General features: G+C 44.3%; 3 protein-coding genes across 3 annotated transcripts; 1 reads left to right on the top strand and 2 right to left on the bottom strand.

The window, feature by feature from the left end:
- The first annotated feature begins 9,538 nt into the window (after positions 1-9,538).
- egr1 (early growth response 1) lies at positions 9,539-13,582 on the top strand. Its single transcript, XM_037460971.2, has 2 exons — positions 9,539-10,253; positions 11,074-13,582. The coding sequence occupies exons 1-2, from the start codon at positions 10,043-10,045 to the stop codon at positions 12,384-12,386; spliced, it is 1,524 nt and encodes a 507-aa protein (XP_037316868.1). The 5' UTR covers positions 9,539-10,042; the 3' UTR covers positions 12,387-13,582.
- Positions 13,583-35,935: 22,353 nt separating this feature from the next.
- Positions 35,936-40,414, bottom strand: LOC119211386 (cell adhesion molecule DSCAM-like). Its single transcript, XM_037462251.2, has 14 exons — positions 40,231-40,414; positions 39,825-40,163; positions 39,445-39,573; positions 39,073-39,240; positions 38,901-38,971; positions 38,498-38,744; positions 38,313-38,396; positions 38,113-38,202; positions 37,811-37,939; positions 37,526-37,690; positions 37,230-37,282; positions 36,704-36,806; positions 36,586-36,616; positions 35,936-36,479 (listed from the first exon to the last, which is right to left on the bottom strand). The coding sequence occupies exons 1-14, from the start codon at positions 40,286-40,288 to the stop codon at positions 36,422-36,424; spliced, it is 1,725 nt and encodes a 574-aa protein (XP_037318148.2). The 5' UTR covers positions 40,289-40,414; the 3' UTR covers positions 35,936-36,421.
- Positions 40,415-42,031: 1,617 nt separating this feature from the next.
- Positions 42,032-44,971, bottom strand: LOC119211483 (hepatitis A virus cellular receptor 1 homolog). The gene is made up of 5 exons (XM_037462432.2): positions 44,472-44,971; positions 44,009-44,347; positions 43,748-43,818; positions 43,056-43,149; positions 42,032-42,924 (listed from the first exon to the last, which is right to left on the bottom strand). Exons 1-5 carry the CDS (start codon positions 44,512-44,514, stop codon positions 42,848-42,850), a joined length of 624 nt encoding a protein of 207 aa, XP_037318329.2. The 5' UTR covers positions 44,515-44,971; the 3' UTR covers positions 42,032-42,847.
- Between the last annotated feature and the right edge of the window lie 26,875 nt (positions 44,972-71,846).

Raw genomic sequence — 71,846 nt, 5'->3', positions numbered from 1 at the left:
TCTATAGGTAGGCCGATGTAAGGTAGGAGTGGTGAGGGTTTGGGCAAAGCAGATTAGCTCTTTTTGTTACTAGTAGAAAATGAGCCAGAGGGCCTGCTAAAAATAGGCAGATTGAGTCCACCCCACTACTCAGAGCTCGGCAGGAGATCAGGCTCGAGAGTGCAACTTCTAAGGCCAGGGTCAGTGTGTTACTATGGCGACAAAGCCACGGCAGTGTGTGTGTCAGGGGGTGAGTGTGTGTGTGTGTGTGTGTGTATTTGCACCACCCGCCCCCTTTTATCCGGGTCTCTCCAGCAGCAGCAGTTAGTCTCCCAGCCCCTGTTGAGAGAGAGAGAGCATGTTGGGAAACGGCAGTCTGGAGTTCCCCTGGCCTCGCTCCAGACCTCCTCTGCCTCCTCGTCTCCCCCCACCCGCTTCCCCTATCCCCCTGCTGGCTTTTTCAATGAGGAGAGATATGGGTTCATACATGTGTGTGTGTGTGGCTGTTCACAACAGTCCATAGAGAAACAGTCCTGTTCACAGCTGGTCGTCTCCAGGGTTTGAATACAGAACTTCCTCCAAACTGAAGGTTCAAACGGATCTAGAGTCAGTGTAAGCTTCCCTACATGCATCTGCTTTGACTCATTTTCTCCAGTTACCCATTCTGAAAAGGAGAAATGAGGCGTTTTCAAAACAATTTGCGCCTATTTATGGCTCTGACTAAACCCAGAACGCCATCATCAACACAATTGTCATCATCGTAGCCACAAATGTTGGGTTTACAATAAATAACAATTCAGGTACTGTGAAAGCTGTAACAGCTTTGAACCTGAATCTAGAGTTCAACATACACATTCGTGGTCTGACTTGATTGTCTTTTCACTCTAGAAGCGCCGGAGTTTGAATCCTCTGAGCGCCAGATCCCAAAACATTGGAAAGTCAGAGATGTCATGATGTCACACATTGATAAGAAGTGGGCGTACGGGCGTGAGAGATGTCAACGAGGCAGCACAATTACCTGAGAGCAACCTGTTGAAGCATGTTTACCTGCACCCACTGCATTGGCTGCTGTAGCCTCTGAGCCAGAGGAACAAGCTGCTGCACGTCAGCTTCTGCCACAAAAGCACTGAATAGTGACTCCCCCCCCGCCTTTCACCAAGCGCTGACAAAGCACAGCGTCACAGTTTCCGAAACCTTTCCCTCCACTTTTGCATCACCTTGCATGCAAGTAAACAGAAATGATGGTGTGCTGGTGTGAACCGGATGTGTGACAGAACGTCAAGTTGTATGGTACAGTAAGTACATTAAAGGACAAACACACATAGTCTCTCTATTTACCGTTTTGCTCATTGCAGTTGTTGAAACACAACGGAATGATGTGGAGGTTAAGGAGAAGTAGAGAGAAACAAGAGGCAGATTTGGGTTAAAGCCGAGGAAATATCCAGGAAGTGCTGATGTCAGCAGAGTTCAGCCCAAAAAAAAATGGATGAATAAAAAGTTGCCAAAAAAAGAAATCTGAGGGTAAAGCTTGAAAACAGTGGGTTTGATAAAGTGACTTAAATTGAAACCGTCTTTTTTTTGTCTGGCTGGCCTTAAACGAGACCACAGGGTCTGGGACGCCGGAGCCACAGCCGCTGCATGAGAACGAAACACAGGCAGCTTCCTCTTTCCACTCATCAGCTGCTCTGCTGCGCTTCTCTCCGTCTCTCTTCTTCCTTTTCGATCGTTCTCTCCGACCGAGCCCTGTGATATCACGGAGCGACGGATGTGAAGTCATTTCCTGTTTGGTTTTTTCGCGCTGCCAGCAACTACAGAAGAAGCAGCCCGCTGACAGCTGTGAGTGGAGCTCGAAACATGCAAATAAATGGGGTCAAAGGTTAGTTTGTTGATTGCAAGTGTTTTGAAGACCCAGCAGCTGCTTTCCACACCAAAATTAGAGCCTCTGAAAGTGTTTTATTTGTTTTTTGGTCTGTGGCTAACCCGTATGCTGGTTTTGAGAGTGCAAAGCTCTCATACAGGGGTCACGCCAACAACTTCTCTAACAATGCAGGTGCACTAACACACTGAAGGGGTACTTTTGGCAAGCAGGGCCACATCTGGAGGACAATACTCGAATTTGATGTGCATCTCTTGTATTATCTATTCTGCCCAACAGCAGTGAAGAACGGTAACTACTTTCCACATCATCTGTTGCTAGTTGAGAGTCTCCTGGTGACAGACAGGCTGTGACACCCAGCCCTGGTAATAGAAGGCAATTATAAGCCCTGGCGAGAGCTGTGGCAATGGGGAAAACTTTTATACAGCCCCCCTCCTGGGGCGCTGACATGCAGACACACGGAAATTAATTGCTACAAAACATCAGGCGAGCTTGACGCACACATGCGCACAGTCAAACTCCTGGAAAGGAGAAGAATTAAACAATGCACATCATGCAATGTTGCATTGATGCTCATGAGGAGGAAGAAGAAGAAGAAAGAAAAGGCAGCAAGTAGCTCTCTTCCAACAAATCATGTTTTCATCTAAATAAAGAAGCCTAAGACAATAGACTCGGGTACCTTGGAGACCAGGAGGACTATTTCTCCATGGCAACCAGTTTGGTGTGTGACAATGCCGCAGTGCGAGGGTTTGAACTGCTAAAGCTGTCTGGGATTGCATTGATAGATGGGGAGAGAGAAAGGCTCAGAGAGTGAGACCCGTGGAGGGTTGTCTGTGTGCTGGTAATGAGAACACACACTGTCACAAACCCCACTGCGAGAAAAATGGAAGTTCACCACTTTCCAACTCACCCTATATTCTTTATTTGACTCCCTAAGTCAACACAGAGTGAAATCCTGTTCTCAACTAAATTGTGACACTAAGCATGTTTATGTTTCCAACCGTGCATATCCAAATATTCTCACACGTAAACATTTCTCTAGCGTTGCTATGGAGTTGTTTGGCAGCACCATGTGGCCTTCGTAGGAGATTTATTTTAATTGTGTGGTGTATTGCGGCCAGGAGAATGTCAGGCTATATGCTGGGTGTGTTCTGTCAGCACACTTGTGGATACATGTAATTGTGTCGGCCCTCAGACATTATCGCGTGTGTGTGTGTGTGTGTGTGTGGGTGTTTGTGTTCAATACGCCATGTGTAGGCTGTGTTTGGATAGCAGGACAAACACAAATAACAGGACGCTTTGGTTTGTGTCTTTGTTGCAACATGTGTGTGTGTGTGTGTGTGTGTGTGGGCAATGAAGACAATTTGAAAGGTGGTCACTTCCTGTTTGATGACGCCTCCACACACATGCATCACAATCCTGGGATTTAATCGAGAATATTGTTCCATATTGTTGATTTGGGCTCTTTTTTTTCACTCAAGGTGGGCCGAAGCTCGTGGAAGTCTTTAACAAACTGCACACTTCTGCAAGTCTCAACGCCGTCCTCAACCATTTCTCCTTGTCAGCATCACCCCGCAACTATCATCATGCAATCTCCTTTGTGTGTCTTTATTTTTATTTGCAGTGCGCTTTATAGAAATTCATTACACTGTCTGCCGCCAGCGTAGGCAGAAAAATATTCCCTGAGCGCGTCTGAACTCTCACCCCGCTTTAATGTAAACACTGCTCCTCAGTCACGTTTCTCCCATTAAAGTAAACTCCTGCATTATGTATGAATCCAGTCTCCTTAATCCAGTTGCACCACTAACCCGCACACCCAGGTGTTCCTAAGTCCTCACGTGAAGAGAGAGAGAGAGACAGCTCTGACCCCGGTAAAGGACTAAATGAGATTACCTGTAATTACTTATCACTTGGGACGCTTCAGTGTCTGGCTGCTGCAGCGTTTGGGTTTAGACATTTTTCTGTTAAATCTTCAGTCAAACTGCCCCAAAGTGACGTTTGGCCCCACAAGCCTCAACTCTTTAAAAAACGATTGTCCCGTAAGCCCGATGCTTCTCACAGTAATTCCTATTTTCATACCCCTTTCCTTCCATTCCCTTCCATTCTTAGCCCCCCCCCCCCCCCTTTTCCTTGGAAGCATTTAAAAGCTGCTGTTGTTTGTCAGTCTGCTTCGTCAGCCATCATCTCTGTTGACGTGTGGCACTCGGAGTTAAATGATTATCGTAGGATTGTAAGAGGGTTGCGAGGCTTTCTGACGCAGACCTGTCTCCTCAGCCCTGTAGGCTATCCCATGTCTGCAGTCTCCAGCTGGGGTAGAGTGGAAAGGTGGGGGGAGAGGAGGTGGAGGTGAAGGATGGGTAGGAGGGAGAGGGGCTTCACCTGAATCAGCCTGTCGTACCTGCCCCGAGGCCCACCTGTCAGCATCCCAGCGACAGTCACTTTCTCTTTCACTCTCTGTCACTTTCTGGCTCTGTCTTTCCATCACGTCCTCTGCCTGTGTGTCTCTCCTCAGCCATTTATCTCTCTGCCTCTCACTTTACACTACAAAACAAATAACTCTCAGCTGAGCGGAGGTGCCTCTCGATGCCAGTCATTTTCACTTCACAGCAAGTTATTGGGAAAAGCTCTGGCCATCGGACCCGAGGAGACTATTTGTCTTGGCCGGTTCTGATCTGACTCAAAACTCAAATAAACTCTGGAGAACCACTTGAAGGCTTATGTGTGAACGTGTACGTGCGCACGCCTTGCCTGTTTCTGAAACTCCAGGTGGAGACAGGTCGTCCTTTGAGAGGCGGGGTGATTTCAGGGTAGGTTTACCCAATTTTCAGCAGCTCGGGCTTTGTGTTCATAGCGGCAAAGATGAAAAACAAACCATTTGCCCTTTCTTGCCGTTCTCTGAAAGCATGTCAAGGGCCAAGGAACGAGCAAGGGTGATAGCGTTAGCGTCTGATGCAAAACCCGCGATGCACGAGGCCCGTCTTCCAACTAAACACATGTGGACTGGCAAAGAGCCGCGTGACTGTGGACTGGAGCTAAATTAGACTCCTGGACACAAATGTGAGGACCGATAGAATAAAAACAAGTCTGTGAATTTGGGTGTTTTCTGTCTGCTCCCAGTTTGCATGCACATGACTCACACCCAAACGAGTCGGCTAAAGACAACAAACCAGTTGCTGCTCGGTCTGGACGCTGAGGCCACATCTTTCTGCCTCCCCGTCTCTTCCCGTCTCTTCCTGTCCGACTCTGTCCACATGAAGACGTCAGCAGTGTGGAGAACAGTTGGTTTTAGTCATCTCAGTCAAGGAGGAGCTTTGTCACAGTGCGATAATGTGTCAAATCCAAGCATCTATGTAATGTGGTCCGGTCCAGGCTCGCACGGTACTTTTCAATCAACTAAGTCATGTGGATCTGCCCCCTGAGCCAAAGTACCAAAAGATAGAATGTAAAAGTACAACATTAAAAATCTTACAATGTATTAAAGCTTTAATAAATACTAGTTCTCTAGAAAAGTTGCCTCAGATATTATAAAATATACAACCTATTATTTATTGATTCATGAATAGTTTATAGTTTTAGAGGCAGGACAAAAAAAGAAAGAAAAATGTTCTCTCACAAAAATCATGATATCATCATAGCAAGTCTTCCTCTAAAATGTAAGGAATAGCTATGAGAAACATTTAGTGATATTAAAAGCAATAAAGGTGTGAAAAACGAAGTATAAAATGGCAGAAAATGGAAATATCTCATACGTGTCCTTAAGTACAGTCAATGAGGCAAATCTCTCACAATCAATAACAACGCAAGTGACTTTAGGCTCCTTATCTCGGTGGGTAAAATTCAATAGCAGTTTTATATAAAGTATTTAGTATTGAGCAAAGGCTTCAATAGTCATGAGTCATGAGTAATGAGCCAGGATTTGCTTCCCAAACCACATGTTAAAATGGAGAGTTATGCTGTAAGTACATTGATCACTTCTATTCACATGCGCTGGTCTTATGGCTCGGACAAACACAGAGAAGTGTGACAACCTCTACACGTTACGCCTCGTCTTTCAGAGCACTACCACTGACTCATCAGGAACTAAAAGGTCAGAGGTCAGATCTTTTGTCACTTGAATCAACCAACAAGAGCCTGGTGAGTCACCCATCCTTGGGGGGTGGGCTTTGGGTCGTGTTGGCTAAATTGTCTTCAGGAAGCAACGAGTGGCTCCTCGATGCCGGGCCTCCTTTCCTGTGTGATACGCTAACACCTACCCTGCTCCACAGCCTCGAGAGTAATACGACAAGGGGGGGACACCTACAGTCTCTGTGAAATATGAGCTGGGCCTCAGGCTTCAGTGGGTCCGATTCCACAGTAAAATAACCGGTGATCCTACCCACATAATCATGGGGCCAGCATTCCACGGCAGCATTCCTGAGCTCCTCTGAGTAGAAAAGTGTCAGCAACAGGTGGTGAGCTGCAATCGCCTACAACGCATTGTAATGTGCGGTCTTGGATTCCAATAGGTGAGCCAAAGTTTACAACGGGCGCCGAGTCGACGTGTCACAACAGCGACTGTAACAGACGTCTTTATCGACGGTGGATTCCGTAACCCCCCTCAGATCCATTTGGCTTTTCATGCATGTCAATTAGTCCAGATTTTCACCGACACTTTTATACTGTGTTCACACCGCCGACGGAATTGTTTTATCCCTCGAACGCCGCTTTGTCTTTTCCCTGGCGCATCGCAGTCTGATTGTAAAAGGTCAGGCCGCATATTCCCACTGAAATAAATTACATTTATCAAATAGCATCCTATTTGTTTTCTGCTCCCTCGCTTTAACTCTAAGGGAGAATCTTCAGCATTTCACTCTGACCAGGACTATCGGGCCTTCGCTCTTCTCCCACATAATTAATCAACTCTCCCTTTATGTTCTAGGCCCCAACATTTCATTTTTCATCATTTCAGAAGCCACCACTCTCTCCCCATCCCGCTCCATAAAATATAACTATCATTGCGCCAAAATAGCCAGGCCCTCTCTCCTCCTCTTCATGTGTCATCACATTATCCCCTCCTCCCCATCCTCTCTGGCCAGATTATGTAACATGCAGGCTTTGCTAACTGTCATCGTCCACTCTCTAATCTTGGCCCGGCCCTCTCGGGAGCACACGTGGCTGAACGCGCCTGTATGCTAATGCGTAGGGATTGCACCGCCGCTCGCTGTGGGTGGTGGAGGAGAGGAGTTTCCGTCTGTCCGTCCAGCCTCGCTGACTGACAGCCTGAAATGCCAGCACAAAGCCTGGTATCTGCTCCCACGTACACTATGTAGGTGTGAGGATCCACTCTCGGCCGCTCTATTTTCTATTTCTCCATCGTCCTCAGCCTTCCTTCCCACATTGTCCATCTCTTTTACTTAACGCGCCTCCGAATTCTCCAGATGTATACATCAAAATGTTTACGCGCTCTTTCTGGTCCAGAGATGTTTCAACTCCTCTCTTTTTTTGCCTTCCCTATCCCTATCATGTGTGTGTGTGTGTGTGTGTGTGTGTGTGGCTGTGTTTGTGTGGCCAGCGATGGGGAACACACTGAGGAGACTCACACACACACACACACACACACACACACACACTAATTCCCCTGCCCTTACAGAATCTGGCTTCCACCCCCTCTATATGCATCAGTGTGAAGGGAGGCCCAAACAGCCACTGTGAACTGTTTATCATCTTTATTACTTTATTACTTTTCCGACAGTTTTCCCTAACCTGATTTTATCGCATTGTCATCAGATGATGAGTTTCTCATCTGCTCCCTCTACACTTTTCCCTAGTGAATCGACGTAGGTATAACTGATCCATGAAATCAGCGGCCGATGTAGACAGGAGTTCACATTCGGTGTCACGCAGTTACAGACTCCCCATCACTGGGTCCGGAGCTCCTGGTCTTCATTTCACTCTCGGCTGAAAAATGCCACATTATCTCAAGTTTTTTGGAGGGAGTGCATGGGAGGCATCGGTTTCCTTCCAAAACAGGGATTTGCACCGCCACATTCCTTTAAAAGTGCATTTATGTGTAACTCACTGCATGAATAAACAACATTACACATTCTCCAGCTGCGACTTCAGGCTTATTTGGATTTTGTGAAGGAACCTCTGCTCAACATCATGCATAATATATGACAGAATTTTGCTATCAGTCTAATGGGGGGGTAAACAGAAGGATTTCTGGAATGGGAAACGCATTCGAGAGAATGCAATCCAGGAAAGACCAGAAACCTTTAGAGGTGTGAATCCCCTCTCGTTTCCACATCCATCCAGTGCAGCGGAGTGTTATTCAGTCCAGGGTGAGCCGGACTGTGACCCCCGTACATGAAGGGCAGTTGAACGCTTTAAGGGTAAGCAATAAAATAAAATGATTCCAAATATTCTAAAATAAAATATATATGCAGAACAGAGGGTCTCACCTGCACTGCTCTCTCTAGCGCATCATTGGCATCTCTCTCTCTCTCTCTCTCTCTCTCTCTCTCTCTCTCTCTTCACACCCATAGTGTCCTGCCCGCGATGTTTCCCAATGAGGTTGCTCGCATATAGATCCAGTCAGCAGCAAGGGAAACACATTGATTTCCCGTCAGCCTCCACCGAGGAGTGCTGGCGAGCCAGCCGAAGCGGGCGCAGCCGATGGGGGGGGGGGGGGGGGGACATCGGCATCCCGCAGGCGTCCTGGCAGCTGTGCGCAGCGTTGTTAATTTCGGCCCATTAGGCCGCTGAGTGGCAGAGAGATTCCCCAAATATTGAGCTGGGGACACCCCTCAATTAGACGGATCGCTCCGCACCTCGTCAGCACCCGCGGCTCTCTGTAGCCATTAATCAATGACACGGCCCGGAGAGATGGAAAGTTCATTTAGAAGGAGGTCTGCAAGAGTTTGCACCCTCTTGTATTTTTGAGCTCATATTGCTTGTCTCTTATTTATAATGGTATAATCGTTCAATAAAATGTTCCAGGCTAAAAAAAGAAACGAGAAAGTCACGTTCTTCCTAATTGACTTGTTATTTTCGTGTCATTACAGAATTGTTTAACGTTTGTGGTTGAACAGGTTTCGTTTGTATGAAGCGCGAAAGGCGCTGCGCCTTCAACTTTTACAACAGCAGCCGATTAAATGAGGTCCAGCAGTTATTTCACACAAAGCCAAAGCCTTAAAACAGCCGAGCTGGATTCCGCCGCCGACATTAGTTATTATGAGCGCTGGACATGATTTGCACTCCAGCCTCTCATTCACTGCCAAGCAGCGATCAAGCGCTGCCTCAGGAAGTCCCAAATAAGGACAAGGAAATGGAAACCCACCGGAATAGGTCCTTATGTAGTCACGACCTTATAAGGCACGGCGCAGCCGGGCTTTCCGGCAGCAGCGCAGCCTGCTGCACAGATGGGAAATCCGAATCAAATCTATCGGACAACAGGCAAAGAGCAGGGATTCTGGTACCGTCCCGCGGAGCTGCTCAGCTATGAAGAGACATCGATTCAGGACAGAGGAAGAGCGCCGTTGTCTTCGCAATTTACTGCTAGAGCTTAATATAAAGTCTCTGCTCTCCGCTCTCCCCCAGGCCGGCGTCATGTGTCCTCCGCTGCAGTGCCTAAATATGGGCTTCCTCCTCTCCATATATGGACATCTACGTCACGGCAAGAGGGTTTATATAGAGCGGGGAAACCTCTCAGCTCAGACAGAGCGCCGAGAGCCCACGCGAGCCACTGTTAGAGCAGAGGTAGATAGGCAAACACATAGAACTCCCGTTCTGCAAAACAATAAAAGTACAAAGTCAATTCAAAACAACATCCATCCAAGAGGGTCAGAACCTGACTGGATGAGTCACTTATTAATTAGATCAAAAAAAATCAACATTGATCTGTTGAATCATTTCAATGGATGTTAGGGAATCAGTATTAAGGACACTTTTGATTTTTTCTGAAAAGACAAGTGGATCTTAACTCATCTCTGAGAGAACAAGGACGACAACGGGACAACTGGAGAGCAAGAGTCACAGAGCAAGACGGCAAACGAAAGCTTCCTCCACATCGGCAGAAGTGTGCAGCGCTCCCTGAGCAGGGCAAAGTGATTACTTCCACCTGCGAGGCATCGCTCAGCCAGTGTGCGACCAGCCTCCCTCCCGGCGTTCATCACCAGCCCCCCAGCGCAGCTCCAGCACCAGCAGAGGATGGCTGCAGCCAAGACCGAGATGATCCTCCCAACCCTGCAGATCTCAGAGTCTCTGAGCTTCCCTCACTCCCCCATGGATAACTATCCCAAGCTGGAGGAGGTGATGATGCTCAGCTCTGCAGGCACCCCCTTCCTTACTGCCTCCGCACCCGAAGGTGCAGGCTTTGGCTCCGGGGAGCCAGGAGAACAGTACGACCACCTTGCCGGAGGTAAGATTTCCCCTTTTTTTTGCCTCTGGTGCTCTGTGCTGCATGTGAAACTGGATTGATGATTACAGCACATCTGCTGAAATGCACTAAAATCAAAAAAGGAGCAAAGTTAACAAACAGCCGTGTTATTTTAATTGTTATTTATGTTGTCTGCATATTACCAATTTGCATGATTCAATGATCATATATTTTCTTCCAAGTCTTTATGTATTTGTTTCACCATGACTTGTGAAGAAAAATGTTTTACATTTGAATATAAGGTAACCAAACAATGCATAAAGACAATAAAAATTCACAAATAGATAGCGACAGGGAAATAAAAAATGAATCTCACTTGTGTCGATAGTTCTAGATCCACGTAGTCACTCGTCAGTCACTGCGTGCCTCTAAACGCTTCAACAGCTCAATTCAAATTGCATTCCTAAAACCAGCTGAACTGCAGTTTAGGTAATCAATTGCCCGAGGCTCTGTGATGGGCTTCAAGAATGTGTGTGTGTGTGTGTGTGTTGCGTGTGTGTCTGTGTGAAGGCAGGAAGACAGAAAAGACTCAAAGAAAGATCGAGAGAGCGAGCAGAGGGAAATAATGCGAGCATAGAAAGCTTGCACAGCAGCTCTTGTTGAGGTTAGGAGAGGCAGTTCTACAGTTTAGGGGGGAAAGAGTCTAGTTGTGGGGGGGATTCTGTGTATGGGCATCGGACTGATGTGTTCCAGAGGAGAGGGGTCCCGCTGTCCACGGGAATGATTCCCCCTCTCCCTCCCTCCTGGGTATTTATCGACAGTTTGATTAATGTCTCTTCTTCTTTCTCTGTGCTCCCTGCAGATACGTTACCTGATATCCCCTTTAACTGCGAGAAGTCATTGGGAGATCAGACCTACCCCACCCAGAGGCTGCCCCCCATCTCTTACACGGGCCGCTTCACCCTGGAGCCCGCCACCGCCTGCAGCAACAGCCTCTGGGCGGAGCCCATCCTGGGCCTGTTCACTGGTCTGATGGGCAATATTGCCCCCAGCTCTTCCTCCGCTGCCTCGCAGACCACCTCGTCCTCCTCGGCATCGATCCCGTCCTCCACTTCTTCCTCTTCTACCTCCTCCTCTCAGAGCCTCAGTTCCTCCATTCACCACAATGAGCCCAACCCCATCTACTCCGCCGCCCCAACCTATTCCAGCCCCAACTCTGACATCTTCCCGGACCAAGGCCAGGCTTTCCCCAGCTCGGCCGGTGGTGTGCAGTACCCTCCTCCTGCCTATCCCAATGGCAAGACCTGCAACACCAGCTTCCCTGTGCCCATGATTCCCGACTACCTCTTTCCTCAGCAGCAGGGAGAGATCAGCCTGGTGCCCCCTGATCAAAAGCCCTTCCAGAGTCAGTCCAACCAGCCGTCCCTCACCCCTCTGTCCACCATCAAGGCCTTCGCCACCCAGACCGGCTCCCAGGATTTAAAGAGCGTCTACCAGTCCCAGCTGATTAAGCCCAGCCGCATGCGCAAGTACCCCACCCGGCCGAGCAAGACGCCACCTCACGAGAGGCCCTACGCCTGCCCCGTGGAGACGTGCGATCGCCGCTTCTCCCGCTCCGATGAGCTGACTCGCCACATCCGTATCCACACTGGCCAGAAGCCCTTCCAGTGCCGCATCTGCATGCGCAACTTCAGCCGCAGCGACCACCTGACGACACACATCCGCACCCACACGGGTGAGAAGCCCTTTGCCTGCGAGATCTGCGGACGCAAGTTCGCCCGCAGCGACGAGAGGAAGAGGCACACAAAGATCCACCTGCGGCAGAAGGACAAGAAAGCGGAAAAGACGGGAGCGGTGGTGGTGAGTGCAGCGGCGGCAACATCTGCCTCCTCACCTGCCTCCAGCTACCCTTCGCCCATCACCTCCTACCCCTCTCCAGTGTCCTCCTATCCCTCTCCAGTCACCTCCTGCTACTCCTCTCCAGTCCACACGTCCTATCCGTCTCCTTCCATCGCCACCACCTACCCATCAGTGTCCATGTCCAGCACCTTTCAGTCCCAGATTGCCTCTTCCTTCTCCTCCTCAGTCGCCTCTCACATCTACAGCTCCCCCATCCCCACCCCGCTATCAGACATGCAGACCACTCTCTCCCCAAGGACAATCGAGATCTGCTAAAAAAAACTTTCTACAGTCTCTCTGCACCTCTCCTTCCTTAAGGTTCTTTGAGGAGAAAGAAATCAGCATCAAAAGACTTTGTTTTCTCCTCCAAAAAGCACTTTGTTTGTCTGCTGATTTAAAAGCCACACGTCAAGGACTGGGCAACGACAGCAAAAGATGAGAAGGGATTTCTTCCTGTCCCTGTAAAACAAATGCAGCTCTTCAAATGTTTAAGGGACTCAGCAGATAAGGGTGCGGGAGCTGACGGGTCTCTTCTAATAGATACACAGAAACCAAGAGACTGACTGAGAGGCACCTTGAAGGCACTCCCTACAGTAGGCTACAAAAGACTTTGAATGATATACATAAGCTACCATATATGTATATTGTACATGTGCCATGTTTCGTTTTTATCATTCTTTGGTACCATTGATGTGAAACATGATTTGCATATTTGCATTGTATTATTTGAAGTGAGCAGGGCCATATTTTCTACATACTTTCTCTATTATGTAGTGATGATGCTGTGATACGTTTTGACATTGTTTGAAAAAAAAAAGCACTTAAGTATTCAAGCATGAGTTAGAGTGATGTTAATTTCTGTTTGTAAATATCATCCAGTGGTACTATCTCTTTCTCTCTTTCTCACATGTGACATATCGCTCGGTTATATGGAAAAATAGAGAAAAGAAAAAATACATTTAAAAGGAAAAAAAAAACAACTAAACAAGAAAAACGCTCCCGTTATTTGGTGCCTTTTTGTGAAGCCGTGCTGAAGTTCTGACTCGGCTGTGAGCGAGAGGATGCACTGCATCTCGCCTTAAGGGTTGAGGGAATATTTTTGTTACAGAATGTAAGTCATAATCAGAGCGAGGAAAAAGGGACGAGCTACGAGGGCACCGCTTCATTTCATTAGAATGTAAGCAAAAAAACTATAAAGTATATTTTTGTAAAAGTGTAAATATCCACATCTTCAAGAGCTGGAATGTTGAAGTTACCTACTGAGTAGGCATGGGATTCTTTTGTATGTTATAAACATGCAGTTCATTATTTTGTGGTTATCTTAATTTTGTATTTGTGTTTGTTAAAACAAGTGACTGTTTCTGGCTTCTAAACACATTGAATGCGCTTAACTGCCAACAGGATATTTGGTGTACAAGATATCCTCCCAGAAATGAAATCTAAATAAAATTATGAATATATATATATATGTATATTTGCTCTCCCACTTTATTGTCCGACTTTCTACCTTTCAAATATTTCCATTAATGCATCAAATCACTTCATAGAGGGACTGCATTACATCCCACTCTTAATTGCATCATGTACATCCTCATATGTTAACATCACACATTCCATCATCTTATATTTTAATTGCATACAGATTATAAGTGTAGATTAATACCACAACGTTCCATCGCAACAAGACACTGTGTCCTTTTAATGAAATCTGCACAGCAGGATCTCATGGAAACTCTGTTTCAATCACTTTTCTCCAATTGAACCCTATATTAATGATAACACTAATGCATGACTCCCATGCCTATAACCACTGGAGATGAGGAATTCTTATCTACATCCAACGTACTCTTGAAGATATTAAGCGTATCAAAAATCACATTTTATTTTAGATTTCATGATACACACTAGCCCGTACGGTTGCAGCAATCTGATCTAAAGGCAAAATAATAATTATTATTCTTTTCCGTATGCTGTTGGAGAAAAACTATCATTGTACCAGGGATATTTTAATCCGCCTGTGCTTAGACATGCACTGGGGTATTTTTACGGATTGCAGGTGAAATCCATCACATGATAATTTCCTTCTTTGCTACAGATGCTCGAGGCGAGAGGCTGTCACTGAGTAGCAAATGAGCTGCAGCACACAATTGGGTAATATCTGCGTAGATTTAGGCCAAACTGTTGCACGGGAGCAGCAGAACAGGCTGGCCCTGAAGGTCTAACCGCTGTTTCTTTTGGTTTTTCAAGTAGACTATAATAACAGCCTATTTACACCGTCATTATTCATCTGCCACTGTTGCGTAGGCAAGAGGTTCTTGCTACATGTTTGGTTACGAAAATAAAACAGCTTGTTTTAGCCTATGTAGTTAGACAAGAAGCCTAAGTGCTTCTACCGGGGATTTGGAGTCATTTTGTGTTGTGAAATGCACGGACCAAAATACTCACAAATGCAAACACAGCTAAAATAGAAGGAAGGCAGGAAAGTAGACAAGAGTGATGGAGGGGAAAGGAAAAATAATTAAGATAATTGGTCTCCCAAATTGACTTTTTGGATTGGGTCTGAGGAGGTGTGTATGTGTGTGTGTGTGTGCCGTATACATTGTGACCGCATATCGACTCTTACTGATGTACAGTGTGTGTCTTCATCCCGCTGTGCACATGTGTAATTGTGTTGCACGTGTTGCACTTGTTGCACACGTGTTTGTTTGAGTACGTAAAGAACAATACTCAAAATACAAAAATGAATAACAGGTCAAATGTCCTTAATGAAATCTGAATTACTGCTACGGTTTAATAAATGAGTACATTCATAACAGCGATACACAAAGCAGACTTTGAATGATCATCATCTTAAAATCATGAAAATGATGCTCATGATCTCTGGGTAAATCTCCAACTTACTTGTGTGGCGTAAAGTCCTGAAATACGTTATTTCCTGTCATTGTCTACAACATTAATTTGATCCCTAGTCTAATCTGCAGTTTGTGCTTCTAAACTTTCCTCGGCCCGTTCCTCTTCCAATGTCGCCCCCGTCCCAGAACACACGACCGATGTCCTTCCATCGGGGCTCCTCGTCGCGTGGCACAGCTCGTGGGCTGAGCCGGTTCTGTTTAGGGAGGGGCGGAGAGGAGAGGAGTCGGGGGTGCAGTTGCGTTGTGGCTTCACTCTGTTGTAACCCACAACGGAGCCACCTCACGCCCCCCCCCCCCCCCCCCCCCCAACAGGCTCCAACTTCAAGAGCTCTGCCTTTGTTCAAAAATGTATTTGTTCTCTTATTCTTTTTGGGAGTTGTGTAAAACAAAAAAGGACGAATGGCGAAGAGAGGCGCCCCCCCGCCCCCCCTGGTCTGTCTCTACCTTGCTCTCCCCTCTCTGGTAGTGCATATTTTGCTGGAGATGCTAATGATCTCCCCCCCCCATCTGTATTCTGATGCAAGGTCTGTCTACACTTTTTCCTTTCATCCACATACAAATGTGCTCTTATTGCCTCTTCGCCCTCGGGCCTTTTAAGATGCCTTTTTGAAATATGCCGTTTGATAAGCACATCATTGGCCAAGTCCCCGCAGTGATTAGAGCTCTCTTTAATGTGAGCGAGTTAGAGAGTGAATGAGGGGCTTCGGGGGCCGGTAGCTATCTGTTCTCCTCTGCCCTCACCCCTCAAAATCCCCTGGACGGCTGGGAGGAGACCCGTGTTTTAGGGAAGGACGACCCAGCGGACGTCCTCCATTCTTAATCGCCACGTGGAGATGAAGCACGGGAGGAAATACACGGGAGAATTGCTTGCACAGAGGCGGTTTTCTGCATGCTGGAAGGCTAGAATCCTGTACTTTATCCCAGAGATGTGACACGAGGACTTCTCTCTAATGTCTTTTAAATTTGCTCCATTGATCTAATATTCAGAACCTTGCTTTGCCTCGGCGGGGTGTTTTTTTTCATCTTGCCAGTAGGGAACGCCGATGCAGTCGCCTGGCGCCCAAGCACTCGACACCTGTTGAGCCTTTTGGGATAAGTAGGTTATATTTAAACTGCTTGATTTTCCAGTCTCCTCGCGGTTGCATTTCAGGGAGATTGCAACATTTACAATGAGGAGACGTGGTTGGCATACTGCTAAACATCCATCAGTCGGAAAGTGCAAGTACGACAGAACTGGACAAAATGTTGCAGTCCGTCTCCATTTAAAGATCTCGTCCTGCTTTGAATGAAATAAACCCGACCTAAAACTACTTATGCTCAGCAAAGACACATCAAAGATGATCAAGATGTCAAAGATTTGCTCTCCGTTTCTAGGCTACGACGTGCGAGTCGCATGTTTGTCACCTGTTCAAAACGCACCAGATGTGAGAACGGCACAACTCGCAAGCACCTTTGAAATTATTTGTGGCACACAAAAGAGATTTTTGACATATCACTTTCACAATAATCTACAGGTGTCCTGGCAACTTTTGCTCTACTTAATAAGCCATGCTTGTTTGAAGTACACGGCTTTGAACAGACAACAAAACAGTGCATGCTTAAGTACCTCCAAATATGACACCTCTTCAACTCAGCATCAAGCGCACTACAGCTTCACAAAAGGCACCTGCGAGGCTCTGAAATGCAAACAGGCCCTCGTAAGTCTTCATGTGTTAGGGCCAGTAAGAGGGCTTGAGTTGTTTTACCTTTCTGTCTGACTATCGTATGCAATTCTTCAGCAGGGTAAACAAATGGAGTCATGCCTCTCAGAGACCTGTCTGTTTTCACCAGAGGGGGCTTGTTCCCCAGCAGATGGCTTCCTGCTGCCAATCGGAGGCCTGGAACAGCACTGTGAAAAACATCAATTCCTAAATGATTCCTAAAGTACATTATTATAGTTCACTTCTTATAAATAGGAACAGATGTGAATTTGTTAGGATTATTAGTACTTCTATACTGCGATGATCCATTTTATTCCAAATGAACCAGAAGAAATGCATTTCAGGTTCACTAGTTTTTGCGTGAACTTTAGATCAATCCCAGAAACTCAAATCCAAAGGGAAACAGAGAAATGGGTCTTGTTTAAATACTTTAATTATACACACATCCAAACTCTGATTCATGGTTTTGGATTTGGAACAGTTAGTATTCGGCTGGTAGTCGTTATGTTTAGGGCTTGGATAAGTGTCCAGGAGATGTAAGCCATGTCATGAGTGTGGTCAAATCAGGCCTTCCTGAGGGAGGGAGACACATACCCTCCTCCAGATGTGCCCTACAGTGACTTCACCACCTGTCACTCAGAAGGCGCAGGCCAGGTGTCTGATCCATCACAGCAGCCACCTGTGTCGGGATACACACACACACACACACACACACACACACACATTTTACATAAGGAACATTTCCTTAGTACAACTGCAATGACTTCAACTTAATCGGTATTTTGTCCACGCGCTGCCAGAAATAAATCTCTCATTAGGTAATACCAGTGGCCAATAATAGATGTAATCTGCTTCACACATTAAGCTTTAGTTACACAACTGAAAGAAGAACAACATTCTCATCGGTTCGAGGCCAACGATAATAGACTAAGGAGTAAAAACACACATCCTTTGTCTCGGTCTTCCATCGTTTGGCCTCACACTGTCGATGGTACTTTTAGCTATTGTTCTTTCACACGGCAGCACCAGGTATCGCTGGGTCATCCTGCTGCAGCTAAGCCTCGTTTAAAGACTGAACCATGATCACACACAAAAACGAAAGGAGATTGCAGTATGTGTAATCAAAGTACGTGTGCCTGCATGTATAGACACGTGTGTCTACATGCCGCAACCACGAGGTGTTATCGGTCTCAGGGGTGACGGCGTGATCGCGAGGGAGTGGGAGAAGTGAGATTTGGGGAGGAGGAGGGACACAGCGAATGTGTATCATCATCTGGCCACGTTTCCTTTCCCGCCCCCTCACTACAGCTGTCCTCCACGTCTGATGAAAGCCTTGCGCTGCTATATTTGTCCCACAGTGCTGAGGTGGAACTAATGGCCACTTTCACACCAGCTGATGTCATCAGTGCGCTGTGTCCTGGGAGCAAGGCAGTGGGAGGGGCCGGGATACCTGCTGTGTGTCTCTGATGTCCACCAGCCAGCTCACACATGGAATGTTCTCAGGGCAGACGCTCAAGTCGGCACTCTCAGACGGGCCGAATATGGATTTGAAGGAGTAGTGTGACGTTTTGGGGCGACAGTCGGCTGATGACGGATTCTGTCGGAGACGCTGCCGTGTGTTTTAAATACGAAGACGTCCGTTAGCTTTCCTCATCATAATTACAGGTGATAAAAAAAATAGACCACTTCACATATTCTGCAGAGACACGAGAATGTTTCTATGAATAAAAATGTCTTTTAGCATTTATTTAGATATAATCCAAGCAACCCATCCTCTATCCTCTGTGTCTCTGTGTGTCCTCACAGATAACAGGAAGCGCTGTGTGCCCAGCACAGCCACATTTCTGTCACATCCACACCGAAGGGTCCTCATTTAGGGCCTGCATGCAGTGGGGTGTCAGCCTCTGTCAGCTCTGTCAAGTGTATATGTAGGCTTTTTACGCTTCCTAATGCGGAACAGTTGACAGGTTATTACTGCCAAAGTGAAGTCATGAGCCCTGACCACAGCGATAGCCCAACTTTAACCCGGGAAGAAATTGGCTCGGCACTGAAATGCTTTGACACGGTGAGGTGAGCAAAGTTTTCTATCCAATAGACACCCAGCGTCAGGTACGATGTGCATTACTGTATGCGGGCGGTCCTGTTTCCAGCTGTGATCAGATCATCAACTCGGTTTCGCTTTCAAGGCTTCAACCGTTTGCCTATAAATATCTCAGATGCCCCCTCAGTAAAATTACCCCTTTCTCCTCCTGGCCACCATCATTTTCCTCCTCTAATGTACGTGAAGCCGCCAGTAATGGTGCTGGATTACAGCGTAGCTTCGGTCCGCGCGTGCTTTTTCTGAAATATCCCTGCAGTGTAACTACCACACAGCACACACACTTCAGTGGACGCTCTCTACACCTCAGGGAGTGTGTGTGTGTGTGTGTGTGTGTGTGTGTGTGTGTGTGTTTGTGCATTTAGCTCTGAACGCCGCTGCTTAATAGCTTCTTTCATTGTAAGTAATGAGCCCAGCCATATTCTGTTATTCTATCCAGACCAGCGGGCTACATGTTGCCATGAGGATGAGAATGAAGTTCTCTCTTTTTTTCTAAAGCAGTAAAATTAGAAATTGCAGTTAAATGAATGGTTGTTTGTTTACTGAGTGGCTCCTGCTCATCCATCTTCTGGTGTGGACTCCTCATACTCCTACGTTTAACTTTTACCTTTAACATACATTATTGGTCTTATTTGTCTATGAATTATTATTTCAGTGAGGCCCTTGAAACACATATTTTTCATCCATACCTGCTTATTGAATTTCTGCTTTCAAAACTATGCTCATCACTTCCAGACTTGAACCCGTCCGACGCACACACACACACACACACACACACACACACACATTTCTCCTGGCAGCCACACACACCGCCATCGCCGCGCTCTCACGCCTCTTCCGTGATGCTACGAAGCAGCGGGGCTCCGCTGAAGTTTATTATGAAGTAATCACCCAGAGAGACATGACAGCAAGAAAAACACAAGTGTGTGTGCTACCTGTTAAAGTGCGAATGTCAGTTGTGTTTAAATGTGTGTGTGTGTGTTTATTTGATATTGTCTTTGTATCGGACTGCATTTCACACCCTGCTTCGTGTCTACTGTTCATCCTCTCGTTTAATTCCCTTTTCTCAGTCTGCTGCTTTTTCCTTATTATGTGTGAGAAAGACAGAGAGAGAGAAAGAGAGCAGGTGCAAGCAGGACATAACTTTACAGATTTATGTCTGACTGGAGCGCTCACTGTTTACCAGGAAACATCTGCCTGTCCATCTCTCTGTCGGTCTGACTGTATGGGAGCAGTCGAAGTGTATTGTCCACACCAACGCACAGAGGCTTCGATAAGCGATGAAGCATGAGCTGCCGACAAGGTTTAAGCCATTAATGGAGAAGTGGCTGGCTTTGAGGTTTTGGAAGCCATTCTCAAAGCTCCAGAGGAGAAAAAGTGAGGAAGAGAGCGAGCAGGTCACCAGCACCACAGAGGACAGTTCTTCTGAGAAGAGCTTAAACACAAACAGCTTTTGTGTCTTTCTGCACTTTGCAACAAATACAATGAAAGAAAGATGCTCCTCGAATGTCAGGGCTCAAAATATAAAACAGTGGTCAGCATTTAATGATTAAATAACCTTTGACTGACCAATGAGTGAAAATGACTTCATAAACAAAGTATGAAGCTGACAATGTTTTCTGAGATTGGCATTTCTCTGCAGTTCTCTTGGCCGTGACTTTCAAATGTTTTTTTTATTTTTCTGCACCCTGACGAGAAATGAGAGGGTTGAGCTTAACTGTACAATACATGTTTAAACAACCCAAACTGCAAACGGGACCATGATCTGCTAAAGGAACATCACTCTGTATTGAAGAAGACGGGAAAACTCTTGTTCATAATGATTACTGAGGTGATACAATTATGTGAGAAGCAGAGCTATTTTCTCTCAGGCTTCTTTCACATCAAACCTAACTGGTCAACCAGAGGTGCATTGCATGTCCAAGCCACTTCCAGATTGGCTCGTGCCACAACTTCACTTGATTTCTGGCAAAACATACGTTACCTATTGACTCATAGACACTCGAATGGCCCTTATTTTAATTGTTAGGTCCAGCAAAATGCACTAATAGCCAAATCCAGTCTGTACGAAAATAGTGGAGCAACAGTCCAAATCTTGAAGACCCCACGTCAGTGAACATGTTGTTGTCACAACTGTAATAGTAACAGTAATAAGTGTTCAACATTATGCCCCCTAATGATGCATGCATGATGAATACATAATTATCCTAATAGAGCAACACGTGTCATGCTACATTATAGACGGCTCAGTTCTATAATGTGTGTCATCGATGCAGGGGACGGCCCCGTGAAGCCCCTCTCTGCAGCAATGAGCCCCTCTCTGCAGGCTCTGCACACAGAGAGCCAAGCGGAACACAGGGAGCTGTGGGGCTGAAACCAGAGAGCGGGCCCGGCCCGGCCCGAACCGCCACCTCTGCAGCCTCCCTCAAGCCTTCACGTGATCCGCTCTCCACAAGCCAACGAGTCGAGGAAATCTCAGTCTTGGAGGCAGCCAGGAAACCTCCGTGCCCAAACAAGGAGCTTCCTGCCCTGACACAGCGCTTCCTGTGGGCTATGTAAGGACTTTCCTGCCCTCTCTCTCTCTCTCTCACCCTGTTTTCTCTTCCCCCCCCCTCTCTCTGTCTCTCTCTCTTTCTCCCACTCTTTTGGCAGGCTGCCCTTCGGCAAGCTGTCTCGGTACAATCCTTTTTTTCCCTAACCCTCTTTCTAGGTGTGTGTGTGTGTGTGTGTGTGTGTGTTATGTTACACCGGTCCATCCACTAGAAAAATAATGCAGCATGTTACAACACAGTTGATTTAACACATCTATAGTATATTATTCTTTGTGCTGTATAACGTTTCTGTCTCTTTTATTCCTGTGTGTTGTATGAAGTTGAAGAACATCTCAGGAGGGCCTGCTGTGTCAATGGAGCAGTTAACCTCATCCTGTTCTTTCCAGTCATATGATTTGACCTGTTTTACACACTAGTAAATCTATTATGACGCCACAGCTCGGGGTGGAACCTGTATGAAACTGTCTATAACATCACCATAATATACGGAGACACTTGTTTTGTCTCAACTGCCGCCCACATGTGGAACTGTCTGACAATGCTTGTTTTGAGACACTTATGACACTCATTGGAGGGTTTTACTATGCTTTTATGAAGACAATTATATACATAGAAAAATGTGTTTGTACTCTAACTTGTTGTTTCTGTTACTTCTACGCACATTCATTGTGCATGACATTCCATAACAAAAGTATGTATTATTGATTGGAACAGGTCTACTGTTTTTGTTCCTTTTTTAGAGCAGAACGGCTCCTGGTCACACATAGTGTAGAAAGAAATGCTTGCGGGAATATAACCGAGTCAACAAGCTCTTCTTTAGCTGCAACATCAGGAGGAAATATCTGCAAAACAATGAATATTATCATCCAGCTCAGTTGCAACTGGTGACTGTGGCTAAATACAGCCTAATAGTGCTTCTTATTAGTCTTGATTAGCTGCCAGATGAATATGTGCTGATTGTAGTTATCCCTGACCTGAAGATAGCAGCTGGTACAACTGTTTCATTGCCACAAAGGAGGAAAAAACCTAGTTGTAAATAAGTTACGTAAGTAAGTAACGACCAGGACCTTCTATCAGTTCCTAATGTCAGTCACAAACTGCATATGATGGTCCACCAACACAGACTGTGCTTATGCTCATGCTTGACGTGCACATCTGGTAACGTGCACACTCGTGGTCCACCACACACAGACAAATCCTGGTCTGCCACCGCAGCAGTGTGTGGCACAGTATTTATCTGGCAGCTGTAGTTAGCCCTGAGTGGTACATTTCATCTGTACCACTTTCAATTGTATTCAGACGTGGGAGTGGGAGCACCGGGTTGCCTCGCTGTCGCTCTCTCTCATAAAGCACAGCAGCGTGCTTCTGTTGCATTATCTGATTTATGGCAAAGGGGGCTTTGCAGCTCAGAGCAGGTTGGCAGTGTTTAACAACTGGGTCTTTTGTACAGAACCGTGGGGTCTTTTTCTTCTAGAATCCATTACTGTAAACTGTATTGATGGATGAATGGATGGATGGATGGAAGCATTGTATTGGCTCTGATTTAATTGAGAATGGAGATGACAATTCATCCACATCGCATCTACGCTAGTTTGCTACGTTCATGCACAGCACTTCAAGTAGCAGCATTCTATCAATCAGGCTGTTTATAACAGAGCATACCTATATAGAGCAGGTCTGCTTTCAGGGATCCTGATCACAGCTATTATGCGACTTCCTCCCACACACTCCCTCCCTGCCTTAGCAGTGCTATAAGCATGCAGCCTCCACCGTGCCTGGTTGGTTTGTGGAAACATCTGACGTGACAAAAGGAAACTAGAGAAAACTTGTTTCTGTCTACAAAGGAAAGGGGTAGAGAACCAATAAAAGGGGACTTTACATGGCCTTTGAAGAGACAAAACAGTCCCGCCACAAAGAATCACAAAGATCCACTGACCTCGAAACATTTATAAGCAGTAGAGGAGGATGTCAACTGGGACGCCTGCTTTTTAAACCACAGCAATGGCACTCTGTGAAAATAAACAAATTGATTCAATTCCAAAAGTGAAAATCCGTGTAAATTATTTTAACAAAGTGGTAAATAGGCATTTTACAAAATGCCACTGTCTGTAGCATCAAAGCTGTTCATGATGCCTGAAGGTGTTGTGGTTTGACACACTCTTACACCGTGGAAGACATCACCACTCTTTCTTTACCTTGTCACTCCCACGTGCACACGTGGTGCACATATATAGGCCTACAGTACGAAACAGTACTCACACACACCGGCGCACCCATACAGTAACACGAGTTCCCTCATATGGCTGCCTGTCTTGCAGCAATTACACGATGTGCGGTAATTGCCAGTCTCTGAAGCGGCCTCTTCAGACACACTTCAAAGGGAGCGCAGCGCGTCCACGGACGCAATTAACAAGATCAACGGAGCCCAGATGAGCTGGCGGGCCCCGTGCTCCTCTCCCCATTGTTCTCATTTTCACTCTCATTAGCGAGAGCTCAGTGGGTGGTGGGGGCGGTGGTGGGGGGGGGGTTGGACACCTGCGGAAAAAGCGGGGTGCGCGGGTGCCGGGAGAGAGGGCGACACGGAGGAGCTAACGCCAGTGGCAGCACAGGGACATCGGTGTTAATGATGGTTGTCTAAGCTACTGGAGGGAAGGGCACAAACAGCCAGCTGTGGGTGTCGAGGCATGTGAGGAAGTGGAGCCGACTCCTGAAAGACAGAGGTGTGTGTCCCTTTGTGTGTCTGAGAGGAGGAGAGAGACAGAGTGTGTGTTTGTGTAAATGTGACTGATGCACCTGGGAGAAGATATCACCACGGCAACTGGATTGAGGCTGTCAGTGCACAGGAGAAGCTGCGGCTTCACTTTTCACACACGCCTGGACACACACTCCAAGATAAGTCGGCCTTGTCTGGTCCGTGAACATCTCTAGTGACACCTAGGGGACGCCATGTGGAAAAAGACAGACAGATGAGGAGACACCTCTGGATACTGTTGATTTACTGTCCAACATTAATGTCATTTCTCAACCGAAACCATTGAGGAATTTCATATTTTCCAACATTTCCCAGGTGAAATGTGTTATTGCCCCCGTTTGGGGTAACTGGAGTTGATCCGTAGTGTTGGAGACAGTTAAAGTATCTGATGATACATAACCGTTCATCAAAAGCTCCGCAAACTCTCCATTCTTTACTCTGAACCAGCCCCCTTAGGATCTGAATAGTGCATCTTGGAGCCTCCAACTCAATTTCTGAAAGTAATAAACCAAATGAGAATATATATAAATATATATTTATTATATGGTCCACTACAATGCATTCACCATCACCAAAAGGGAAGACATTTAACTTCAGTTGTTGTATTCTTTCAATGTTGGATTTCCTGCTGTCTAGACCACTTTAGTCTTGGTTTTTTATTCGATTGCTTGTAAAAGCCAAATGGTGAGAGCTTTTAAGAGAGCCTTTCATTTGTTAAACCTTAATGTTTAATGCTAAGAAGCCCAGTGGTGCATAGGAGGACTTGGGGGGGAGGGGGAGGGGTTGAATACTGAAATATATGCATGTGCATTAAAATGAATTCCTGCTGTTCTGATTCAGAGTACATCTGAGAAAAATACGGGGAAAGTAATCACACTAACTTGATGCTCTTCAGCAATTTGCGTCCTTGCACCATCGTGGGGGAAACCATCCAACTCTCACACATTCAGGGTTTAAGAATCCTGAGGCAAACACAAGGTGTGATTAGGAAACTGGACCAAGCATTGTATTCACATTGTGCTTTGCAGACAAACATCTAGCCCTGACCGTGCTCTCTATCTATCAGCTCTGCCCAGATCGCACGCTTCCCATGCAAAACCACAAGTGGACCAAGAGGGGGGGGGGGGGGGGGGGGAGACAGAGGCCGTTGGGCTGCTGCAACAACGCCAGCCTTAACAAGACTTCAGTTTACACCAAAAAAGGCCGGATCTCTTGTACATGCTATTGTTTTTGTCATTTGGCTTTTATAAGCTGAAGTGAGAAACTGCTTGTGTGAAAACAAGGTATTAAAACTGTTGGATGTGTTTCTTGCTTTGGCAGTTGGCCTGTTGATGGTAATAGACTTAGCTAGCTATAATTGGCTGGGTGGCTGTGATTTGTACAGCAAGGCAAGTGCTTTAGAACAAATTGTACCGTGCGGCTGAGAGTATAGAAACTGCAGCGTTATTCTGGCTGCTTAAAAACAGCTCTGCTCCGTGTGTAAGAAGGAAAATCTTGGCTGATGTACAAACTGGTTCCTGCTTGTGTGCACTTACACACATTCACATGCACGCACACACACACGTGCACTTTCTTTCTCTCTCACACACACCCAGACACACTATTAAACCAATCTTGGCTGGTACGGATATGCGACATACAGCACAGTTTGGTAAATGTCTGTCTCCGCAGCTTAGCGAGAAAGAGAACACTGTGTGAATGTGTGTTTACATCTCAACTCCAATGCTGTGAACTTCATTTCACAGTGGCCAGATGGAGATTTTGCATGTGAGCATAAATGAAAATACACCCAGCGAAAACGACTCAAAACAAAGGGGTTTGCTACACTAACCATGTATGACTAAGTGCAACTTTTGAAAAATGTCGTTACACTACAATGTTTTGGAAACCAACAGTCATTGAACGGCCCTCCAACCAACAGACTACAAGCTCAAACGTTAACTTAAACAATCTCTATTCAGTCACGGACACGGGCATTTTTTTTAGGATGTGTATGAATGTGTTATTGTGTGTGTGTGTGTGTGTGTGTGTGTGTGTGTGCGTGCGTGCACGCTCGTGCACGTGTGTGTTTGGATATGGATGGGAGTGGCGATGACGGTACGGGGACCAGCAGACAGACAAACAGAGAGCGCGCCTCGGCTTTAACGGGGCCTGTGTAATTATGGTCAACCACATTCCCCACTGCCACCTTTATTTATAGGGCTTCATGGTGCTTTTCTCTGCACATTCCACAACTTGGGACTTTTTGGTGGGGGGGCGTAAACAAATTATACTTTAAGTAGAATGTAAAAGGATTTGAGATTGTGTGCGTGTCTGTGTGTGTGTGTGTGTTTGTGTGTGTGTGTGTGTGTGTGTGTGTCTATGCGTTCTCAAATGTGAGCTCTAAATATATTTGGGATTTCCAGGATTCCACAGAAAAACAATGAAAGGTATGTGCACTGGTCATCACAGAGGTGCCTGTCTATGTCCCTGAAGCGGTGATCGAGATGCAGAGTAACTCACGCTAACCAATCCGGACAGAACTCATCAAAGAAACATGCAGGTGAGGCTTGGACGGAACCAATCGGGACACACGGCCTGTGGCCACAAAGGAACCAGGGCCCACTCGCCTTTGGGCATAAGCCACAGCGGCCCAGGCCAGCCGTCGCCTTGGGGACGCAGCGGGGCGGAAGTGGACAGACGTGCCACTTAATGTGAAGAGAAAAAGAGGAAGCACATGGATGTGAACTGGTAGCTGGCTGTTTTTTCATTGGTCGACGGAGAGCATTTCCAGCCTGGCTTCTCTTTCACTTGGTGCCAGTTGAGCACATCTGCTGCACAACTGAAGGAAATGTAAAATGTTCAGGATATCCTGCTGTAATGAAACTCCAGGCTGAATGAGAGAAAAGGAGGTGGGTGTAGGAGGGGTCGCTCATGAGTGATGCCTGTTGGTGGACATGTGACAGTCGTGACGAGGCTGAGGGCCGCTTTGGAGCAGGTCCACCAAACCGTGTGTGTGTGCGTGTGTGTGTGTGTGTGCGCGTGTGTGCGTGTACATGTGTTTGTGTGAAGTGGTGGGAGTGGAGGAAACTCATATTGAGTGCAGGTGTGCTGTGTGAGACTGAGATGGGGGTGTGGTTGTAAGATGTGAACAGAGAAAATTAGGGGCTTTGATGAAAACCAAGGACATCTGTGATTATGGTGTGTGTGTGTGATCATGCATGACTGACATGTGCTTGGCTGTAGCAACCTCAGATGTTCTGTCCGTCCGTCGGTCCGTCTCTCTCTCCGTCTGCCTCCATCTTTCTTTCTATCCATCGTCCACTCGTCTAGGAGCAGTGGGGTTCTTCAAAAACAAGAAAACCAAAAATGCTTTATTGCAAAGGCAGCTCGTATTCATGGGGGAGGGAAATAGATGGAGATGAGGTGTCATGAATAAATCACTTAGTATCAGTTCAGTCTCCTGAGCAAGGCTAAAACCGTGATGCTCAAGCTGGTGGCATCTCACCTTGGCCAATGGGCTGGATAATTGATGGAACTCGAAATGAATTCCTGCAATATCCAACTCCTACGCTCACACGCGCCAGTCGCCCCTTCCCGAGCCCTCGGAGGACCGCCACTTTCATTCTTGCAATGGTGTAATTTCCTCTGTAATGCACTGACAGAGCAGCTGACCCAGCTGCAACAAACACTTCTCTGGATTTAAACCAGAACGTGTATTGCGAGTCCCCGGGATGTAAAGCTCCGGTACGATGCTTACTCGGCTTTGTGTGGAAAATACATACAAATCAAACAGGAACCCGGATGGCTGACATAGAGGGAATCACACGAGCCAGATGAGAGGAAGACAGAGTGGGAAGTTACTCACAGTAACAGGCGGCGTGTCGTGAGCCTTCTTCTCAGCAGTAGTGTTTACCCTCGCTCATACCTCCGGGGGTAATTTGGGGAGAGGAAGAGAGGCAGAAAGTTAGAGCACAGAGAGACCAAAACTTAGCAAATAACTGTCAGGAGGCAGCCTGTCTTCTTCAACGTTTGTGCCGACAAACACACAAAAGAAATTGCGCAGGAGCATACTTATACATCACTGCTCGCACCTACGATACCTCTTCTTTTTTTTTTTTTTACTTCACTCTTTCCAGACACTCAAACTCTCAGAAATGAAGTTGAGCTCTACAGTTTGGGAGAGAGCGGTTAACGGTGCACCTTCAAACTTCAGCATCAGTGGCGATGTCTCAGTGCCATCCGTCTCCCGCCCCACCGAGCACATATTCTCACCCTCCCCTGGCCTGTTCTTAACCAGCAGGAGGATGAGAAAATACCCAGACCAGGGTCGGCCGTCGGGTCAAGCCTCTGCCGCCAACTTTGTCCTGTCTGTGTGTGAGCGGGTCGGGGTGACACTGAGGGTGTGGAGGTTCTTCTTCGTTTCCACACAGAGACATTGAGCCCAGGGTCAATATTGACTGTCAACCATTCGTGAGCTTGGCTGGACATCGCATCGCTTTTCAGACTTCAGTTCATTTTAGAGGGAGTGGGGGTGGGGGGGGATAAGGGGAGTAGAGTTTTAACAGCACAAATACCCACACACACACACATACGCACACACACACACACACACTGATCGTACATGCGCTTGCACCAGTCTCAACCCGCCATCTGGAGAAGGCAGGCAGGTACGAGGAGGCCTCGTGGTGAACTGTGTGGGTGTTGCAGTGGTTTGGGCAGAGTGACAGAGGTGACAAAGAGAGGGAGAGAAAGGTGAGAGGGAAAGAGAGTGTTGGGAGGGGGGGGGAGGAGGAGCGGTGAGATGTAAAATGGGATTATATTTTATATTTGTTTTAACTGGACGCGGTCTAAGCATCTTGGCTGCCAGTTTGTCTTTCAGAGCGCCTTTTAAGCCCGACCTGGCGAGCCCCTGACCCACCTTTTAGACTCACACACACATCTACACACACTGTATTGTGATCCAATCCGTCTGAGGTTAATACGTTGGTCTTCGGGCTTGTAGCTGGAGCTATGACCTCTGAGACATGCCTGCTCTCCTCTGGCAGATGGACAAATGGACCAAAACAACAACACTACAGACACCGCCTCAAACCCTCGCCACTCAAGGGGAACTACGTACGGCAGTACTGGATTATAACAGCCAAGATTAAGGTTTTACTTAAAACACAAACACTCAAATATTGCGGGATTCATAATGAAAACACAAAGGCCAACTGGACATCCTGAGCTTCGATGATTAAAGTTGTTGCAGCTGAGACTAAACAAGTTGTCTGCCTGACACCCTGTGTGCAGCCTCCAGAGACACATGAAGGGGTGAAAGGTGATGATAATCACTGATTTCAGATGGTTGGGCAACGCTAACCCGACTTTAAAAGGGTAAGGACGCTAGTTTTCACACCTTTTTGCAAAATCAGGGTGACCAACTACACATGAACCCGATTAAGCACATTAAGATGAAACAGATGCTACCAAGTTTTCATTATTTAATGACAACTTGGCATTGAAAGAAGGACTTCATACCATTTATAAAAAAGTTGAGTGTGAAGAAAAGCCCCAAAAAGATAGAGACGCCCGAGAGGGAGGGAGGGAGAGTGAATGGATAGTAGAGGATGAGGAGTTCCGATCATCTAGGACTGCTCCTTTGTTCTGTTGCATTAATCTGCTTTTTTCTCTGTGTCCCTGCTCGTTCTTTTGATCCGCTGTCGGATCATCCCCTTGATGATTCACTAACGGCAAAAGAAATTAAATACATCGGATTGACGACCAGCTCCCCCCGTCTCCTCCCTGGCTCTTCCCTCTCTTCGCCACCACTACCTCCCTCCTCATCTCCTCCCTCCCCTCTTCTCCCCCCCGAGGCCCTCATTTCTTCAATAGATAAGCAGCGGATCCGTTCTTTATCGCTTCACTCTGCATCTCTATGCTTTTCCCTTCTTTTCTGTTTTTTCCTCTGCGCCGCGTTTAATCCCAGCCTTACGGTGGATGCATGTCAGAGATGTAATTCCATTGTTTCACATGCTCCTCTGAGCCCCTACCGCACCCTAAACTCAGTCACTCCTGGGGCCACATGCATATTCATCAGCTATCAGAAACAAAAGGCAGATCACACTGTTTGTCATGTGCCGCAACCAGCGCTATTCAATTCTCTCCCTTCTTGGCTGCTTCTGGCGGATTATTCCATGTTGAACATCTCCTCGACACATAAATCCTAAGTAGTGACATGTAGACATTCAATCAGAGAAAAAAAGTCTGTAGTTTTCTTAACATGCAGACGAAAGCGCCTTATAGATTCTCTCGTGTGAGGGTACTGGGAAGTCTGGGACGAGTGCGGACTGATAGTTGGAAGGCAACGGCAAGAAGATTTCAGAGCAACACAGGAAAAAAGGGATGAGTTACGCGAAGGGACACGCACGGCTCTCCGAGGCCGTTCACCAGGCATTCCTGCAGAGTGCGGAATGAGAGTTGGTCCCCAGGATTCTGGCTGATGTGCATGAGCTCCAGGCCCCGTGGCCCCGTGGCCCCGTGGCTCCAGGGCCTGGAGACAGATGTAAACACGGCCTGACCGCACACGGAGGCGCGGTGCCAGCCAGGGAGGCCGAGCCGGGGGCCGGCGGACAGACAGCGCTGAACATGGCTGCAGGGGAGGGAAGGCAGAGGGGGAGGGGGAGGGAGAGGGGGAGGGGGAGGGGGGGGGAGCACGCAACGAGGAAGGCGAGAGAGCGCGAGTCTGTGATTGTGTGCTCGTTAGAGCAGTTCATACTTCTGTGGAGAAAAAAAAGAGAAAAGGCACTGACATGTCGGCTTACTTGCCTTTAACATTGTATACATTCTATTATTATTATTTGCCCGCCCTAATTGCAGCTCATGCCACCAGCGCGGTGTGTGCGCTCGGGTTGATGTGCTTTAGATATTTTCTCTTTGCCTTGACAGATGCGGTGGGCTTCTCAGCGCCTGTTTGATTCATGCGTCAGGACAAATATGGGTCAAAATGAAACATCCAACACGGTGGCTTCTTCTTGCTTGTTCTTCTCTCTTCTTTTTCATTCCCTTTGCACTTTCTTCTTTTCAAAGCTCGGCTCAGCGGGACTGTGTGTCTCTGCTGCGCCACTGCCAGGTTGTGTGTGTGTGTGTGTGTGTGTGTGTGTGTGTGTGTGAACGTTTGTGTGATGAGACGTGACAAGCGCCTTCATCCTCCCCTCAGACGCCGCATTCCACAACGCTGCGCCACTCGCTCCGCGTGGCGGCCTTTTCATCTTTCCCCTAGCCGCTCTTTCCTTCTTCTTCCTCTCCTCTCCTTGCTCTTCCTCTCCTCGCTCTCGCAGGTGTAAGAAAAGGCGCACGCAGGAATGAAAGGGACAAGATTCTAATTAGAGGAGGAGGCTGAGACAAAAGCAGGCGGATAACGAAGGGAAGCAACGGTAACGCATGTAAAACACAAAGCCTTAATCTTAGATAGCGTTTGGAGGAATCTCACATTTCTCCCCCTCTGCAGTGAAGCGAGGCAGGGGGGGGGGGGGAGGTGTGCACGGGAACGCGAGGGGATATGATGTGATTATGAGCACAGAGCTGACAGACAAGAGATTGGCGTGTGTGTGTGTGTGTGTGTGTGTGTGTGTGTCTATCCCCACAGGGCCTTTGGTTCTATCTCTTCATAGGGACCAACTTAAAAAAAACAGCAGATAGTTGTACTTTTAGCCTTGTTTACTTATTTGGAGAAAAGTGCAACAAAGTACCAATTTATTTATGTAACTACACCTTAATTCAACAAGTTAAGTTTCTCCGTTTTAGATTTATCAACAAAGACAAAAAAAGGGCATCAAATCCACCATCCTGGTTTTTGTAGACACATGAACTGGGGGCCGTTTCTCGAACTCTTGTTGATTGCGTGCATTACTTGTTGGAGTCGGCTCTGCTTCTCCTTGGGTGATGCGACAGGGTTCAGGGACTTTTGGTTTCCGTGCCACTGCTGTGAAATTCCATTTAGATGATGAAACTGTAGTGGTGCAGCTGTGTGTGCGGCTCACGGTGGGATGCTGGCGTCTTTGTCGCTCTCTGCGAGGCAAATTCTCACTGATGAAAGAGCGTGCAAATGTGCCTCTTTAGCCCGGGCCCATACGTCGCCTCACTGAGAAGCCATTGTGACTGTCATCTGCCTGTGTGTGTGGATTTATAAAGGCTAAAAATTCCACACCATTTGCTTAAGATCTTCTTCCACCCCCCCCCACCCCCCCATTTGAATGCGTGTGTGTAGGCATCCGGGTGCAGAAACATCAATTTGTCAATTGATGTTTCGGTGCACGTGGCGTAAATGACAGGTGTCCTAAAGATTTCTTTTTTTAAAATCTTGCCAAGAAGTTCGGCTCTTGTGAGTCGCAGGGAGACTGAAAATAACAGCAAAAGAGAGTCTTCCCCCGAGGTGATGCAAGACTTTAGACAAATGTCTTGTTTGTTCACCACTGAATGGCCATCTTTCATCGGGTGGCATGCCAGCGCTCACACACACACGTAGAGACGGCAGCAGATCATTTCTCTCCCTCATGAAGTAGGTAGCTGGAATATTACAAATCAAAATCACAGTGCGTTGCCGTAGGCCAGAGGTTGAATGAGGAGATGCTGCTGTGCAACAGACAGACGGACCGACAGGGTGTGTGTGTGTGTGTGTGTGTGTGTGTGTGTGTGTGTGAGAGAGTGACAGCAAAGAGCCTTATCCTCCATTAATAACAGCCACTAATCCCCTGATGTGATTACCTCTCCCCCCCCCTTCTCCCCCCCCTTCTCCCTGCATCCCCCCTCACTCTTTCTTTTGCACAGCGCCAGTGACTTGTCTTCCATGGCAGAGCTCAGCTGGTCCAATCCCCTCAACAGATCCAGGACTTGCACTGTGTTGGGCTGCCAGGACGATGGAGATCTTCCAATGTGACGCCTCTCCTTTCTAGAACTTTGCCTCTGGGCAGGTGTCTGAAAAAGCAAGAAGTCAGCGGTGTGGCGCAGAGAAGGAAGCACATTTAAACAGATTAAGACCCGTGCCTCTGTTCAAAGCTTTGACACTTAATGCTGCCTGAATGAGAGGTGACGTGTGATGTGAATCGTACAAGATATGGTTTTGGATGTTCAAACGTTTATGGAAATATCTGCGAGCATTAGGGATTATGGGTGTGCAAAGGGAGGCAACAAGCTTGTCAGTACAGCTATTTCTGTCCTCAATCACTGGCTGCCAAATGATTTCTTTCAGCATTTGATAAACTCGCTACTTCCATACAAAGTGTGTTTCTATGGAAACTTAGACCTCCAAGAAGGTTGAAATTTGCCACTTGATAAAAATCATCAACGTGTTCCCGTTACACATGTGCAGCCACAATGTTTAGTACACAAAAGAATGCAGGCACATCGTTAGATCTTTTTAGTGCAACCTTGAAAAGTATGTTGTTCAAAAGTTTTCCCTATTCTGTAATTGGTCATTTAACTTATAATATCTAATGATATCTCCAGTTTGGGGGATTGAGAAGCAGCAATAAATAATCAGAAAATTAATCTCAATGCCTGTTTAGATTCTTCTAGAAAAGCAAACGGCAGAGTGGTAATTGAAAATGACAAATGCGCACATGTAAAATCATGCAGATACACACTAGTGTTCTCACATACACACACACACACACACACACACACACAGGGTTGGTGCAGGTCCCTCGGGGGGAAGCAACAGCGCAGTGTTATTTGTACTTGGTCTACTTGGTGACGTCTCCATGGTAACGGTTATGTCTGACCTTCAACCACATGTTCTGCCTTCCATCTGGCTCAGGTTGGCTAATCAGATCACATCAACACACAAATGCACCAATGTGATCGGAGATCATTTTCGGGTGACTTTTAGAGCGTATTCAACAAGTTTCTTAGCGGTCACTGTGATATCAGATTATCCTTCCAGGTTTAAGCCAAACTTGTGGATCGGATTTTAGGATTTCAACTCAACTTCATCCTGAGACATGGTTTCGCTTTAACAAGATGAAAAGGTGGGTTGAAAAATGTTTGATTCAATTAGCGTGTCTTTCATCAGCAAATAGGCCACAACCCAGCATTCTGCACACTTTCACAATCTGCCCCCTTCATTTTGTGTTCAGTTCAATACTCACATCCGCGCTGCTGTTGGCAAATTTATAAGGGCCCTCCAAAAGGGCCAACATCTGGCAGCTCCTTAGGCCCAGAACCGTGCATCCGTTCTGGAGCAACGAGGCCTGCAGACCAGCCCCTCCTGTTGAGCGCAGCCTTTGGTGTGTGTGGTACTGTTCAGGGTCTCCACTTCCTGAGTGCTGGTGCCTTGATGTGGCCAGAACCATAGTGCATGATTTATTACAGTGCTAACTCTGTCCCCAATGTTAATACTGACATTATTATGACCATACACCCCCCCCCCCTTCCTCCTCAATCTCCCACCTGCAGTCCCATTGAAGCCTTTACCAGCTACAGCTGACACAGCTCTGGCTAATGGCTTGCATCAGGAGCATAGTTTTGTTGTCTTAATGGATGTTTGGTCTCAGAGGATGTTTGACATAGGTGAGGGGTTGGGGGGGGGGGGGTGGGTGGTGCCGGAACAAGATGAAAAAACGTTTGGGGCCCGTGACACATCGTTAAGCAAAATCAGCCCTTTCCATTTGTCTCCCAACTTGTCGAATTGACTCGTGTGTCGCCTTGTGCGGTTAACGGGTGGCAAGCAGGGTCCCAGGGGGGGCCCAGAGAAGTGGGGGGGGTGGAGGTGGCTGGGAGGTAAACTGTTTTTTGGCTGTGGTGAATCAAAGCAGCCTCATCAAAGTCACCAAACCAACGCTACCCACAACCTTCCTTGCCTCTTTCCTCAGTTAATGTCCCTTCTACACAGTGTAATCAGCGGGGCTTGAACGGAGCAGAAGATGGATGAAAGGAAAGAAGGTGGAGTGGTGGAGAGACGGGAGGAAAGCACCAGAACAGAAAGGCACCAGTGTTTGTGTTAGCAAAGCCAGAGTGAGGAGGCAGAGGAAAGAAGGGACATCGGAAGTGAGGAGACCAGAGAGACGGGATGTGGTTGAGTTGTGTTTACAGGCCACGGCCTCTCGGCGCACGGTGACTCTGAGCCTCTGCAGATCGCAGTTTGTGATGACTTACCACTGAAAAGGAATCATCAAGCCATATCTACAACATTGTGGACAGTTGGTCAACTTCTCAGGAAGTGTGCCACTTAGGCACGTGAATGCAGAAGCAACAAAAGCAACAGTTTCAAAGCTTTTTTTAAGAAAAGAAAGATATAAACAAGCAGAAAAAAGGAAGCGGAAGCCCCTTTTCAACATTGATTCACATCAATTCATACACATCCCTACTGGACCATATAGTCCCCACTGAGACACAAGCTTGGGTATCCCCCCATGATCCCCCATTAGTAAGAGACTCCCTCGCAAGCAGCTGCCTCAGAGCCCCGCAGAGGTATCAGATCTCCTCCTCATCCTCATCTCCCTAATTAGGACAATTAAGAGATCTACAGGACAGATGGATGGAAATCCAGCTGGCTGCCGTGCCTCTCTGAGGAGACCTGAGCCGCTGATGAGGTGACTTTTATGGGATCAACTCACTGGTGGTACTGTTGCGCCCCCTGGTGGCTGCCGCTGGATGCTGCTGCTCTCTGGCTGAGAGAGTTGCGGGAGTGGAAATGGCTCCTTTCATTGTTTAGGAGTTAACAGAAATAACGGATTGGTTAACTTTAGTTCCTCAGTATTTGTAATATGTTCACGAGCTGAGTCTAGACTACTTGACATGGGATGAAGTTTTATACTAATAGCTTTAATACAAAAAAAATGAAAAAGAGGATAGAGGGAATTTTTTTAATGGAACTTGATTTTCACGATGTCATTGTACATTCATTAACTTATTTTCATGAATCAAGGATCTGTGGTTATATTTTTTTTAAAGCCACATTTTGTACAACTGTTGCCGATATACATTTCTACATCACACTAAATGTTTTACCCAATAGAATTTTGCTGAACAAAACACTGAGGACATTTATTAGAAATGCCTAAAGCTTAATGGCTTTCTTGGGGGTTAGTAGAGCTTAAACTGATACATATTGTTATAAAGAGAAGAGACAACAATACAACTTAATTTCTGTTACTGTGATTAGAGCTTTTTTTACTGAGAGTATGATTCGTTTTTCCTTCGACTAGTTTGATCAACTCACAAGTTTTTTTTCCTTAATGACATGTAAATATTTAAAGCCTTAATTTGTAAAATGTGATATATAAACCTCAGCATATTTGTCTTGTTGTAGGCTAAATTGAGGAGCAGCCATTAGCTTCACAGCTCTTGTAGTGACTCGGCGCCTCTGTGACGTAGAGCTTCATTGGTCAACCACCTGCAGGCCAGAAACAGTTATGCTTCAATCAAGCAGAAGCAACAACATTCATTTGTAAAGACAAACTGTCTCGATACAAATTTGACAAAGCGTGTAATTGACTCACAAGCTCAGGCTGCCTTTTTTCTGTTTTATTCCTACAGAGAGAATAAGGATACGATTAAATACAAAATAAAAAAAACCTGTCCAACTCAAATTGAGTTTATACTGAGAGGAATACTCACGTCGCAGCTGCCACACGGCTACTATGGCAACAGCCGTCACCACCAGCACCAACGGCACCACGATGGCTGCTAGGTGACCACTTTTACTCTCCTCCACACTGGCCTAGCAGAGGATTCAACGCCAGTTTACCTTCACTGGAGATCATGTGAACACTAAAGCTGCAATGAGAGCGAACGGCCACTAGGACGCAGAGCATCACGACGAGGTGACTCAAATTCCTTATTTCTAGGGGGCAACTGATTCAATCAGGGAAAGAAACAAAACCTTGCTCAACTGAATGGCCTTTTCTTGCTGAGTGGGAAGCTCACTGGTGCTGTGCTTCAGTACAATGTTCCATTCCTTCTACTTTTACACTACTTCCCTTTTAGACTACTGTGTACTGTATATGCAATATGGCACAACGCCTTTGTTGCATTTAAAGGTGCAGTGTTTTTTTTAAACCAAGCGCGTATAAGAACTATGGAGAAAAAAAAAGGAAACACTTCAAAGATTAAATTGGACATGTTCTTGTGGTTGTTTACTCACAGCAGCATGCGTGTCAGTAGATACGGTGGTAAGGAGATCAACCCTCTGATGACCTTTCAACACACACACACACACACAAAGGAAAATAGCGAAAATGACCTTTTGGAAGTATTGCTTTTCAGAAAAAATGCTGAAGAGGCAAAAAAAATATATCTAAAGGGTTTCCTGTCCTCTGAGGAACTGGGATTGCACTACTTGAACTAATGAGCCTAAGCTTTACTGTAACCCCGAGCAGTCCTGTCCGGCCTGATCAACGCCCTAAAAGAAACAACCGTGAGAATCAGGAGTCACTGCACCTGCTTCTCTGGTGGTGATGGTGAGGATATTGCTGGCTTTACTGGTGCCCAGACTGTTCTTGGCAAAAATGCGCACGTTGTATGTTGAGGGATTTATCTCTATTATTGTGGCCTCTGTCTGGTTGGGACTAAAGTCAACAACCATCTTTGTGTCATCCCACGAGGCTGAGGAGGAGAAGGGGAAAAAAAGATTTGATGTTATGGATCAACAACCGGAATTTAATGCTGTCGAGTTACAGAAAAACGCAGCAATGGTTTGATTTCTCCACTGAAAGTATCTCATACCGTTCACTGCTTTACACTCCAGGTAATAGCCGGTGATGGGGCTGTCACCTTCAAACCCAGCAATCCAGAACAGGGAAATTGTGTTGTTTTTGACCTCCTTTAAGTGAATCACTGGGGCATCTGGGAGCACTGGGAGGCATGTAGAACACGTTTCTTTATCAGAAAGATGTATATTTAAACTTGGTTTAATATGGAAATCGCAGCGGCATCAAAGCACACATTCAGCACGTATTTCATAGAGACTGTGGATGACCTGCATTCAAATAAAGTTCATGTAGACGTAAAGATTGCTCATCAAGTACCTGGCCAGGTGCTTGTGGTCCTTTCTCTCCCACCGGTGGTGGCAGTAACCGTCTCGTCAACCGTCCCGTCAACGGTTGAAGCTGTGGGACCTTTGGAAAGAATAAAGAAAAAGTTTCCAATCCAAATGTATTTTTATAGTTTTCAATGTGATGTTAATAAATGATTCATGATTAGGATTCATCGACACCATAACACATACCAAAAGTGAAACTTGTAGTCTCTTGTATCCAAATCACGGCCCCAGAGGACGAAGATTCGATTGTGGAAGCTGTTGACGTTTTGACTTTAAACAGAAAAAAAATGAATTGATCTTCTTCTAATGACATGATTTTAGATAATAAGTCATTGTGCCATTTTGGCATCCTCTCGCGTTTCCTTTCTCACCTTCATCCAGAGTGGAGCAGAGCGGTGCCGTCGATGCGGGTCCGACTCCTGCGCTGGTTTTGGCCTGCACAATCACGCCGTACTGGGTGGAAGGCCTCAGGTTGCTCAGGACGACGCTCTCCAGCTCCCGTGTGGCCGTCACACTCAAGTGCTGCCACCTTTTGAACTGTCTGCCCGCGGCGTCGTACTCCCTGTAGCTCACGCTGTAACTCCGGAGAACTCCGTTTCTCTGGTCGAGTCTCGGCGGCTGGTCAAGAGAAAACATCTCAAAGCACTTGACACTTTTTTTCTCTTGAGATGCATCGTAGGAGAAACTCAAAACCTCCGGGTAAAATGGTTGCAATCCATAGTCAGAGCCTTTCTTTCTTTAAACAAATATATATATATATTTTGTCGACTTTACCTTCCAAGTGACTTGGATGCTGTGAGGAGTGAGGCCCTTGAGCTGCATATCCAGGGGAGGAGACTCCGGTGCTGCAGGGAAATCGCATCTTTAAGAGGCCACACGTCGTGTTCGGCGTTTATGCTGAATTCCAATCATTCCACAGAACTGTGAGCAGTGAGGGACACTATACCGGCTTCTTTAGTTGTGACTGTCAGAACATTGCTGGCCTCGCTCATGCCCACGCTGTTGATGGCAAACATGCGGAGGTTGTAGTGCTTCGCCGGACGCAAATCAGCCAAAGTCAGCTGAGTCAGTTCAGGACTGGAGACCTCGGTGCTCACTGCAGTGTCCCAGGAGGCTGTGGGACGAGGATGCATAGATTAGATCCAGAGTTCAAGGTCTATTATCTCTGAACATGATGATAAACACATTACACATTCAGTATCGCAATCAACACAGACAATTCCAAACAGCAGTCCTTACATCCCTTCTCAAAGAAGATTTCGAAGGATGTAAAAAGCTGAACTTAAGAGTTCTTTTAGTTCTTTAGTTGTTCACTCACCTTGTTTGTTCTTTAGATCGACCCTGTAGGCCGTGATCGGCTTGCCGCCATCAAACACAGGGCTCCAGCAAACAGTGACGGTTCTTTCCTTCACCTCCTTCGTCTCCACCTTCAGGGCGTTAGGACGCACTAAAAAACAAAAGGGTTTAACAGTTTAACGGTGATGTAATAAATAATCGGTTCAGAAATCAACAGATTAAACAATGTGCAAGTCAATCAAACCAGGTGCTTTTACAACATCTCAAATGTGAGAATCCGTCTGACCTTCAGTGACCTTCTTCTGAAGTTGTAAGCCTTTTCTCTCAAGAACTCCACAACTCACTTTGACACAAACGCTGACATTGTCTCTCCCCTTCAAGGACGACGGCCGTCCGTCTCACCTGCCACCACCGTGAGGGTCATCTGGTGCTTGTGATCGTTGAACCAGCCCGGTATCTCCACCCGGCAGCCGTACGTGCCCGAGTCGCCCTCCTCCACCTGCCTGATGGTCAGCGACACGTCTCCCCCACCAACCTCCCCCCGGAGGTTGTAACGCTCCGACAGCCTGTTGCTCACCGATGTCCCGTCGGACCGAATCACCTCACCGGCACACCCGCTGCTGGGGACGGGTCCCCGGCCCCAGCAGGCAGAAAGCTTGCCGTAGTACGCAGCATCATAGTTGCAAATCAAAGTCACATCTTCTCCCACCGTGGCTATGATGTTTTCTGCAGACGCGCAACCTGAAAGCATGTGGTAAGGTACATTAAATGAGCACCTTTAATTAGTGATGGCTCGTGCCAGTCTTACCCAGGAGAAGACAAAAGAGGAGGCTGCACCACGGATGGAGTCGTCCTTGAAAAGTCATTTTACTCTGGCTGGTCGATCAGGATTCAGTCGACCTGCTAAGAGACACTGAACCAGACCAGTGTGGTTTCAGCTTTGAAATCCTTCCAGATCACATGACGTTGTCCTTCATGTGCTCACACAAACACATTTTTGCCAGCAGAAGTGGAATGTAGAAAAGAGACGCTTCCTTTTCTGTGGTTTTGGTTCCTTATCCCAGAAGTAGGACACGTGTTTCATTTTGAAGATTAGATAGAAACAGAATCAAGGTTATTACGATACCACTTTCACTCCTGTTGTTTTTTTTCTCAGTGCTTGTGGTTAGCGGATAACCACAAGCAGAGCTTTGCATCCACAGAGATTCTGCAGTAAAATGGGCAACTTTTTTTCAACTGAGCACACACACACAAAACATCTTGTTTTAAAATTTATTCGAAACATTCTGAATTCTCTGAAGCTAAGTTCAATGTTAATTTTACCGTCAGCGACTGAGCACGATAATAAATAGTTGCAGATACAATCGTCACATTCATTTCCAAAAGATTCCATGTGATGTCCTGAAATATAACACTGGTGAAAATAGTAAAGTGGGGTTTACCAGAGGGCCACAGACTTGTTGTGTTTCTGCTGAGGATGCACTGGTGTCTGCTGGAGGTTTGGTAACCAGCACAGAACTTCCTCTTTGACCACTTCCCAACCTGCAGATGTTACATACTTTGTAAGCAATGCTGCATGGCGCTAAGCTTGTGGAAATGTGAAACCTAAAAAAACACAATGTAATTGCTTGAATCCAATGGGATGAAATGACATACTGCCAAAACCAGCTGATGTTCCCACTGGATGTGATTATAAATGATAAAGTACAGACTGTGTTCCCAAAATAAAGAAACAAAGGATTTAACGTATCAAATTAATCTGATAATGTCCGACGAGTCACAAACTAAACCCTTCCACGATAAAGGAAAATAAGAATGAGGATTATAACTTCCGCTCTCTCATTGTTACCATCTCCCAGGCTGTCATTCTATTCCTGTGATAAAAATCTAAATTGCCATAGTCTTATAGATGCACTACAGTCAAATATATTTTGTATGTTGAAAGTGGCAAAATTGCTCTGCGCTCTATTTTCTTTTCTTTCAGGTTCAACCCGCACCAACATAAGTGCACATTTACATTAAAGTGATCAATTTATTCAGAAATTGTGAAATGTATTTTTCCACTCAAGGGAAAACAGGGTTACAGCAGACTTTTCCTTTTTGAATAAACTTTTCAGAATAAGGGTAAATAATGAAATGGGATTTATCTTTGAATTTAAAAAGAGCTAAAACTGTTCTATAATTTTACACACTGTCTCCTCTTCAGTCTTGATTCAGTCAAGCAAGATATTTAACCCGAACGTCGGCAGTCCTCCCTTTAAATATATAACGTGTCCTTGATCAAAATCCGTTTTTGGCAACAAAACATAAGACATCTTCATCTTCATAATTTCTGTATTCACTTGACTAAACACATGTCTCCTGCTCTCCTGTAAGGGTCTTCTTTTGTTTGTACCAGTGTTTTGGGGGGCACGTTCCTGTACGTTCCGGTAAAGAAGATGTTTCATAAAGCCGTCTGAGGCAGATTTGTGATTTTCTTGTTTCATTAACAGAAAAATGTTATCATCACTATTCATGAATAAATGGTCCAGATCCATGGAGACAGGGCTGATTACCTTTATTTCATTTTGCTCAAACAGGGTAATACAATGAACTGTTTTTATCTTAGACGGTCACAATAACTGTATTATTGCAAATTAAAGTCAAAAAAAGGTATTAAGTCACAGGAAGATTTTTTTTTTTAAACATGCAAATAAACATTGATCTTCTCAAACCAGCCGTGAAGTATTCAGTCCAAATTAAATTTATTTTCTTCGCTAAACAAATTCATAGAAGAGCTGCACACCAACACAGAAACAAGATTAGCGTTTCCATCAGTCCTTGAATAAAAGAAATCATCATAGAGGAGATCTAACGGTAAAATCAAAATATTTCTCACCTCATTGGGAGAGTTTTAATCCAAAGATTTACTTTGGCATTGAGTCAATGTATCAATGTAAATAAATGTGGTCGATGTAATGTAAAATGTAACCTCTGTGGACCAGTTAACAGAAGATTTATAGGTTCTTTGTACTAGTGCGTTTTTCCATACATAGTTCATTTCAATATTAGAAATATATTGAGCAGTAAGAGAGATTAAAGCTCTTATGGAGCGTACAGATTATTCATGGTGAAATCTTCTCAAATTTTGTGATGATGATGATACATGAAGACCAATAGGTGGCATTGTGTGCACAAGTATAAACCATATAGTGGCCTTTAAGGAATGGGAGGTCCATTTTTCCATTAAAACCAAATCAATTAATCTGGAAGATATTTTCTGCATTTTGTCAGACACATAACACACATGTGTTTTGTTTTTTTAGAGCTATCTGAGAGCACTGGGACCCATTATTCTCAAAAGCTTTCCCTCCAAAGATCAAGTCAGCAATGACAAGGCGTAACAGGCCTTTTGGACTCGCTCATCCTGTTAATGTTGAGACCCGTCATAATGCTTCGTAAACGTTTTCAGCAGGTGAGGTTTGGGGACGTTCAAGTGCCCTCTTCGGCAGGAATCTTCTCCCTGAATTGAAGAAATACTACCATTAAATTATATTCTCAGTCTATTATAGAGAGACACACTCAGTGACTTCAACGTGTAAAAGTCATCTGAATGGCGCATGAGTTACAAATCCTAATCCAATCCAGACTTACTGAAAACCAGGAGCAGCATTATGATTATGGCAAAGAGGAAAACAGCTGTCGCCCTGGAAATGTTTCCCATTCCAAGGAAGGGTTTCAATTTTTCCTGCAATGAAAATGATGGTGAGGACTGGGTCCATTAGAATTGGCACATTTCTATTGCCATAATAATGTATGCGTATGTTATATAACTGTAATGTATCTGTGAGCTCTACTTCTCACCACACACACACACACACACACACACACACACACACACACACACACACACACACACACACACACACACACACACACACACACACACGCACACGCACACGCACACGCACACGCACACACACACACACACACGCACACACACACGCACACACGCACGCACACGCACAAAGCCACATCCCTATGCCTTGATGCAATATTTCCAATTATTCAATTAAAACAAAATGCCCCTGAAGGTCAGTTGTGCTTTAGCATAGTTACATATAAAAAAAAGGATTGGTTGTAGCTTCCCTGCTGTGTATTTTAAACGGTGCACATTTTTCATCAGTTCTTCAATTATTTTTTTTACAAAGACAGCCCCTACACAAACACCAGGTTTTCACATCAGTAACAATCTCTACGCATTGTAAAGAATGCTATTATGTGCACACATTTTGTACTGTGGAGTTACTGCATGTATACATAAATATATTTATACATTACAATACCTCTGCAATTTTGTCCAAGGATGTGTCGCCAACAACTTCCTCATTTTCAGCCACGGATGTTGGCAATATTTCTACAAGGTGTAGAAACCGTCACTTACAACAACATATAAAAAGAAGGTTTACCCTTAAAAATGAAACGTATGAATGATTGAATACTGCCACTAAAATAGCTTCAACATAATTTTGATCAACATCACCAACAGGAGAGTGAAAACCAAACTACTTTTTGTAATCGACCTGGAGGTTTTTAATGGGAGTTACCTTCCTCCATGACGAGATGTATTTTGACCTTCTGGTCATTGAACCACCCTGGGACCTCCACCCTGCAGCTGTACAGGCCCGCGTCGCTCTGCTGGGCGTCCAGGACGGTCAGCGACACGTCTCCGTCCGCGGCCCTGCCCAGCAGCTGGTACCTGGGGGACTCGCTGGAAGGCTCGGCCCCGTCCCGCGAGGAGACGATGGTGTCGGAGCATTTGAACGTGGGCAGCACCCCTCGTCCCCAACAGAAACTCAGGACGCCGTGACCCGAGGTGTCGTAGCTACAGGGCAAAGTGACATTGTGCCCGAAGAAGCCAGTGACAGTGCGGGTGCTGGAAGACACTGTGGGGCACAGCAATGGATCAAACGTGACGATACAATGCAGATTGGGATTAAGAAATGTGAAGCGCGTGCACACACACACACACACACAGACACAACAGAAAGGTGCAGAATATCGACTCACCTTGGGTCAGGATTGAGAGGTAAAAATAACACAAACCACGCATTTGTGTAGGCTGTTGTATAACAATGTCCTGAAGTGTGGAGAAGAGGAACTTCTACCCCCACAGAGCATGTTTCGACTTCCCTTTTTGGAAAGTCAAGAAGGAAATCAATACAACACATTCGTCATGCCTACATCTTAATATGAGTCATTCTAATGTGGAATAAACTTGGACTGAATCTGCAGTTACAGACCTCATCTGAGATTATTGTTAAATAAAAAAGTTAAATTGAAACGCAAAACCTGCAATCCCACATATGTTTATTGGGGGAGACCTTTTGTGAAGAGGATATTTCACACAGTTTCTCAAAGATTTGCAAATTACAAATCTCTGCTTTCTGTCCACCGGCTTCGGTCGGTTATCAAAACAGTTTCAGACTTTATGATGAAACACAGAATCCCTTTGTGTTCATTTCTAAAGCCTCTCATTAAGACATACATCACTTTATTTAAGACGCTGCGCTACTTGCAGGTTGCTGTGTTGTGCCAGATTCTCAATAAAGTTCGAAAAAAACATTTACGGCAAACCCATGAAGATATTTAATTAATGTTACATGGACTTTCCATGCCGCTAAATACCCAACTGAGATCGGCTTGTGCCGTTCTGAAAATAGATCCTACCACCGACCACCACAGGTATCCTACCACCGACCATCAACGCTACCAAATCATTAATCATTAGTCGAGTTCTGAATGTATGTCAAGAGAAAATCCACCACTGACGGCTCCAGACATGTTCTTCTTAAGCTCAAAGGCCATTATGAAGGGGCTGTTACTGTGTGCATACGAGGACTGCACCTCAAACAGGCCACATCGCCACTTGTCAACACTGTCAGCCGCCATCGAACTGCTGTGTTGCTCAAAAGAGTTCGTTCCCACTATTACTGCCATGCATGTTTTTACTTCCCCTCAGATGTGACTTTATTCTTCGATTCCTCTGAGAAGAAACAACTGTTCAATGAAAAGGAGAGATAATATTACTTACAATAAAGAGCGGATTCTCGTTCAAATTAGATGTGATGAAAGCAGTTAATTGAACTCTTAAAACCACACATCAAGTTTCTCTGTTTTCTTGATATCATGAAAGTTATTGCAATAAGTGCAATAAGGATACATTTAGATCTTAAAGGCCTGCTCCATCAGAAACATCTTTAGGTGCTCGCTCATCTTTGCAAGAGGAGCCTCCTTTATTTCAATTGTCTATCTGGGTTCACATTGGAGCCATTGCCAATGTTCTGTATGGATACAGGTTAAAATATAAAGCTGAATTACTGGTCTGGTTTAAAGCAAAAAAAAGACCCAACTCTTAGAAATCTGCAGCTGGAGAACATGCTGATCGGGGGCAAACAGAAAAGAAGAAGAGAAACTAGTCAGCTCTATTCTTAGAGGGATTTAAGCAGACAGACAGACATATTATAAGGACAATAATGCAATACACACATCCTAGTTTAGTTTTTAGGTTTTCTTAAGCGATTGATCACAGCAAGTAAATAAGAGAAAGCTTCAGTTTGCAAATCTGACTTGAGGATCAATTGTTGGGAAAAGATGACCTCTATTCCCAAAATGTGTTTGTCTTATGGGAAAGCCCCCATCCTATGGATGAGATATGGGAGAACAGTAAGCATGAAGACGCTGCCAATAGAGCACTCCATGATTACACCTCCTCATGCACATAGAATAAGGAAACACTGTTTAGGTATTCCCGTGATGCTTGTACCATTTAGGCTAAATGTACATGGCGTGTATCCTGTAACAAGGTTGTTGATATATGAGTGTTACTGATGGAATAGAACCGCATCCATGTATTCATGCATTCATTTCACAGTTGATGCCCTGGTGAAGACCTCGCGGCGTTGAGCAAACATTTTGCTCTGACAGCTTTTATCTGCCCTCTGTCCACCTCCACTCACAGCTTGTTTTTGCCTCCATTTGTCAATGCCATCAGTGAGATAAGAAAAGAGGCCACAAAGAGAGTAAATATACTTCATTCTGTGGTCAGCTCCGCAATATTGAGCTCAAGCCTTTTTGAACACTACACCTCTGAGGCATCTTGAAGTGTATTTAAAGTTGTGCGTTTACAGGTTACAGTGGGGCTCTGGGACCTAAAAAAAAGTCACATGTTCAAGTGAAAAGCCCAACAATCCTCTGTAGCTCCATAGCTTTCTTTTTCCAACTTCAGTCGGTCAATCATTTTCTCTCCGTCAATTTTTTTCTATAAGAACATACTAAACTCTGTCAGCGTTGTTGTTTGTGTGTGTGTGTGTGTGTGTGTGTGTGTGTGTGTGTGTGTGTGTGTGTGTGTGCAATTGATGATGGATTTACGGCTGCCGCTCCCTGCGACTGTGGAGCCCCGGCCCTTTCCCCACTTTTACTTCCCTCCTGGGAGTGTGCCTCAATGCCCCGTCCCCTCCTCTCTCCTATTAATGTCCCACTAGGGACAGCAGAGCTCATGTGGAGTTTGGGAGCGGAAACGCCTCCAAGCACTCCTGGAAGACAGAAAGCAGGCTGGGGGGTGAGGAAAAGAGAAAAAAAAGGAAAAAAAACGACAGATTAAGGCGAGTTAGGAAAGAATTTGTGTTTGAACGCGTGAAAGAGGATTAGAAAGCTTGAGTGGGGAGAGGAAACAGGATGGAAGAGAAAGAGAGGAGATGAATTAAGAATGAGAACAGGATGAGGAGATTTATCTCTGATAGAAACACACTCCCCAGCAGAGGTTCTCAAATAAGTATTCACACACCCTCCTTTTTAAAAGGATGTAGTAATTATTGCACTGAACGTTCCCAGTGCTCGTTTTCTCCTCTTTTCCTCCCACCCACAGTTTGCTGGGACCCCGAGTCATGTTTCCGTTGCGTATTGCAGCATCATTACGGGATACAGGGACAGCGTTTTCCCACAAGTGATGTTTTTTATCACTTGATGTTGCTTGTGGACGTCTGAGTTGTGAACTCTGTAGCAGATGGTGTCCTGAAAGCTGGCATGTGAAAGGTGGGATGCCAATCGGTGCCTCTATGGCAGAACAGCCCCTGCAGGATATGAGGATCCTCGTAGCCAACAGCCTTCTCATGAGTTCAGTCTCCTTCGGCACAATCGAAGAGGAAATATGTGCAAACATAAACATGCCCTTAAAGGACAGATGATTAGGGATGTACAGAAGAGAAGAAGTTCTCCTGACCCGAGGCTGCAACTCTTTCACTCCGCTGGGAAACAAAGTCCTCTTTTCATTTCTCACATGGCCCGGCCACCCCTGCTATTAACACAGGACAGAGAGATGCCGAGAAAACCCTTCGAGGACATAAGCATGGGACCATTATGGGAAAGATTATCCACGAGCGGTCCCCTAGCGGTGCTGGGCTCAAATGTTTGACATGTTTTGTTTGTACAGGTTAAGAGTGGTACAAATGTACAAGTTCAGGTTGGAGAGGTTTACTTTTTAGGTTTTCAGTCCACCCAATCGAGGCAGCTTTAAGCTCACAACAGGGATACAAACTCACCCAATCAGGGGACAAGCCGTTGAGCGACCCCCCCTCCCCCCCGCCCCCGTGGGGGTTAGGTTAGAAGTTTAAGCTATCAGCTTCAGATTGTTTTTTCCTGTGTTTGCGTCTGAGCAGACAGGCCTGACACGGCCACAATACTGCGCTTCAACCCCAAGGCCGCGAGTCCTCAGCACTAAACACAGCGAGAGTCAAGGTTCATGAGAAAATGTTTTCTATCTCTATGCAAGTGTTCACACACACACACACACTCACTCTTTGCTTTTTGCAGATGGGGCACATTTTAAAGTCTTTTTAACAAAGGCTCATGTGAAAACATCATCTAATATGGGCCGGCTAATTTATTGGAGTTTTCGCTCTATTGCGTTTTGACAAACAAGTTCCTTGTCTTTCCAATTTGAATACAAATCATTTCAGTGACGACAATAATAATGATCGACCAAATAAAAATAATAACGTGTGAACAATCTCCGTCCAACAGCCCTCAGGAATATCAACTTTTAGTCATCAAATGTTGAAAATCGAACATAAGTGTTCCTTCAAGTTCCAGTTTCATCCTTATAGTAAAAATACTTTAAAGACTACTTCAAACTAAAAAATTTTACTTGGTTTTGGAGTTGTTAACTTAAAAAAATATTCTCAGCAGAAATTTTAAGCTTAACCAGCAATATACTAATTGTATATATCAATCTTAATTAGCGAAAAACATCACAGCAGCATGAACGCTGATGTGTGCTGTGACATCTGCACTTCAGTGCATCTGGATGCTGATCTTGTGACTTTTGAAAAAATGTGAAAAGCAACTTAAAAGAGCTCCAGGACACAATGTATTGTCTCGTACCATCTATTGTTAAATTCGGGCTGATCAAAAAGATATTTAAACAGAAAAATGTTCTATTTTTGTGGAATAAATATTAGGATATAGAATATGTCAGTGGTTTAATTGCCTATCAAATATGGAAAATGTTCACTTCTATGTTCAATGTCAATTCTCACATCACGGCTGGGTTTTTTCTGACAAAAAGGGTCAGGTCATGGTACCGTACTTACAACAAATTTACTGGCTCCAGGAATTTCAGGTATTTCCAGACACACATTTGTTCTTCCTGAAGTTGTCTTGTGCACAGAGAACATCATCCATTTTAAGCACAGCATCCCCGTTTATTGGATTCATAACGGGGAACCTACACAAAGACAGGAAGGAAACACTCTGTCGGCTCGGAGGTACACAACAGGGAGGTGAAGCGTGGGGCACAGAGTCAGTGAAAACAAGGAAAGAAAACTCACCTGAGGGCAAAGGTGACATTCCAGGCATTCAAGAGAAATTTGGGGTATGAAGCCTTAAAATGTGGAATCTGCTGGAGCATGAGAAAACTATTTAAAACAATTCCCAGTAACAAAGTTATAAAAGCTACTAATGTGCAGCTACCGCCACCGGTCAGATAACAAACCACAATCAGACTTTACAGAGAGAGGAAATTAACTAAGCTAAATAAACCCCCAAAGCTCAAGGTCAGAGAAAACAAATAATGTATTATTAATAAAAGAAAAAAGAAGGATAAAAAACAAGCAGTCACCTCGAACCTGGTGAAGCCTACTCATTGAGGACACTTTAGATGGCAGAATGCATGTGCAATGTTCTTATATACAGTACATGTACAGAGGGACATTCTCACTCAAAACATCTCAAGCTCGCATGGGTGTGCATGTGATGTGCATGGGTGTGCATGGGATGTGCATGGGATGTGCATGGGATGTGCATGGGTGTGCATGTGATGTGCATGGATGTGCACGGTCAGGACAGGAGGATTTAAATTTGTGCCGATTTTAGCGCCAGTGTGCCCATCTCAAGTCAGATAAATCGGATTGAGTCAAACATGAAGACATTTCAATTTTCTTTTTAAATTTGTTTCTATGGTTACAACAAAATGTATAACTATTCTATATATATATACACACTATATAGAAATCTGTATTTTAGACTTCAAATATTGCAAAAAAATACATTAAGTAATACAATGTGATTTAGTCAGATTTTTCAGAGAATAGTTAAGGCTACATTGAATAGAGTCCTTAACAAACCAACAGCGCGCTGCTGACTCTGCACCATGTGCTCCTTTCTAAGACGTATCAGCCTGCTGCAGGACAAGTGACAAGTTACGCAATCAACCTAGTGGCTGCGCTGCATTGTGCTGCACCCTATAGAGGGGGTAAAAACACAAAGGCACTTCTTTATAATCACACTGCAATCTCCTTGGAGACACTTTAACTGCAATTGTGCAGCACACTTGGCCTCTGGGTCTAATGGGAGTTTCACACAGACGCCAGTGGCATTTCAATTAGGCTAAAAAAAAAAATGCTTCCACTGAAGACACACTGGCAACCCGCCAAACAAAAAAAAATCTTCTATGTTTCTTGTAGATACAGGAGAATTACTGTAGATACCTTTTATTAAACACAAATGGATTTTTTTTCCTTACACTTTTGCACAATAACCAAGCAAGTATCACATCCCGGTACCACATTCAGGTTTGCTCACTCACTCACTCACCTACTCACCCACTGGGGCCTTCAGATACAATCAAGTCATCAGAAGAAAAGACATTTGGACAAATTGCTTGCATTTCCATAAAAATACTTCAAAGCAAAAGATCCCTGGAAATGTGCATCTTTTACATCTTCTAAAAAATACACTTTGCTATGCTTTCTCCCCCCCCCCCCCTTTCTCATAATAAACCAAGCTGCCAATAAGGGCAGAAGCGGATTGAATGCGAATGAGGGCTGAGGCTGTACGAGATTCTATTCTATCGCTGTTTATTCTGGCAAAATGACGTTTATTTCCAAAGACAGCTTGCAGTATGTCGGTGACCCTTTCATCAATGGGGACTACAAACAAAGGTTTTATGTTTACATGTTGTTTGTCTCAGAACGTTTTGGAATACAAAGTCTACTCTAGTGAGAAGCTGTCGGTATGAATAAAAGATTGTGAGGAATACCAATTTCACCTGAGCTATTCAGTTGTTGGAACATGTGGAAGGCTTGAAAAAGAAGAGAGTGATTTCAACGGCTCTTATTGGGCCGGAAAGTGGTGCAATACTAGAACATAAATATACAACACTGTGAAGGAAATGGGGTGAAAGCAGCATCAAAAATGTTGTGATTACAAGAGACAAAAATAGCTTTAGTAGAGTGCCAAATTCTAATGAACAGCCAATCGGTTTAATATCGCTATGTGTGATTATTATTCGTGCTGATCTTTACATTTTAAACATCTCTTGATTGCCACACAATATAAAATGCTTCAGAAATTATCATCGATGCATGTGCGTTTAATCATGTTTAAATTATGTTTAATAAAAGGACTCATTTTGGAAGGGTTTTATTCGTATAATATAAAGTTGAGCATTGAGCAAAATCCAAAAAGCTACTTTGTTGCCACCGATTAGTCCAGCGAGCCTCTTTCATTTGGTATCCAGAAATACATTTCAGATTGTGTATTTCTCGCCAATGAAAAGTTATAACAGTTATATAAAAAGCCCCTTCGTCTGCCACCATCAGCGCTAATAATCACCCATCAACAGCGGGTCGCTCCGTGCTTTTTATGGCAACACTTGAACACAGCAAATGGGAAACACATGGAGAAGTCAAATTAGATTTCATCAGGAGATTAACAGAGCTGGAAACCACATTACACAGGAGGGGACTGAAAGTTGAGGATGTTGATGTAGAAAAAATGGGTTTGATATTTTTCCATCACCAGGTGCTCAAAGTCTCAAAATCTGGCGCGTTTCCCCGCGTGAAACATGGCTCTAAAATGACACAGACGAGTTTCAGCTCAACAGCTGTCATTTTTATGTATTTAGAATCATCCTTTCATGAGTTCAATCAAACATAAATGAAATAATGACATTATAAGGTTTTTTGGTGCCATGGCAACCACTTCAGACACACTGCTAAATTCTTAATTACCTCCCCACAGCCTCTCTCGACCTCACACTCGCCAACATTATGCACATCTTTCTGGGCCTACAAAACCCCATTGGTTTGATAGTCAAAGGCCCACAACCTTCTTTATCGTCTCCTGCAGAAGATCCGCCATCGTAATGACTGATGAGCAAATTAAAAACTGATCCGAGTCGAGCTGTGACGAGCAAACGTGTGCTGTAAGAATCAGCTCCACTGTTTTATCTGCAGTATCTAATCTCGTTGGAAGTACTTTCACTTACACAACATTCTGGGACTAATTGTACAATGTTGAATGTATTCTTCTTGCGGACAATCCATTTTTTAAAGCAGATATCGTCGAACTGTGCTAACGTAATGCTACTAATCAGTGGTCCTCTTGCTGTCAAAGCAATGATCAACAGCGCCGAATATGACTGATGATTCAACGAGGCGCCGGGCCGGGGAACAGCCCCCTGAAGGCTGATCGCCTGAGTGGAAGAAGCAAAGTGCGAGAAAAAACCAAACAAACGCTTGTCTGCTCTGTTTTTCTGTAACGGCAGTAATTAAAAGAGAGAAGATAGCAGCTCTGCTTCCAAATGGCAAACTGGCACGACTGAATGTCCAGTGTGTGTGTGTGTGTGTGTGTGTGAGTGTGAGTTAACTAATGCAAGGATGAAAGTAATCACCCTGAGGTGTGGGGACAGACAGACAAATGGGTTACAGAAAAGTCTCAAAAACACAATGGTTTCTTTTAGAAAAATCCCTCCCTCATACATTATCGGGAGGAATGTGTTAAGAAATTAAAGATCTAATAAACATGTAGCAGTTCATTAACCACTAATGTTTTATCTTACTATACTTAGTGTTTTCTTCTAGTTTGTTTTACGAAGCATCTCCTTCTCTGTTGGCCACAGTCAAGCTCCGTCAGTTCACTATTTCAGATCGGGTTTTATTTGTTTAGATGCTGAATTGAAATACCAAAATTGAATTGATACACTTGACTTCCGAGTGGGCTCTTCAGTCATGAGGATCTGAAATCAGCCCAACTCATTAAAAATCATCTGCTCCCCTCGGAAATCTCCCATTTTCTTTCACATCAGGTGTATTATGACACAGACACTAAGCTCCTCCATCTCTTAGAGGTGTTTTGTTCCAGGTTCATATATAACAGGTATCTCTCTCACGCACACACACACACACACACACACACACACACACACAGGGACAGCCCTCGCCCCCAATGTTTAAAATATAGAATAAATACAATTTAGCTACAGTTGAAACCAGAAGTTGCTTTTTTTGCTAAATGTCACAATAATGAGAAAGACTATTTTAGATAATTTTTCATTTCTTTCTTCAAGGTCAAAAGTTTGGCGAGTCAACAAACGTGACCTCAGTTACACCGGTTCTGTCAGGAGGAATGGGCCAGAACTTCAGTACTGTAAGACGCCCAAAACGTTTGACCCAAGTCATGCAGTTCAAAGGCAATGCTACTAAATACTAAGGAGCTGTATGTAAACCTTTGACCTTGAAGAAAGTAATTCTCTAAAATATTCTCTCATTATTGTGACATTTAGCAAAAGTCAAATAGTCAAAAGTCATAAAGTTTAGTCTGATTTAACTTCGGACAGTGAGAGAAAGACTTGTGTGTCTTTTTGCAGTGTATGTAAACCTCTGACAGTCTTAACTGCTGCTGATAATGGATTTGAGATTATTTTGTTGTCAAGGAATTATTTTTTCCAACTTGCTTTGACAACATAGTTTTTTTTTCTTCAGCGTTTCAATTCCCGCTACATGAAGGGACAGTTTGTACATGTAATGATAATCATAGGCCTGTCACCACTACTCACTTCATAGAAGGATATGTTCTCCTAGAGATGCACAAAGACCATCTGTCACATCCTCAGTGCAGATATTCTCAGTACACAGCAGGTCCGTCCTTTCACTCCTACACGCTTTCAGCGCCACCAAAGGAAAAAAAACCTGTGCATCATTGTCCTTCTGTTTTCTGCCTTAAACAAAAAACAATACATTTAATGACATGTAATAGAAAAGCTACATATTGTGGGATATTAAAATCTGAAAATCCACTTCCTTCTTGAGTGATGTAATCAATAAAGAAATGAGAACGATGTAATGACAATGTACAAACATACTCTTAAAATAAACAAAGTGATTGACAATGCATTAATATTATTGTATTAAATGAAATGTAATTAGCTAAAGCATGAATGATAATACGTAGTAAAACTACATTGACCAAGGGACAGTGAATATTCTCGTTACATTGAACGCAGCATTCAGTGCAATACCCCATCGTTTTACCTATGGAACACTTTAAATACCTACTCACCCTGAACACACCTGATGGAGGACTCGATCAAGGTGTTATCTTTTACCACAATGCTTATTCTTTATTAAATTCTTTTGATTCAACTTTTTGATCCAAGACATCCTTTGTTTTCTTCATTTTGTACGTAACAATATCCAGTAATAACCAAAGAAAATGTCTAATCCTGAAATTCACACAGTTGAGCCAATCATCAGCGCGGCTGTGGAAACATTACATGTCATTTAGCTGATTGCATTATAACCCTTGGGTTACATTCTGCCTGGGGAGCAACTAGGGGTGAGGTGTCCTGCTCAGGGACACTTTGACATGACACACACAGAGCCGGATTCAAACGGACAACGCTGCTCCATGCGCCACCATCAAGAAATGTTGAGTTGAGTCATTTTGTATTTGTAAAATACCTGTTTCATGATTCATAAAAACAAAATAAGACAATTGAGAGCAAGTACATTGTATAATGGATTCATACACACTAAATGTGAGAGTATTCTGAATTTGATTTGGCTCAGGGCACCGTCATATTGTGATTGGATATTCAGAATTAGTCCTTGTTCCAAATGAAGCATGTGTGGATAATGCTATTATTTAGGTTTTAGGAGCCATCTTTTTACATGAATGCAGCATCGTCGCAATACGCTTCTCAGTGATTTTTACGTCACTTTGCAACTAATGGCCTCTTTTTTAGGATCAGGTCAAGTTTCCCAGTTGAAGATTCCCTGAGGCAAAACTTGTGGAGATTTACGACATGCGTGGAATAGGACCTGTGTTAATAAGTGGGCCCCCGGGGGGCCGCTCACACAGCTGTCGGGCGCCCCCCCCCCCCCAACCCCAGAAAATCACAGCCATGTGGTGCGTGATCCATGCTCTGCAAACTGTCACTATTAGCGGGGGGAGGGGAGGGGGGGGGGGGGGGGGGGGCGTAAACAGCATTTCAATCAGTGCAAAGCTGTTGGTGCTTGGACTCCATCCTGCCGTGGGTTGGACCAGGGGCCGAGAGGCCCAGATGAGAAGAGGCATATCCCCCCCTTTGGGACACCGGTGGTGGTGGCGAACAAGTTGCTCCAGTCCTCAGATCCGCTGGGTTTACCTGCTGATTGGTGGAGGGTTGCCTCTGGTGAGAGGAGAACCGCTTTTAGCGTTAAACAGCACCGACGTGATTGGTTTAGGGAAAAAGGTGTCCCCGCCCCTAATCAGCTTGTGGGGTACCTGTAACCAAAGGGTGGTTCCTCAGGGGGGTGGTGTGTATGCGCCACAGTAGTTGACAACTCAAATTACTTTAAAATTGCTAACTACAGTTAAAAACAGTGGGTAATGGCACCATGAGGACTGTTTACCTACAAATGTATTAAAACTGGTCAGACTTTATTATGTCTGCCTCCCCGTATCCCACCAGGCTCCTTAAAAGGTGCAGAGTGGCCACCTGCCGACACATCTGTTGACCCGATTGAGATGCACCATTAGACACTCACCTGATAGAACAGCAGGTAGATGCAAGAATGCATTAACCACCACACACAGATGACCAAAAACATGCAAACAATAAAAATGGAAGTTAAAGCAGGCAGATAAAAAAACAAAGTGGCGTCTAAGGGTTCCACAGGCACAGAGAAAGAGGCCCCTGGGGCCGACACAGGCTCCTCCCACCTCCCTGGCTGGATTTACGCCTATTTAGCCAAGTCCATATATCTCTCTCTCTTTCTCTCTCCCCCTCGTTGACCGTCCCTTCACTCCCAGAAAATGTTTTACTTACATTATATAGTAGAAAAGGGCTATAAGCAAAACATGCAAACGTACGTGTGCTGTGAAGCCTGCACGGCGCTGCTCAGGTGATTTGTGGAGCCCGCTGAGAGCTGCAGAAACGACGCTTCAGGCGCCGGTGGGACGCCGCTGAACGTTTGATTGGACGTCGGCGACGGGCTTTTCTGACATATTCTTCACATCCAGTTACAACAACAAGAAGAACAACCACCCATTCTAGAGCAAAGCACTGGAGCTCCTTCTCCTTCTTTCCGACAATGCAGGCTTGCAAAGTACCTGAAATATGACTAAAAAGTATTTTGGTAGAATCACATCGAAGCGACTTTCAACAGTTCAGGCTTAGGAAACATATTCTGCATTAGACTTGACTTGGTTTTCTAAAAAACATCGCTGTTGAGTTTCTGTTTGGCCATGCATGGAAATAAGAAAGATCAACTGTCTAAACAGCTAATAAATTAATTTATAAATAGCAAAGTCTTGTGTGAGGAAGTTCCCTTTATTCGCTTTGTAGTGTTTTTTTTAAATGGTATATCACAGAAATGTCCAAATCTCTGACAGGTTTCACTGCCTGTATGCCAAGTTAAACTTAACCTCGGTGGATCTGGGATGATTCTTTGCTCCTAGCAATCCATAAAAAACACAAAGCTTGCATCTTCCAGTCTTAAGAGAACCTTTCAACACACCAGGTTACTCATTTACACATTAAAGTTCTCTTCAATATCAACTGGGTGACAAACAGCTAGTTTTTTATGTGTAACATTTTCCTGTAGCAAACACAAAATAGTTTATTCCATCTATCGTAGATGCAGCTTTTTGAAGAGGAATTTGTGCAGAAAATGAAACGCGTGTCAAATGGAGCATTTACGTCAGCATGTTAGGACACGTAGTCTAGGACGGTTCCCCAAAAACAGTGGACCAAACTTTTAAAAATGACAAACCATTAGGCCTTCTGTGCAAATGGCCCAATTCTGCATTCTAATTCCTTGTTCCTGAGTCGTCCAAAACAAAGCAGTTAATGGTGCTAATTATCGTAGACTGGATGCTACCCTTCATAAGCTCTTTTTTTAATGATCTGGATAAATGATTACATTTAAATTGCAACTATCAACTAGGATGTGTTGAGGTAAATGAATGGTTGTCTTTGGAATTCTTGGCCGGCCTGCTTCACTCCGTCTATCAATTCATCCAAGCTTTCTCCTCAGGGTAGTTTGGACCCAACATCTGTGCCTGTCTCTTCAAATGTCTCACTGTACCCATCATTCCGGCTTAATGTGCATGTCATTTTGTGCCAAGTTGTTTTTCAGTGCTGTTTACAAAAAAAAAATAAACCTCCTGGAAGTCTCTGGGACTCTGTGACACCCCCACGGCGTCTTTCTTCTTATCTCCAGAAACTTTATAAGTTTAAACCTGCATGTGTTTTTAAACATGCTGCATTTTTCTGCATTACATTTAGACATATATTTATGTAATGTCAATTGTGTGTGGTTTGTCATGTGATGTTTGTGGGACCGTTATCGTTTTCCTGCATCTTAAAATATTTAAGCCCTTCTTTCATTTTTTTGCCTTTGGAAAAATCCACTGTGTTTATATACACGAGTTCTATGAAAAAATGCATTAGACAGCTGTGGAAAAATCGTGTTCACTGATTGTACTGTATATTTTTGAAGACAAAGTCCAAATATAAACTCCTCTTGGAGGGAGGGGAGGGCACAGTCACCATCTCCAGCACATGAGCGTGCACAAAGGGCAAACTGGGGTTCAGTCGTGTGATTGTAGAAGTTTGTTTTCAGGATTACAAGCTGCAGACACAAAAAACACATTCCAGCACAGCTAATGAATAGATGGCATGCTGGGTTACTCTGTGGGGGATGCACACTGCTGGGACACTGACTTATGCATCAAAATACATGATCATAACAGAAACAAAAGAAATGTTGATCTCTTCTGCACTGTTGGTGACCAAACCCAACACATCCTTTTTGGTTCTAAACACATAAACATTTCACTCACATTAAAAAAGCCAAGTTTGATTGGCCCCACTTCATTGGACATAATGAGGAATGTAATCACTAAAAAGTTAAGTGTTGTTGGCAAGCGATGCGTTCCTCGTACTTAGTGCTCCATTGTTATTCTGAAGTCTAAAACAGACTCATCGCGCTCCGAGGTGTAACGGATACAAGCCGAGAAAGTCAACTAAGCTATCGGGTCTGTTAGCAACAAGTGCACTCACACAGCTACCAGACCACAGTACCGCACTCTTCTCCCTCTCCGACCAACTCCAACCTCACACCCGAACCAACCAGACACCTGGGATTCCCATCATTGCTGTGCTGGGTTCCAACGGCCAGAGAGACAATCCGCTGCTTGAGCACAGAGTCTCATTTTAGGGGCACAAACACAGGGGAAGGAAGGCCGCCTTCGTGCAGCCCCTTTGGAGCTCCGCCTGCTGTGCTATTTACGCCTCAATGTTTGTGAATAAATGTTTTGTTTATTTAAGGATGAATACAAGTTAATTTTATATCGGTATAAGGAAGCATTACTTAAGTAAAAGGGAAATACCTGAAACTGTAATAAAGAACATGAGAAGCTAAATGGGGTTCACAGACTGACAAAGTTTTTAAATGTTTGATGTTTGAGAGAAAATAAGTTTGACCAATGTCTTTTTTCACAATTTCATTCCAATGTCAATTTACCCAATAAATCTACATCATCAACCTACGATAACATGCTAATTTATCAGCTATGCAAATGTTTTGCTGATGGACAGTCATTACAGAGTCTATGTACATCACATGCTTCCTTTATGCAACTACAAACTTAAATAGGATCACTTTATTTGCTAAAAATAAAGCCACACACACACACACACAGACCCCCAATGTTAAGAGATTAAGTGGAAAAACTATTCATCACATAACAGATTATTGTTTAGACTAACTGGGGCATTAATTCTGGTGGCTACTCATTTTCTCATCTCTGTGTGCACCACAAATTAAATTTCACCCCCCCCCATGTTGTAAAATCCAATGAATGTAAAATCAATAGACGGAATATAAATCAAGCTGTTCTTCATTTGGTTTAATCTAGCTGCATTGGGTTTTAAACCAATGGGTTAAAATAAACCCTGATCACAACTGGCATTATTTAGCGTCCTGTGCGAGCCGATCACAGAGGACACCTCTTAGTGAGTCCACATGCAACGCGAGGGACCCCACCAACATCGTCTCTGTTTGAGAAGACCTCGTTTTGAATGATCTACTTTAGTGCAGAGAAAATGAAACCTTTAGCTTGCTGAAGGGTTCCTGGTGGCTGCCCACAACCTTTGGTCCTGGAGTAGCTTATGTAACCATATTCCGCTTTAACTGATACAAGGCCTTGAATTTAAATATACAGATATAATAACAAATCTTTGGTAGTAGATTATCAACAGGGATTGTGGGGGGACCTTGCTTTGAGACATTTGAGACTGCTCACCACGTTGTCCCTTACTTGTCATAAGTTCTACTCTGAGGTGTAGCACTGTTCATTGTGTGTGTGTCTGTGCGCTGTCCTCGGTGCTGAAGCTAAGATCGATAGACTTAACAAAAGGCAGGTATTTTATTGTAGGCCTATATTATGGCATAGGCTGCAGTAAATGTATAAAATCACCCGTTTATAGACACCATATTTGGGGGCATAACTTATGCGATAAGATTATTGAACATTTTGTTTTGATCAGAATTGGACAAATCTTGCCACTGTTTGTGTTTCTCTTGCTCGGCACACACTCGTTTATTATCCTGATGTGTGTGTAATTATTTATTTATATATATGTGGCTGAAGACATATTTCCGTACACGCGATAATGTAGCCGCAGACGGCCAAGACCACCTCTAACCCACTTAAACTTTAAACCAACATAATTACGCTGGGACATTTCTGCACTCAACAAGAAAAGCGACTGCAGTTTCGATGATCGTAGACTCGTAGCCTGAAGGAGGCCCGGCTCTGGTGTCAGAAGAGTATTTTTTCTGATGATGTTTTCTGCCACTCACCATAAGTTTGATTAAAGAGAAACGTGTCCACAGAAGATTTATTTAAAACACATAAGACTAAAGAAGTTAAAGTAAATTCATGTGGAAGCAGTTTTGACAAAGAGCTCTCAACACATGAGTCAGGCTACTATTAAAGATTATTAACTTAATGGGCGAGCAGCTGATATGAATTCCATACAAGCCCTTGTTCTCTCCTCGTGCAATTCAGTGAGACCGTATTCTTCTAAAAATATCAATGGTTCAAAGAAGTTATATGAAAGATGAGTGATGAATACAGTACTGCATGATTTTGGTCTCCCAAAGGTTTTCCTTCCTGAATGTTTCCGGGATTGAGAGGTCAACGCTGCATTGTCTGCAGGCTACACACCGGTGTGCATGGTGTGGTGGTTTAATGGCCCACATGAATCACTCAATATGCACATTCTGGGGCACATTGTGATTTGACATCGTTGGAACTAACTCGAAGGCAAAAAAAACAAAAAAGCCAACTGCTGTTCTTTGTCCAGATTTCACACAGCTAGAGCCGGTGCTCAAAAGGGTAATTTTAGCTGGGAGTCATTTCAAGGTCCACCCTGAATGTCCTCGTTCCCTTTGGACCACAAAGTTACCCTTGTATTATAGTTACAATTCCTGTTTTGCAGCTTGGGTTGAATTATTGTTATAAACAATACTCCGCCCTTGGTCTGTAAAGCTTCCCAGACGTCAGACTGGATGCATGGAACATTGGTTGTTACATTTCCTGCAGCAGTAGACTATCGCAGGGCGTTCACCAGCCGGCTGAAAGGACCAAATGGTTTTGGGCAGATTTGTTTAGCTGCAGCCAAATGGCAAATGAGGTGGTTGAAAATGCTTTAACTAGCTGACTTTTTAATTTCTCCAGCTGACTCATCTCAAAAAGGAGGGTCAGGAAGCCAACATCCTCACAAGGGGATGGTTCATGTCACAAGGTCAAATTGGCTTTCTAAAGAGCCGACCTGAACTGACCGCGCACACACACTGTTTAGTTGAGTTTAGTTGAATTCAGTCTGTGTCAAACCGGGTCGAAACTGTGAATTACTGCATTGTGTCAAATTGCTAAATTGTGTAAATTTCTGATTTGGCATATGTCCAGAGCATTTTCCCCTCCTAAAAACACAGCTGAGTAGAGCTGTGGCCTTACTGCAAAGGCCAGCCAGTTTTCATATGGGAAGACCAGGAGAGACAGGAAGCCACAAGAGAAAACAGAAGCTGTTCATGGTTCATGGCAGACTGTCCATTTACATGCTTGGATTCCCCCTCAGGGCAAACAGTCACACACGGGGTCGGATCAGGCTCAAGAATTGGAAATGCACACAGAAAGATTCACAAATTCGCACCGTACAATTCACAAATATGTTTCAATCTACAAATGAAACAGAAGGATATACAAATAAATTCCAAAGCACACATTAAAATTGATATTTGTATTTATTTGTGTATTTGTTTGTGGGTCGAACTGCATTTGTGTCACGTACGCCATGAAAACTGTTTGACTTACACTGGAGCGCCGTCGCTACCAGACGCCATTGATTCCTGACCTCTGACCTCTGTAACGCTGACAGCCTCGTGAGGAGGGGGGGGGGGGGGGGGGGGCGCTGTGCTCATGTCAAAAAGAGAGCGACATCTGATTGGCTACAGATCCAAAAAATCCAGCCACGTCAGGGGAAGAAAAAAAAAAAACACACAAACAAATGTGGAACAATCAGGGAACAAATACAGTTTGATCCAGAAGCAAATACATACAAATCCACAAATATAAAGAATAATATATTTATGTGTGCTTTGGAATGTATTTGTGAATCCTTCTGTTTCCATTTGAAGATCAAATATATTTGTCTTTCTGTTTGCATTTGCAATTATTGAGACTGATCAGACCACGTCAGAAGCCCCAGGGCCATCGTTGAAAACATCTACAAATAACAAAATATATGAATCCCTGTGCACTCTTTGCAAGGGAAATACAACTTTGGGGCGTCTTGGTATATTTTTATCCTGGGGCTCTTCAAAGTGGAGTTGAGAAGAAAAAGAAGAAAGTTATTGCAAAGATGGTTTGGGGGTCATGGGTTGAATGGGCCCGTGCAGCTGAAAGCTTATCTCCTCAAGCATCACGCAGAGGAACCACAGGGTGGCACAGAGCATCGGAGGTCACTCCATCATCCACAGGGGCAGGACCTAATCTTCCCAATCTAAAGAAATATTTCTACAAGGACAGATTGATTTTCAACGTGATCAGTCAAAGCCAAAAAGCATCTGGACGAGCTGTGCACGTGGCAAAGGAAGAAGTTGGTTGTGCATGTGGGTTTTTTTTAAACCTTGTCTAGTTGTTAAAATAAAATCTGTTTCATAATGTGATCACAGATGTTAACAAGCTTAACCATTTCCGTAGTTTGGGGCCGGATGCTATTTCTGTCTATCTCAATCCTGAGGGAAACCAAGCTGATATTTCCCATGGGGCCGTGTTTTTAGTATCTCAACAGCCGCTAGAGAGGTTTAAAGGAAGTATCTGTACAAATGTAATTTTTTTGTTTGGACAGCATTGGGCAACACAGCCCAAAATCTACAAAGCAAATGTTCAGACATCAAGATTGCCCCGAAACTTTTGAAAGTTGAGGGTGGTGATACAAGAGCCTCTGAAGACGTGTGCTGAGATTACCATCGAGTTGGCAGCCACGTCTGGTGAGTTCAGTCAACGCAGTGGCTGAAGTCTGGAAGCAATTACTGCTGGCTCAAATTACAACAACTATCAAATTACAACAACTATCCCCACACGTTGGCCTAGAAAAGGAGATGTTGAAGGCAGCAATTAAGGTTCTGGTTCTGATTCATTTCAACCAATTTCAAAAATAAAAGCCTAAGTAGTGACATCCATCATATTACTCATATTTACTTTTAGAATGCTGCCAGACTGAATTATTGTCAAGCACTAAGTGAAGAGATTGCACAGTGTACTGGATGCAGAATAATGACATCACCGGTCTCTAGATTTGGGTTTGCATAAGCCTCCCGAGTCAATTCCTTCTGCATCCGGGTGGATCGACAATGGAGCGTAGAAAGAAGAATGGTGGACCAACCAATGGAAATGTAGGAAAGAAAATGCTGCGTGTTTTATTGGCTGTTGGATTCATCGGTAAATACCACAGACGGCCATTCCAATCTCATGGCTTTTCTACAAAGTGTAAAAAGGAAGCCATATTAATCCTTTTTCGCTCAAAATTCATCACCTACACCTCTTTTAATGAAAGTGAATTTCAAGTTATTCATGCTCCCCAAAAACCAATGTTCCTTGAAATGAGCTTTTTGTCATCACAATCATCCGGGGCGTTGATCCGTTACCTGAGCTCAGATTGAATGCCACCTTTTATCTTTAATTAAGAAATGGCAGAAACCAGCTATAGAAAAGAGAAGGTGTTGAATAACAGCTCAACAAAGAGGGAGGAATTGAAAAAAAAAATCTGAAAGCTCTTTTGTATTCCTCATTAGGCGTTTGTCAAGCAAATAGCATCAACAGCCCAAAAAGACACCAGAACATACAGAAGAAAATGTTCTTCCCTTATAAGAGACTTTTTAAGAACTAACACAGACCTCGAAAATCAAAGTGAATAAAAAGCATGATTGCTTGGGGCTTTCCTCTTGATGGACTGTATAAAATGCACTCATTCACTCATGTCTCGAGGTTAAGCTACTGGGAGTCAATTAGCTTAGCACAAAGAATGCACAAAGGGGGAAAACAGCTAACAAAATCCAACAAGGCGTGCCTCTAAAGGGTATTAATCAACATGTTGGATGTAGCTTTCTATTTGTTGTAGCCAAAGAGTTTGTGTATCGGACCATCTCTAACTCCTTGATCAGTACATTCATTCCCCAATGCACACCCCACACATCAGGTGCCCTCTGTGCTGGAAGAGATGGACATGGTGCCAAATCAGAGCCAACTTTGATTCATGTAAAGTCCAAGTGCAACCAAGCCTTTACAACAGAATTGGAGCTTTTTGTAAATATATATGTGCTGCACTCACGTCATTTCACATCCAAAGCATCGGATCATTTTTGTTTTTATTGGGTTACAGTTTTGATGATGTCCTCCAAAGGGAAGATGCATTGATTTTTCTTTAGATATTTATGCCTGGGCTGCTGCCCATTTCGGGATAAAAAATGACTTAATTGTGACCCAAGCATCTTTCCTCACCCCTCACTCCTGGGAAGAGGCCCAAATCACTGAAGTGCTGAATGACACTACATTGAAGTGGGTCAATATATTGCTGCTTAATAACTGGAAGAGCACCTGAAATTGATTTTCCAGTGGGAGCCGAGTTTGGAAACTTGACTGCACGTCTTACGGTTATGAATCCAGCACACGTTGCTCATTCATCTCGCTGCCTTTGAATGGCTCCAAAACCTATTTTTTGCTCATCAACAGAAATACTCCAAGTCCCTGGTCTTCCTCGCTGACCGAGGATCTCATGGTCCCCAACAATTCTCAGGATGAAAATATCCCCATCCTCACGGAGGTTTGGCCACGGCCAATGTCAAGAGAGCTATCTGCATTATTTTGGGGCTTATTTACAAACGTCCATGAAAGATTTATTTTGACTCATGTACTTTTTCCCCCTTTTGGCAAGAGCCACGAAAAAGACTGCGATTATCACAATGTCTCCCACAAACTCTTCTGCCCCTCATGTCCTGTGCTCACATGTCTCTTAGATTATGTAAACAATGCATTCGGCAACACATAAATTATATTATCCAGAGTTTATAGGAACGGCTGCAAATCGCTCACATCGTCTTCTCAGCTCATGATTACTCTCAGCAGCAAATCCACACAATCTATTGTCAGTTATCGACTGCTTTGAGGATGCACTTCATCCTGGGAGCTGAGATTTTTTTTTTAAAGCAGCAAAAAACATATGACGCTATAAATACATCATCTACCTATGGGAATGATACGTGTTTCCAGTGAAGAGAGCCTCCCTCTTCTCAGACTTAAATGAGGCCTTCCAGCTGGGGACTGGAGAAGATGACGACACAGTGTGTCTTTGCAACAATTGGAGACACAAATAAAGTTTCCAAAAGATTAACTGGAGGCATCTGAAACGCATTATGCAAACCAGATCATCAACCAAAGGACAATTCTGATCTTATTCTCAACACTTTGGTAAGAACTCAACACCAGCACAAGAATGTATAGAGAGTTCATGTTTCACAGAGCAGACAAAGTGTACACTCCTCTCATTGGCCGTGCCAGCGGTGGATAAGAAGCATGAGCATTGCAGTACGTTTGAGTGATTCATCAGACATCAGATGCTTTGCTGGACTGCAGTTCTCCTCAGCTCTACAACGCGTTTAATATTTTTAGACCATTATGTAGACTCACAGTGTGGTTTCCGCCAGCACAGCTAAAAAAGCCCCAAATACTCACTGACGCTTTGCAAACAGCAGATGGAATAGTTATAAGTTATAAACCAGTAGATGAAAATGGTTGAGCATTTAAAAAGCTTAAGATGTGCTTATAAGCAACATAAAATGCACCATATACTGTATATATATATCATGATTCCACTTCTAGGTAAAGAAACTTCATTCAGATGTCAAACAGCAACAGAGTATGAGGCTGTCCCACCATGAAAGGCCCATTGTATTCTCGACAGTCAACAACTTAACAGCAGGACAGTTTCGGCTTTTTGGGACGCGATGGAAAACTGCTAAAAGGGCAACAACCTTCAACCACATGCTGATCCACAGCTGTGTCACAGATATTTTTTCGAATACAATAAAAGGCAGTAGCGGCTTTGAAGAGAATCATGTTTGATGAGGAAAAGCAAGTTTTATATAGACATTTTTTCTATCTCGTCTAGGGGGCCAGTGTGACCTCAGTGACACCCATTTCATATCATCAGAAGCCTCATGCTGCTCCCAAAACCCCCCTGAACTGTCAAATGTCCCGACTAAGCGGAGAATCTGGATCTCCTTCCATGGAAAATGCACCACTATCTTCTGCAAGGGTTTTCTTTACAGGAAAGACTCCCTGTAGATTCATGATGTCACTGTTTTTGTTTTAAATTTTGATGTATTCATTGATTATATATATATATATATATATATATATATATACACACACACACACAACATTTTCCTAAGAACAGGAAACTTTTGATGGGTCTTAGCATCTAAATAAGAAACAATTGTCCTGAGCCAAGACAAATGAGAAGTGAAGAACACAGTGTACCTGGACGTGATGAAGGACTATGTGTCTTCTTGCTTCTCTGAAGAAAAATCTATTTGAAAAGTCATCTTCAGCAGGTCATTGCTCAGCTGTGTTTAGCGCTCTGCCTGCTTCCGGAGGAGCAGCTGTTACACTTGTTTGTCGAGTTTGTTTGGCTTCCTGTAACCAGCCAAGTGAAGCATTCACTGGTCTTTAAGGGATGTTCTCAGTAAACGAGAGCCATTGGCAAAACGCTGACTCATCATCACTCGACACAAACTCAATAGCTTTTCACTTGGGACTGCCAGTCATTTCATCCCGAAAGCCCTGCGCCAACTTTAAATCTAGTTTGCGGGACAACATTGATTAAGATACAGCGAGAGATGTGCTCATCATTACCCACCGATTCACAAAGGTCTTTCAAAACTTTTTTTTTTAAGGTTGGATGCTAAAGAAATTACCAAGACATCTGGAACACTATAATTTATCTGATTTGTTCGTATTGTCAAGTCCCAATTGTTCCACAGAGTATTTCTAACACACACACACACACACACCCCCAAAGTGACAATCATTCTTAAGTCATAAAGACACAAGCAGACACACAAACACTTCTAAGCAGCCTTTTGTTACTTTCAGGTGGAATAGGATTGCATGCAAATAGATTGCTGTAATTCCAATGGGATGAGGATGCGATGGTGATTCTTTTCTGTGAGACATTTTCTCAAAGGACAGCCTGAGGTGAACAACATGCTGTTTGGTTGAACCAATCAGCAGATCTCTGCAGAGGTGAAATGGCACGTTTGCAGACAGGAAACTCATTTTTTTCTTCCTTTATGGGGAAGTAATGCTGCGATTTAATCGACATGCTGTCGGTCCCCTGAAGGCTCCTCTCATCGGAGACCATGGACATCTTATCTGTTGGAACGGAGGTCTGAAAACATGTAGGGGACGGCTTTTATTAAGATTTTGTTGTGGATCAAACACCTCGTCATCGACACCACAAGTCTCACCCTTCTCACAAAGCCTCAGAGGCAATCATCTAATGATTCTCACAGCACTGCTGAAATGTCCACTCAGCAGCACTCTGCATGTAGAGCCTGGGCTCCTGCCAGGCCACTTCCAGCTTCAAGCATCATCGGCCAAGAATCCCAGTACCTCACGCACAAAACCCGCAGGCCTGTGATTGTCTTTGCAGTCATGGGAGATTCGGACCGGCAAAGCCAACAAGCATGCCGGTCAAATTTAAGTGATGCGACTCAACCTGCCATTCAATTCTGTTACACACCAAGAGTACTTAAGAAAGTGCTGGACTTGTAGTTTTCACCTCTTTGCCAGCTGTGCATTTCCAGCAGGGCGGCCACCATACAAATGTGTGACAGTAAATGTCCCATTGAACTGCACGCGCAGTCATTGTGGCGTGAGGGCAGGTGAAGTAATGGCGGGAGGGAGAACAGGACGGAAAGATACTGTTTAATGGTGTCTCCTACCAGATAAACTCTATCGGGCCGAACGCTCATTACAAGAAAGAAAAAAAGGAAATTCATCTGCCGCTAAAAAGAGCTCGGTTTCATCTGCTGAGCAGCATCGAGGACCCCCATTGTCTTTGCTTGTCATTACTCTTTATTGAAGGAGCTGTGATGTAACCACCAGGATCTTGTCGTCTGTAAATTATTGTACTGCTGAGGTCCAACATCCTCAAATGCCAGTTACAAATAGTTTAAACTACTCCAGTTACCATTGGACAGAAACAAATGAAGGGACCCCCCCCCATCTGAGAGACAACAGTCATTGTGTAAACAGCGCTGTTCATTTCAGTCCTAATTTATTGTCAAGCAAAAGCAAGCCATTTGCAAAAAGATGTTTTCCATCTATGGTACAAAACCGAGCAGAACCAACTTCCAACAGGAATATTGTTCTCATCACAAACAGATATAGGGATGCATCACATCGTTTGAATCATTAGAGTCTTGGCTACAATATGCACAAACCCGTTTTAAAATACTCTAAACACAATTCCAACAAGTTACAAAATGTGAGATGCAAATTAGTCCAGAAAATGTGAACACTGCAGTGACAAGAAAACAGCTGAGTGAAGAGCAAGCTGATACAAGGGGCATTTCTCTTAGACAAGACTTGCCAAAACCACAAATAGTCAACAAGCATCCATTATATGAAATTTTATGCCCCTTACCTTTTTTAGCGAGGGGGGCGTGCATCCGGCATTGTATCTAGCCAATCCCCAATCATTTTACGCTCGACCCATTTGGGCTTCTGAGTGGTCTTAGAAAGCTGGGGATCCTTTTCGCGTGGGTTTAGTTGTATCCAAAAGCATCAGACAATTCGAAAAAGTGGTTGAAAGGCACAAATCGGCCAACCAGAGCCAGACTTAAGAAGAAAAATGCACATTTTGACTGTTTCTGGGCCATGAGGCCTTTACAAAAGCCTCCTCCAGAGCAGCAATCCTGACCATCAATGTGACGCTTTACATGTGTACGGTCCACACACTGAGCATCGTGTAGATGTGCTTTTAGCCCGGCATCTTCATGTTTTATATGCCGTGACTCCAGCTACGTTTGTGTCTCCTCCCTCTGTTCCATGTGGCACATCTCCACACCTGGCACATCTCCACACCTGGTGGCAATCAGCACTGCTTAAGAGGAGGTTTCCTCTCCACATTATTTCTCTCAGTGGCGGTTAAATCCCGTGCCGCGCTACAGCTCACCTGACTGAAGAAGTGTTTTATTTTGTACTTTGTGTGTCAAACTTCTCCTTCCTGTGATTAGGACTCACTTGCCGTAAACCAGCCCCCCCCCCGCTCACACACAGCGCCTCCCTGCATTCCCTCTTCATCTCCCCCGGACATTCCCCTGCTCCTGCTCCTCCCACCAAACCATCCTCCATTAAAGAACCATATTCACCTGCTCTCGGCGTCCAGCTTAACCGACCGAAGCGCTTAAAGGGCCGTGAGGGACTTTATTTCAGGCAATTCACGAAACTCTAAAGGTTTTATTGAGTGTTATATCGATTTATTTCTTCACCAGTAGCACATAAAATGGTTTTTACACATCCGAACACTCACAAGGGTTCCTCTTCATTCCCACAGAAAGAAAAATATCCGGATAGACAAAATAGTTCCAAAGTGATTGCACTTTGAGTGACTTTTGTGGTATTTTCTGAGCAGAGGCCCAAAAACAGCCTCAGGGTGCAAGAGGATGATGAGTATTAAAATTAAATTAACACACAACAATAAGCAGCAATAATTGGAAAACTAAGGATAAGATATACATGTATCATACTTATAATTTATTTAATAAAACAGATGCAAATGAAAAATACTTGTGAAGTTTAGAGCTGAAAAATATAGAATTCAACTTAAAAAACATCTCTGCCACCAATGTTTAAAGTAATCACTCCTTACTTACTCATCTGTGCTGCTAACAAATGAAATGTAGGGAGACTGTCTGACTGACTTTTCCATACAAATGCTAATATGATTTGGGATAAGGTGAGCTGGGAAGGCACTGTGTAATGCACGCATTGTAAATTGTGTGTGTAGGTAATTTCCTTCGTGTCTGCAGGTATTTCCCACTTGCATTAGACGCCATTTGCAAAGCTGCATAAGCAGATCTGCATTCATAGAACATTTGCAAACTGCTGAAATCAGCCATTTGACTTTCCTCTCTGTATTCATATAGGATAACGTGGCATTACCAAAAATAAGGTATGAAATCCATCTGATGCCCAGCAAGCAATTTTATGGTTTATAAATGTTAGTTATCTATTATACAGTAGGTTAACCTATATAAGGTTGAGACTTGAATGGCTCAAAAATGTTTTCTTTTTAAAGTAAGTTCATGCTGAAAGTAAAAAAACTGGCTGATTGGTAGCTGATGACCTTTTGCTTCATTTTAATAACTGAGAGAAAACACCAAAGACACTTGGAGGTGGTACCGGGGAGGGTCTCACTTCAAGTGGAACAGCATCTGATCGGAGAGACTGGATTGTTGCATGCGATTAAACCACATCGGATGGGACTTAAAGGGTCATCGAACTCTCTCTCAATCCACAGCTTGTTTTGACAGGCTGACGTTGCATTTTCACAAGAGACTGTGTCAATAAGCATTGATTTGGTTGTTCATGGTTATCGGACACCCAACTCCAAATGTAGTTTGATTCATCATTTAGTTTGTTTAGTTTGCTGTTACAGTCACACTGGAGTCAACATTTACTGTATATTTTGACAGACAGCAGAGGCTACTTTGCAACAAATGTTGATATTGTAGATACTTTATAATGGAATTCAAAGTCCAGTTTAGATTTAGGCAATTTTAACAATTATTATATTAATTGTGAAAGGTTACAACTTATGCATCAGCTCAATTTCAAGTGTGGGGCAGACATCGACATGACATTTAATTAGGTTTTTCTGGGTGGTTTTTTTTACAGCAGCAGTATTTATGCTGAAAGTGCCATGTAAAACCAATGTTTGTTTCACTTATTAACTTTCTAAGATGTTTATTGCTCATGTTGCATACTTTCTATAATAATGCAGATTGCTGTCAAAACAATGAAGTAATGTCAATGACATTTTTTTACACTCTAAACTTGTTTTTCTGTCATCAGTGAGCTGAGGTGGACATTTTGATCATTTGATGGAAACTAGATAGGGTCTCTATTCTTTTTCATGGAATGGTAAGATGTTGAAAGAAAGAATGGAATGTTGTAGTTCAGCCAAAGTATAATAACGAGGCCGGCTGTGTGCAACAGGAATGCTTCATATAGCTGTATCTTTTATGGATTCATTTGTTGTATTTTACTTAATACCACTGCTACTGCTTTCATGCTCTCAGTGAAGAAAGTACACCCGCTGTGAACATGAAGTCAGTGATACCAATACGCTTATCATTTTAGGTTCCTCTGGTATTAGGGTTAGAGGGTTAGTTGCATAAAGTTTTTCTGCAGACATACCTAAAAATCCTGATATGAAACTCCCTCCGAGTGTCGGAAACAAGCTTCAATAACTTTCATGACTCAGTGCTTCCTGTTATGACTTTGAAGGACCAAACTTTAACTCCGAGAAAAAAACAAAAAAGTCACCACTGAGTGGAAGAGCTAGTGGTGTTCTCCATGGTCGAGTCTATTTATGGGCTTTCCAAAATCACATTACTAATCCCACAACACAGTTATACAACTAAATGTATTTTGTGAGTCTCGACGTGTTACACAACGTTGCATCCATATAAAGGGTGGGAGGGACGAGCAGGCAGCCTGAGCCCACTCACTCAGGTGGGCTGCTATAGATCACGTTCGTATGTGGGCTTCACGACCAGCATCCATCTGCCCACAGATCATCACAACAACTAGGGCAGTTTGGCCCAAAAATAAGGAACTTTGGGTTATGTAACTCATGTTGGTGAATCTCTTGAAAACCTATTTGCCTCTTCAGTGGTTTGAAGAAAAGAAAGCGTTATACAAGAACAAGTGCATTTACTATATTTACCATTGACACTGGTGTTCTCTGCTGTTAGTCACCCT

The sequence above is a fragment of the Pungitius pungitius genome, chromosome 2, assembly GCF_949316345.1.
Source record: "Pungitius pungitius chromosome 2, fPunPun2.1, whole genome shotgun sequence".
NCBI lineage: Eukaryota > Metazoa > Chordata > Actinopteri > Perciformes > Gasterosteidae > Pungitius > Pungitius pungitius.
Note: the sequence above shows the minus strand (reverse complement) of the source record. Positions and strands in the feature narration are given on the sequence as shown.

What these genes read in the sequence shown, in the direction of transcription:
- egr1 (XM_037460971.2), top strand. Translation starts at nt 10,043, where the DNA reads ATGGCTGCAGCCAAGACCGAGATGATCCTCCCAACCCTGCAGATCTCA. An exon ending in GTACGACCACCTTGCCGGAG is followed by an intron (nt 10,254 to 11,073) that starts GTAAGATTTCCC and finishes TGCTCCCTGCAG; the next exon opens with ATACGTTACCTGATATCCCC.
- LOC119211386 (XM_037462251.2), bottom strand. Translation starts at nt 40,288, where the DNA reads ATGACTTTTCAAGGACGACTCCATCCGTGGTGCAGCCTCCTCTTTTGT. An exon ending in CGATCTAAAGAACAAACAAG is followed by an intron (nt 39,241 to 39,444) that starts GTGAGTGAACAA and finishes CTCGTCCCACAG; the next exon opens with CCTCCTGGGACACTGCAGTG. An exon ending in CTGCTCCACTCTGGATGAAG is followed by an intron (nt 38,397 to 38,497) that starts GTGAGAAAGGAA and finishes TTCTGTTTAAAG; the next exon opens with TCAAAACGTCAACAGCTTCC.
- LOC119211483 (XM_037462432.2), bottom strand. Translation starts at nt 44,514, where the DNA reads ATGCGTGGTTTGTGTTATTTTTACCTCTCAATCCTGACCCAAG. An exon ending in CCTCTCAATCCTGACCCAAG is followed by an intron (nt 44,348 to 44,471) that starts GTGAGTCGATAT and finishes TGTGCCCCACAG; the next exon opens with TGTCTTCCAGCACCCGCACT. An exon ending in AATGCTGCTCCTGGTTTTCA is followed by an intron (nt 42,925 to 43,055) that starts GTAAGTCTGGAT and finishes TCTTCAATTCAG; the next exon opens with GGAGAAGATTCCTGCCGAAG.